General features: G+C 33.5%; 7 protein-coding genes and 2 pseudogenes across 8 annotated transcripts; 3 read left to right on the top strand and 6 right to left on the bottom strand.

Annotated features, from left to right (window-relative positions):
- Positions 1-418: 418 nt before the first annotated feature.
- On the bottom strand, positions 419-5697 carry LOC120280264 (annotated as a pseudogene).
- Positions 5698-6976: 1279 nt separating this feature from the next.
- LOC120280263 (developmentally-regulated G-protein 2) lies at positions 6977-13434 on the top strand. Of its 2 annotated transcripts, XM_039287040.1 has the most exons (12): positions 6977-7082; positions 7364-7458; positions 7632-7699; positions 8082-8158; positions 8698-8878; positions 9443-9499; positions 9924-9998; positions 10837-10956; positions 11770-11940; positions 12248-12361; positions 12472-12642; positions 12897-12992. In XM_039287040.1, exons 2-12 carry the CDS (start codon positions 7389-7391, stop codon positions 12990-12992), a joined length of 1200 nt encoding a protein of 399 aa, XP_039142974.1. In that variant the 5' UTR covers positions 6977-7082; positions 7364-7388. The 2 variants fall into 2 exon arrangements, with proteins under 2 accessions (XP_039142974.1, XP_039142975.1); XM_039287041.1 differs by lacking the exon at positions 6977-7082 and having other exon boundaries at positions 7389-7458; positions 12897-13434.
- Positions 13435-27193: 13759 nt separating this feature from the next.
- Positions 27194-29610, bottom strand: LOC120280758 (protein indeterminate-domain 11). The gene is made up of 3 exons (XM_039287703.1): positions 29023-29610; positions 28512-28908; positions 27194-28398 (listed from the first exon to the last, which is right to left on the bottom strand). Exons 1-3 carry the CDS (start codon positions 29186-29188, stop codon positions 27507-27509), a joined length of 1455 nt encoding a protein of 484 aa, XP_039143637.1. The 5' UTR covers positions 29189-29610; the 3' UTR covers positions 27194-27506.
- Positions 29611-35413: 5803 nt separating this feature from the next.
- LOC120280287 lies at positions 35414-41578 on the bottom strand (annotated as a pseudogene).
- An 8284-nt stretch (positions 41579-49862) lies between these two features.
- Positions 49863-50395, bottom strand: LOC120280643 (glutaredoxin-C7-like). Its single transcript, XM_039287530.1, has one exon. It carries the CDS (start codon positions 50367-50369, stop codon positions 50019-50021), a length of 351 nt encoding a protein of 116 aa, XP_039143464.1. The 5' UTR covers positions 50370-50395; the 3' UTR covers positions 49863-50018.
- A 537-nt stretch (positions 50396-50932) lies between these two features.
- On the top strand, positions 50933-56030 carry LOC120281226 (nucleolin). Its single transcript, XM_039288103.1, has 5 exons — positions 50933-50950; positions 52752-53163; positions 53265-53823; positions 55317-55569; positions 55739-56030. Exons 1-3 carry the CDS (start codon positions 50933-50935, stop codon positions 53762-53764), a joined length of 930 nt encoding a protein of 309 aa, XP_039144037.1. The 3' UTR covers positions 53765-53823; positions 55317-55569; positions 55739-56030.
- A 1766-nt stretch (positions 56031-57796) lies between these two features.
- Positions 57797-61032, top strand: LOC120280797 (BTB/POZ domain and ankyrin repeat-containing protein NPR1). The gene is made up of 4 exons (XM_039287742.1): positions 57797-58374; positions 59323-60070; positions 60277-60477; positions 60561-61032. The coding sequence occupies exons 1-4, from the start codon at positions 57841-57843 to the stop codon at positions 60800-60802; spliced, it is 1725 nt and encodes a 574-aa protein (XP_039143676.1). The 5' UTR covers positions 57797-57840; the 3' UTR covers positions 60803-61032.
- Positions 61033-61275: 243 nt separating this feature from the next.
- Positions 61276-63823, bottom strand: LOC120280620 (heat shock factor protein HSF30-like). Its single transcript, XM_039287497.1, is given in 3 exon segments — positions 61276-62017; positions 62019-62494; positions 63308-63823. Coding segments are annotated over 3 exon segments (1047 nt in total). The 5' UTR covers positions 63608-63823; the 3' UTR covers positions 61276-61746.
- Positions 63824-64342: 519 nt separating this feature from the next.
- On the bottom strand, positions 64343-66977 carry LOC120280621. Its single transcript, XM_039287498.1, has 3 exons — positions 66665-66977; positions 65169-65265; positions 64343-64661 (listed from the first exon to the last, which is right to left on the bottom strand). The coding sequence occupies exons 1-3, from the start codon at positions 66915-66917 to the stop codon at positions 64589-64591; spliced, it is 423 nt and encodes a 140-aa protein (XP_039143432.1). The 5' UTR covers positions 66918-66977; the 3' UTR covers positions 64343-64588.
- Between the last annotated feature and the right edge of the window lie 5112 nt (positions 66978-72089).

Genomic DNA, 72089 nt, shown 5'->3' with positions numbered 1-72089 from the left:
GTGAGAATACTAATATTATTAGCTCCAATAATTGTATTTTACTATTTTTATGTTCAAAATGATGGGAGTGACGATGATCAGGGAGAGAGCGAGGGCAGGTTAGAGACCATGTGATGCATAGTTATGAAGGAAGTGGCAATAATAAATAAATAAATAAATAAAACAAAATAATCAGAAATAATATATTATCTATCTATGTACCACAAACACTTCAATAAAATGAAAGGTTCTACTTTGAGTTAAATAAGACAGTTTCACCACTCACCAGCATATAACAATAGCTTGTTCTTGCCTTTGAAATCGCTGCATATATTAAATAATTAAATAAATAAATAAATAATCCTAGCAGGCAGGATATGGTTTAAACCACACTATTAAAAATAGATACATTGTTTGCTGATATTGAAATGCAAAGAAATGAAAAACACAAGCAAGCATAATATCAATTCATGAAACCCTTAATCACTGTAAGAACTTACAAACACCTGATAAAATATAGATGAAAAAGGCACAAAACTAAAATTGTTAATAATAAATGGAAACAAAAAGGAAGAACAAATGGTTCCATCAAGGACTCTTCTCTAAGAGGGCTGTCTGCAATTCATCAACAAGCTAAACAGTTACATTGACCAATCTTTTCTTTTCCCTGGATGAAAACAATAAGTAATAACATTGGTTTAGTATCCCAGCAATAAATGTCTAAACCTGGTTGAGAGAAAGATGGCTCAAGAACAATGATCATCAGCATGTATGACTCATAGAGGCGAAAGTCTCATCTTACAATGGCAAAATCTGCAGCATGAATGCTTTACTACAGGAAAGGGCTCTGGCAAGATGATTGGCTAACTTCATCGACCATAGGGGTGGTATCGATTCCCATATCCCCGGCCACCACCGTAACCACCACTACCACTACCACCACCACCATAACCACCACTGTACGGTCCACCATATCCGCTCGGTCCGCCATATCCATTCCCGCTGCCATATCCACTGCTGCCATACATTGGCCCACCAAAACCAGGACCGTATCCTGCACCATAACCAGGGCCCCCTCCATAGCCATAGCCTCTACCATAAGCCCCAGCAGCTCTTGAACCACCATAGTAGCTGCCAGCAGACCGATAGCCGCTGCCGCCAGCACCATACCCATATGTGCTGCCACTTCCATAGTAGCCATACATACCACCAGCACCGCACCAGCACCAGCACCAGCACCGGCGCCGGCACCATAGCCACCACCTCTCCCATTGAGACCTGAATCTCCACCAGGCTTTTTTGGCTCAGCCTTCTTGATTTCAACCTGAAAAATGATGAATATTAATATTACCAGCACTAGTTTCATGAAGTTTCTGAAACTTAATTAGAATCTACCACAAGATTTCAAAAAAAGATCTAAAAGAACATGAGACCTTTCGTAGAACTACTAAGCAACCCTAAAGATGCATGTTAAATGCATAACACACTCTGATTTCGCATTCACATCTATTATATAATGTATTCAGATAGGATAAAGCAGCCTAACTTGACTCATCATTAACTCAATGGGAATAAACTTTCAAACAATGTAAAAGAAGAAACTGCATCTGCTTTCCCCTTTGCTTCGCATCCAAAAATACAAATAAGAGATGACGCCATGCTTTACTGATGAAGTAAATCCAAAATAAGTGAAGTGTGCAATTGAAAATGTAAGAAGGCACAAAACCTAAACTGCTGATTGATTTACCTGCTTCCCTCCAAGATCATGCATTTTACCCTCAGATATGATTTTCTCAACAGCCTCCTCATTCTCAAATGTTACAAAACCAAAACCTCGTGAACGACCAGAACTATGGTCAAGCATTATCTGATGTTCAACCACCTCACCATAAGAGGAGAAATGCTCTTTTAACTGATCTGCAAGATTACACCATAAAGTTTAATTAACAAGGTCAAGAAGATACTAAGAACTTTCTTGACAGATTTGCTACCTTCAGTTAAAGATGGGGGTATTCCACCCACAAAAATTTTCTTAGTCTTGGGACCTCCTTTGGATGGCATATCCTCCCTAGGAACTGTTCGCTTTACTTCCACCTGGAACCAAGCAAGGACATTATTATTTATTAGTTGATTATACTTATACATAATGAAATCTGAGGTAAACTTCACGAGGATAAACTCTAATGCAGTAAAGGGAAAAAAAAACAATAAAGCCAGTTATACCGTCCTCCCATCAATGACATGTTCATCCTCCAAAACATTGTCAATGACAGCTGAGTCAGCAAATGTCACAAACCCAAACCCTCGTGGCTTTTTGGTATGTTTGTCCAGCATTATAACAGAATCAGTGATCTCCCCATACTTCTCAAAGTGCTCTCTGAAGCCAGCTGAAAAGAACAGAGAAAAGACTGAGGGCTTGATTTGAGTTTTTAGAGGCGAATGTCAGCAACTCAACAGCATACAGCATCAAAATGAACTAAGTACTAATTAAAGAATATTCTAGAGGAAATCCAGAGGAAACATATGCAAGACTATTCAAGAAAAATACTCAATCAGGTCATACATAGCACATCATTTATAATATATGTTCTTTTTCATCCCTTTTAATAAAAAAATGAGGATATACTTCCCATTAAAAAATGTATTTTCCTCTCTATGCGTTAGACTTTAATGAACTTAGATGCCATTAAAATTTACATATTTCCCGGTAACCCTTGGCAATGAATACTCCCCCTATTCCAGTCGCCAGTCAAAGGAGACACAAAAGAACAAATGGCAACAAATGACAATTTGCCACTATCTAGAAAGGTACCTTTAGGAGGCCATATTACTAAATAAAGCATTTTTCCAAAAATGTCTAAGACTATCTCTTTCAAGCTCCAATACTACCTCATCTCCACCAATAACTGTTGGAGCCAGAAAAATGGGCCAGTTAACCTATGATCACTACCTTGAATAAATAAAACTACAAATATGATCGTAATCCTCATATGGTTAAGCAATCACAGATATGCTCCACTGAAATCACATAAGACTGAACATAACTCAGTTCAAGGCACATAATTGCTGGGGACCAGATAGAAAGCAATATCAAATTTTCACAACCTAGAGAGGCAGTGGTGTTTCAAAAGGGAGTTGTCTCAAGAACAGAATTATTTAGTGACCCACAAGGTTAATAGAATCGATAGAAGGAAAGACTTAGGTATGGAAAGAAAATTGCTAGCAGAAATATTACCAGCCTGTGGCAACTTAGAATTGTCATCAATCCTTTCACATTAATGACTCCAATAATATAATAAATACAGCCAATCCTAATGCTTCAAGCATCCAACTAAACAACTTACAAGCATTGATATCTCTCCATGATAATATTCATTACTTCCTAATAAGCTTTCTCATGAAGATAACTGCACTTAAAGTGCAAAACCTTTGTTCACAGCAGTGATGACCAAATTACCAACAAAGCTTCTGAAGAACTTACTACAAACTGCGACAAAATACTCTTGTTTTGCCATCAATGTGAGTACAAAACTGTAGTCTGAACATACAACATAACCACTGAGACAGAATAAGTGGCTATCAAATTAACTCAAAGAAACAGTAATTTTTCTATGGATTCAAAGGCAAAAACTGTGTAATTTACACCAATATAAACTGGAAAATTTGGAGAAGCATTTCTTTCTAATAAGAAAAAGAGCACGTTTGATTCTTAAATCTTGTAGACTCTCATACTCATTTCTCAAGGAAGATAATGTTAAGTGCAACATCGCCAACACTTATTGAATATGAACTATTTCAGACAAATTTATGAACTTGTCATGCGATATAAACTCATGCCTATGCATGACCTAAATCTAGCTATCAATTGACACCGTACTATTGAACAACCAAATCCTAAGAATATTATTCAGTGACCATTTTCCCAAGACATACAAGGAGACAAATAGATCGAGTGGACATATTGGATCATATTTATAGCAGCAAATACAAACAGTTTAAATACTTACAGTGCTTGAAAAAATAATCTTACTTGCAAACATAAACCCAAAACAAGGATAGCACTACAACACCACTTTTGCATAAACAATTAAAACAACTGTTTATAGAGATGGAAAATTTTAGTACAGCCAGGATGAAATTTCTTATCAAGGGCGGTGAAAAAAATGTAGAAAATCTAGCCAAAGAAGAGTAAACAGTTTATTATAGCATTTAAAAACTATCAAAGCACCAATCAAAAAGAATAAAAACAAGTAGAAACGTAAAAAATGAGCAATCAAGCAAATATAGTCAACTTATCTATGTGAGAGAAGCAGATTGAAAAATTATGTATGACCATGAAACTCTTCATAGAGAGATTTAACTATAGTTTAACATGTTATGTCTGATCATGTAACTTCTTGTATGGTTTGCCAACACGCAGATAGATTCACATGCAATATGGCCAACAGATCCAACATACATGGCACCCAACAGTCAGGGGCTGCAAAGCTTTGGTAAAATAATCTCTTGTCAAATGGCTAATTCTACAAGTGCGAAGCACGCCGGCACACACTCATGAAAACCAAAACTTTCAATTGCCATAATTAAAAAATTGATAAGTCAATTGTAATCTAGGTGACAATAATTTGCTCAGTATCACTTTCATCACCTGCCTTTCTCCCATCAATTTTTTTCATATTTAGTTAATACATCACCGTAGAGTGACCTCCAAACAGAAGATGACTACAACATCATCATGAAGAAGACACTGTTATATAAAAATAAGAAAAGCGTCCATGTGCATGTGAATTGGCTCTTAGAAGATACAAGCCAAATAGAGATTACAACATCTCTTGACCGACATCAGAAGCATATCAAGAGCACTAGCAATAGAATATATAGTACATGGTATATGCAATTCAAGGCTCCAAACTTCACATTAGTTGGTTAAGTCAAAATGATACTGTTGGTCCTTTATTTGTCCTGAAACACTAGATAAATGTCTCCATTTGGTTACAAACTTACAAATACAAACAATAAGCTTCAGCTATATCTCTCAGCTGCTCCTTCTATTAGAACCTTTCAGGCTGACAGTTCTAAAGGATGCATTAAAAAAAGACCATGAATTTTTAAGAAAAAGAAAAGAGAGTTGCAGACAATACCCATCAATAAGCCAATTTGCCATCTTTGCAGTTATTCCATACTTACAACTTACAAGAATAAGAAAATGGTTCACTGACATAAAAGAAATTAAAACACAGACAAAACAATAATTAACAGGACATTAATAGAGAAAAAGGAATTCAAGCATACCTTCGGTTGTCTCCCAAGCAACGCCGCCAACGAAGATTTTTCTATCAAACAAGAAAAGCCAAAGTTTATCATTCCAGTCTGCCACACCCCGACAGCATAAAATAATATCAACATACACCCAACCATCAACCAATTCCCATAATAATGCAAAGAATCAAGTAAACTACATGAAAACCTAAAGAACCCAAAGGATTTCTCAATCTAAAAACGCCCGTCATCCAAAACATGCAAAGAATCCAAGTAAACTACATGAAAACCTAAAGACCACACAACTAACCCTGCAGAAGAAGAACCGCTAACCGAGCCCTTAATCTCCTCGCCAGCACTATCTACGTTCCCTACTCCCTTCTCAAGAGATCCTTCCCCTCCTCCCTCTCCTCCAACTTCTCCTCCTCCTCCTCCTCCTCCCCTCCTCCGTCGCCGCCTCCTTCCTCCTCTTCTACCTCCTCTATCTCCTCCTCTATCTCCTCCTCGACCTCCTCTTCCACTTCCTCCACCTCCTCTACCTCCTCCTCTTCCTCCTCCTCCTCCTCCTCCTCATTAACAACGCTCTGGTTCTTATCCGCCGCGTCCATGGATTTCATTTTTTCTCCGTACCTGCAAGAAATCAACGGTGTTATTGCATCAAAACCCTAGATTTTCACAAAAACAATCGAAGAAGTGAAGCTCGGAGTACCAATCTAGGGTTTTTGAGGCAAATCTCAAAGGGATTAGCGATCCTTGAGAGATGGTGGATAAACCCTAGGGCGAACTCCAGGCGCCGCTGGTCGTGTGCTGGAGAGAAAGAGGGGCGTCAAGTCTGACGACGAGGAAATGAGCACGTGACGATGGCTTCCTTGAATCCTTTATGTGCGTGACATGCACGTGACTCTAGTAAATTGTATATTTTTCTTCTATTTTTATTTATTTATTTATTTTGAAATTTTTGTGTTTGACTTTTAAAAACATAGATATTTTGTACTATATATATACTTTCTGTAAAACAAAATCATATGATAAAATTCCCCTTTTTTTAATTTAATTATAATTTTAAATAATTATTAAATTCTAATAAATAAGAAATTTTAAATAATATTAAATAATTATATTTTATTCGCAGGAAGCTCAAGTTTTTTTTTTATAAATAGCTTGTATACACAGTTGACAGTATACATATATAGATTGAAATTTTATTATCACCATTGTATTCAATGGGTTTCAAATTTAGCCAATATAATTTTTATACCAACATTATTTTATGATTGGATCAATGCCACTCAAAACCAATGAAGTTTTCAAATCTCAATTTTAATCCTATATTAGTCTAGTCTTGCTTGAATTTGTGACATAAAAGATTGTGATGAAAAATTTGTAGATGAACACTACCAAAGAAAAAGATAAAGTTTTATTTAAATATTTCATAAAAATTAAATATGAATTAATCATATTTTAATTGAATAAAAATTCCATGAAAATATTATTAAAATCCTTATTAAATAAATAAAAACTTTTACAGAGGCCTTCCTTAATATAAATTTTATAATTATTTTTTTTTTTAAATATTCCTCCATGTGTGTTTGCGGATGCGGATGCGGATGCGGATTACACCCGTTACGCTACACCCGGGACCTGATTACTGAGATCAATAACCTTAACGGATGCGGGTAATCTCTTAGCGGTAACAAACCCGATTAACCGGATCCGCTTCACAAACCCGTAAACTCGCAGAGCTCGACGAGATTGATAACCCGATTGCCCCAGCGTCCTCAGCTTGCTCTCGCTCCCGCCACCGTCGCCGCCGCCGACACCGCCGCCCTCTGATACCACTGAAGGTATTCATCTTCATATCTCCCCTTGAATTGGGCCATGTTGATGCACTCCATCCGCTAAAAACCCTAGCATAGTGTCCATTCTGCTCTTCCTTTTGATCGTGTTCATGCTTGAGAAGTTACTAGATTGATGGATTTTTGGATAAATTGTTTCAAATCAGTGTTTATATCATCTTCTCAGGAGCTTGTGGCGTGCGATTCTGCAAGCTTGAGAGTGCGATCATAGTGGTGTTGTTGAATTTTTTTGATTTTAGGATTATCGATCTTTTTGTTCTATTTTTCAGGTACGCACATCTGATACTTGTAAAGATGGGTATCATAGAGAAGATCAAGGAGATAGAAGCCGAGATGGCGAGGACTCAAAAGAATAAAGCCACAGGTTCATTCTTTCCCCATTCTTTGGATGGCATTTCCATTCTGAACTTCAAATTTTCATCAATTTTGGCCTTTAGTTGTTTTTAAGAAATTGGTTTGATTTGGATGTGTTTTATGAGTGATGAAAATTTGTAATACTTTGAACACAATCTGAATTTTCTTTTTTATTATCATTAGAATATCATCTTGGGCAGCTCAAGGCTAAGATAGCAAAATTAAGGACACAGTTGTTGGAGCCTCCAAAGGTATGTGCTTGTGCTTGTCTACATTTCCTTTTTTTTTTTTTTCAATAATAAGACAATTAACTGATATTTAGTTTCTCATGACTTGTAGTAGGACTCTTGGACATGTCTTTGATCTCTTTTAGACTTTTGATGCATGTTCATATACAGCTCAAACAATTGTCTATCAAAGATATAAGATGCATAACTTCTAGTTATTCTCAAAGCTATCTTCTATGTAACCAAGATCTAGTATGAGATTCACTTCTATTACCTATTGTATGGGCAATCACTGATTTTTAGAGCTGTTTTACTTCACAACTTTCTTGCACGGTAGTTGTTTTGGTTTTCGCATTGATGGTCGATACTTGTGATCTGAAGTATCTCTTAACTGATTGCCACTCAGGGTTCTAGTGGAGCAGGAGAGGGTTTTGAAGTTACAAAGTTTGGCCATGGACGTGTTGCTCTAATAGGATTTCCAAGGTTTGGGTTCTTTTATTTAACTATTTGCGCAACTTCTGTTGTGCTTTGAGTAAGGAGGAGCCGCTTAATTCTTTGAATTCAATCTAGATTTTTTTTTTTTTCTCTGAGATTCTTGGGTGTTTTTATTAATAAATGCTTACTTATAAAAATATCTTGGAAAATTTTGGCATCTCTTACATACGCCATCAGTTATCACGAAAAGAATTCGTTAACATGACAAATAGTTTTATGATATAGTATTTTGAGTGCTTTCCAAGTAATAGTTTCAGACTATGAATCTGGTGAAGAATTTATTTGAAAAGACGCGTTGTTGCTACTGGCAATGTCATAGCACAGAAGAATATGCTCCTCTGTGTGTACTTTTGTAATTTCGTTTAACTGACAGTGTACATCTTCATGTGCACTGATTATATAACAATGTTATCGCATTTTAAGTCGTATAACTTGTGCGTGTACCCTAATCTTTCTTTGTATGATTTTTTTTTTTCTTTTTGGAAAAATCATGTATGGAACAACCATTTTATTCTTCATGTTTGTAGTGTGGGAAAATCAACTCTTCTAACTCTCCTGACTGGAACACATTCAGAAGCTGCATCATATGAGTTTACAACCCTTACGTGCATTCCTGGGATTATTCACTACAATGATACTAAAATTCAACTTCTTGATCTTCCTGGAATCATTGAAGGTGCTTCAGAAGGCAAAGGACGAGGCAGGCAGGTAAAGCCTCATTTTTTAAAGCTGAAATCATTCTACATCATCTATCCTGTTTGGTGAATTTTCTGGGAGGGTAGTAGAATGTATGAAATTGGATTCTTTAACATATCTGTGCCTTAAAAATATTTGTCATATTGTTATGGTTTGGAGTGGTTTTGTTATTTTATTTATTTATTTATTTTGGTTAGGCATGTGAAAGTAGGTGAACCTTACAATGTATTTATGTTCAATTTCCATTGTATTTGGGCAAGATTTATTGTCATTTTTCTTCATGTCAAGACAATGTCACAAATTGATTGAAACACAAATATCAAATTTGTATGATCTTTGGCTATAGGAAACTCATGTTTTACGGACTATATTTGATATTTGATATTTATAAGCTTACTTAGAATAAAATTTAAATTACTTATTTAATTGCATGTTATGGAACTTGAAATCCATATTATCAATTAATTTTCATTGCACCGTGTGAGATGAGTATCGAGCAAACTCAAATATAAATCATAATCCTGTTGCTGTTTTGAAACTATGCATAATGGAAGTGTATCTATTGCTACTTTTCAGGTCATTGCTGTTTCAAAGTCATCAGACATTGTGTTGATGGTGCTTGATGCCTCAAAAGTGAGTTATTTTGTCAGCTACTGTAAAAGTGCATCATTTATAATTGGCAGTTTTTGTCTCATCTTCCAAAGTTTCCAAAGAAAATAAAAATACTGTGTTATTTTCATTGCTTTCCATTGAATTAGTGTGTGTGTGCGTGCACGCTCATGTGTGACCTCTACAACAATGTCTATTTTCGTAGTTGATAATTTGCAAATCTGTAACCATAATATAAATCATATTATTGACATTTTAGTTGAGAGTATAAATTGAAATTAAAAAGTATTGATCTTGATCTACATTTTACTTAGCCCATGTAAGAACCGTTGTTTATTAATTATATGCCTTTGTCATGTTTTTTGCTATTCCAGTTTCAATACTTAAAAAACAATCCATCTTTGTCCTTGAGAATTTTTATAAAGTGGGTCACTTCTAATATTTTCAGAGTGAGGGGCATCGGCAAATATTGACGAGAGAACTGGAAGCTGTTGGCTTGCGTTTGAACAAGAGGCCACCTCAAGTAGGCTTTTATATGTGGATAAGATACTCTTTGATATTTTTACAAGAAAAGATATTCTTTAATTTCTTGATTAATTCCACTTTATTACTGATATATCTTTACTTCTCGTTAAAGCATTTATGATCACTGAAAGTAATATTAGTGACTAATTTTGTTCAACATTCTTCTTTTTTTTTTTTGGTAGCTTAACATAAATACCTTTTTAATCATTTGAACTTAATTTTACTGCCAATGGAAGTATTTTGTCTCTACGATTGCTGTAGGTCTTGCATTGCAGCTTATGATGATATTTTAAATGCATATAATATAATGGCTCGGTTAGGTACGACTGTTTTGCTCCAGCAACTTTGTTGCGGTGCTCGCTAAAAACCCATAAGAGCTATGACAAAGTATCAAATGTTTTTTTTCCTGCTTGTGCCATTTAGTTGCTCAAAATATAACATTCAGTACACCTTTCCCTGAAGTCTTACTTCTCTAATATCTATTAAAGTTCTCCTACTTGCCTTTTGCAGACTTTATTCTTTAGTAGCAAGATTTCCTTTTAGGTTCTTTCCTTGCTCTAATTTATTGCTTTTTAGTAACTTAAAATTGATAAAAGGGTGCTACAATGATGGTAGACAATTAGGGACAATAATGGATGTTTAATAGAGATGGCAACTTCTTCATAAGGAATAAATATTATCCATTACTTAGGAGTTATATTGGTTTACTGACTGCCCATTTACATTATTCTTTGCATTTTTTGTGGGCATTGTATCTATATTAGCTTACATGTTGGATTGATAAAAACTTACTTTTCTGAAATATTCACTTGTTGAAATTTAATATTTTATTTCAGATTTATTTCAAAAAGAAAAAGACTGGGGGCATTTCTTTCAATAGCACCTGTGCCTTGACTCATGTGGATGAGAAGCTTTGCTACCAGATCCTGCATGAGTACAAAATTCACAATGCAGAGGTACATTTGTGTTTATTTTTATTATTCCTGTGGATAACATCACATATTTCACATTTGTCAAACTAGTATGTGGATGGACTATGAAGTTACTTGAAACTTGAGCTTTTCTCAGCCTTATGGAATTGCTCTTGCTTTTGCGAAGATTTTTTCCTCTGCTCAGCTATACTTTTCAATTTTGAGTGTCTTTTGCGTGCTGCTTCTCATTTCGTGAAATTAGATCATGCCAGTAATAACATAATGTTCCTTTGCCTTATGGCTGAGTTTCTAGTGGTTTGTGAACTCCTTCACTTTGTCACAAGGACATGACCCTTGATTTTGTTCGGCATCATGGTAGCAGATCAGTTCATTATATCACTTTGCTTTAGGGTCGTTTTTATTTAACACTACTTTTATTTCTCAAGATGGGCCAATTCTCTGCATAGCTGACTAACATCCTCGTCTATTCTTACAACTTTTGACTACTGCAATGCTTGGCCTGGAATGGGTTCAGTTAATTATAGCACCAATTTGCTACTCATTAGAAAAGAAGCCTTATATTTCCTAAGGCAGAATGGCTTGCTTTATTGGTAATCAAATGCTGTATAAATATTTTTCTTGAGACTTCAACATTATGCTCAAGAAAAGTAATTGCTCAAACTTCCTCCTCTTTATTATTGTATGGTATTTCATTATTCTCTCATACCATTTGTGATTCTATAAGTACTTATTTCTTTTTTTAAAACTAATCTTCAGTTTGCTCTAGCATCACGCATCTGTTATCTTGTCCCTTAAGCATATTTGCCTGATGCTCAAAATTTTGTTGTTTTTTCATAGGTGTTATTTCGTGAAGATGCAACTGTGGATGATCTTATTGATGTCATTGAGGGAAATCGTAAATACATGAAGTGTATCTATGTTTACAATAAGATTGATGTCATTGGTATTGATGATGTAGACAAACTAGCACGTCAACCAAATTCAGTTGTCATCAGCTGCAATCTGAAGGTTGGTTTTAGCAATTTGCTATAGTTCTTGATTTTTTTTTTTTGCTATAGATTAAATTCTGTACTGCTCATGCTGTTAAACTAAGAGAATGATCATATGCCTGCCATGGGAATCATGTGCAGTTCTTTATGTAGTAAATTGCCTATAAAAACATATGATGGCCTGATTTCCATTGGATTGAACTTAAGTTGTATTCCTCTCTGTTTTCACCTCATATATTAGCCCCTTTTGTCAAATTAGGATTTTATCCAATTGTCAAGAGCAAGAAGAAGCTCAGAAATGCTAAAAGTTCATCCTTCCTCTACAGTTGAATTTAGACAGGTTGCTGGCAAAGATGTGGGAGGCAATGGGGCTTGTGAGAGTGTATACCAAACCACAAGGACAGCAGCCTGATTTTACAGACCCCGTAGTCCTTTCTACTGTGAGTTACATTTCTTCTCTCTAACACATTTAGCAATATGAAGTACAAGTTAATTTGCTTGTCAATCACACTGATGATTTCTATAATATATTGTTTTGGCATTTGAACAGGATAGGGGTGGCTGCTCAGTAGAGGACTTCTGCAATCATATACACAGAAGTTTGATCAAGGATGTGAAGTATGTTCTTGTATGGGGAACTAGTGCAAGGCATTACCCGCAGCACTGCGGGCTTTCCCATGTTCTTCATGATGAAGATGTAGTTCAGATAGTGAAGAAAAAGGTACCTAGTTTTCTTTCTTTTCACCCACCTAAATTCTACAGACAAGATGTCTGTAAAGGATTCTGGGATTGTGCAATTAGAATATATTTTGAAGTCCTTTGATGATTTTGACTGATAACATCCCATAACAGTTATGAGGTTCTCAATGTTATGCCTATAATAAGTTGAATTTATGATCTGCCACCTTTTAAAATCAAGTCCATATAAACCTGGGGGAACTTTATTGATCATGAGTTATATTTTGAAACTTTCAGGAGAAGGAAGATGGTGGAAGAGGTCGATTCAAGTCTCATTCCACGGCTCCTGCACGAATTTCTGACCGAGAAAAGAAGGCTCCTTTGAAAACATAATGTTCAACTAATATGCTCCTCCATCCTCCCATTTCAGAATCAGTGAGTCATTGCCAGCTGCTTGATAGCAGATATGATATAAAGATATTATTTATAGGAAGGAGATTCTTTCTGAGGTCATCAACAAATATGGAGATATTATGTCCTTGACTTTTAAGCCCAGTTTCAAGAAGAAAATACATGTTATGCTTCGGTATGTTGTTGAAGGCGACCTTGTTAGTGCTTGAAAAGTAGTATCCTCATCCTTTCGGTTGTTTTCATTCTCCACCGGACTTGAGTTTGCTTTGTTATTCTATGCTGTTGAACCTACAATTTTATCTTGCATTATCAGGCTGCACTTTTCTGATACTCAGAAAATCAAGATTCTGAACTTTTATCTAATTTGTGACTTATGTCTCGAATTCGTAACATAAATGGTCTGACTGAAGTCGCATTTTTGTTATCTTCATGATTGAATATTACTTCTTGTTATATAAACTTGAAACAATTCAATTGCTGAGAATCATACCCGATTTTATGACCAGGATCTTGAGATAAGGTATTCAATTGGGATGCCAGACCATCATGCATCTTTACTGACAATTTGATCCAGGTATTATCTTAAACTTGTATTTTGGCGATTAGAGTTTTCCATTGACACACTGCAAAACCAATTACTTTTATATAGCGCTTGATTTTCATATAGAGTTTGGTTAGATGTAGTTGTAAATACAGAATGTAAGAATGTAGTTGCAAATTTAAGATTTTGTTTTACGCCGGATTGGACCGGAAATTGAAATACATTAATATATGGGTTTTGGGTAGTTCAAGTTACGTCAGGATTTGCAAATTCTTGTTAAACAAAGGAAGTATTCCTGGAAGGTAACCCTACAATCAAAATTGAACTTAAAAATCAGGATTTGGATATATAGACAGGAATTAAGAATACTCAAAACTAGGTGGACCCAGAGCATCTCTTGACCTAAAAGAGGGAATGAGAATATTTGGCGCATGCATGAACATAGACTACCCTAACTTTTTTTTTTGTTCCATTTTAGGTGACATGAATGTATGGGATGAGAGCATCAAAAGTATTTAAGCGTAACATTTGCACTTAAAATAAATAAATAAATAAATTTATTCACTTTGAATGATATGCCCACTATGGTCTATATCCATTTTGGCAATTATATGAAAAAAAAAAAATAGATAAACTATTATTATATAAGGTCTTACACTCTTACACCATGACTCCTTTGTCACAATGCATTTATACCCAAGATTTTATAGTATTTTTTCCATTCATTTTGGTTGTTCACTTGTTCCCTGTCTTGTGGTTCATTGAATGAACTTATTTCGTGTTTATTTTATTTATCATGTGTTCTAAAACATATTTCTTAATTAATTTTATATGTTTATGTTGAGTGAAAGTAATTATTTTTTTGTATTATTTTTTTTCTATTTTATTTCAGTGTTGTTCAATTCAACCCTTAAATTAGAGAAAGATATATCATTTATGAATAGAGATGGCAATTTGTACCCTACCCGACGGGTATACCCGTACCCGTACCCGGTCAAAGAGGGTAATACCCTCTTTGACCGGGTACGGGTACGGGTAAGGGTATTACCCGTTAGTTTTTGAGCGGGTACGGGTCGGGTAAGGGTATGCCCCTACCCTACCCGTACCCTTACCCTTACCCTTACCCGTTGAAGAGGGTACGGGTAAAACCCGTACCCGTACCATTACCCTTTCATATATATATATATATATATATAATTTTTTATTAAACTAAACATTTACTCAATATCTATTTTCATGGTGATTAATTTGAAAATAATACTTCAAATTTTCTCTTAATATATTATTTTAAATTTTATTTAATTTCTATATTTATATTTGATAATATTATCAAAATTGAATTTTAGATATATATTAAAAATCATAATTAAATTTAAAAATAAACAAATATAAAAAAATAATGTTATAATAATTTATTCTATAAATTATAAAAACATCCTGAAAAATAAGATACTAATAAAAAATCAATTGGATATAACTTATGAGAATTACTTATAATATTTTTTATATTCAAAATCTTACTAGATATTTATAAAATTTGAAGCTATATAAAATATAAATAGTAGACATATGAAAAAATTTAAAACAAAAACCAAGATAGTTAAACATGAACAAAACAAAAGGTAGAGTTACCATTGAGTTCTAAATAAATGTCATTTTTATGTGATTATATAATTTAAGATAAACAAATATATATCAACTTGTAATTTTGAATTTATGGACATGTGTTTAAAGATTGTAATATAATGTATAATTAATTTATTTTTATTATTATTTAAATTTAATTCGATAATTTGAACAATGGGTAACAACGGGTAAGCGGGTACCCTGCGGGTATACCCGTACCCTGCGGGTAAGGGTAAGGGTATGATTTTTTTTACCCTGAAGGGTACGGGTAAGGGTACGGGTATGGGGTAGGGGTTACGGGTACGGGTAAGGGTTTTGGCATACCCTACCCATACCCTACCCGTTGCCATCCCTAATTGCTGAGAATCATGCGTGATTTTATGACCAGGATCTTGAGATAAGGTTTTCAATTGGGATGCCAGACCATCATGCATCTGTACTGACAATTTGATCCAGGTATTATCTTAAACTTGTATTTTGGCGATTAGAGTTTTCCATTGACACTGCAAAACCAATCACTTTCATATAGCGTTTGGTTAGATGTAGTTGTAAATACAGAATGTAAGAATGTAGTTGCAAATTTAAGATTTTGTTTTACGTTGGATTGGACCACCGGAAATTGAAATACATTAATATATGGGTTTTGGGTAGTTCAAGTTACGTCAGGATTTGCAAATTCTTGTTAAACAAAGGAAGTATTCCTGGAAGGTAACCCTACAATCAAAATTGAACTTAAAAATCAGGATTTGGATATATAGACAGGAATTAAGAATACTCAAAACTAGGTGGACCCAGAGCATCTCTTGACCTAAAAGAGGGAATGAGAATATTTGGCGCATGCATGAACATAGACTACCCTAACTTTTTTTTTTGTTCCATTTTAGGTGACATGAATGTATGGGATGAGAGCATCAAAAGTATTTAAGCGTAACATTTGCACTTAAAATAAATAAATAAATAAATTTATTCACTTTGAATGATATGCCCACTATGGTCTATATCCATTTTGGCAATTATATGAAAAAAAAAAAATAGATAAACTATTATTATATAAGGTCTTACACTCTTACACCATGACTCCTTTGTCACAATGCATTTTATACCCAAGATTTTATAGTATTTTTTTCCATTCATTTTGGTTGTTCACTTGTTCCCTGTCTTGTGGTTCATTGAATGAACTTATTTCGTGTTTATTTTATTTATCATGTGTTCTAAAACATATTTCTTAATTAATTTTATATGTTTATGTTGAGTGAAAGTAATTATTTTTTTGTATTATCTATTTTATTTCAGTGTTGTTCAATTCAACCCTTAAATTAGAGAAAGATATATCATTTATGAATAGAGATGGCAATTTGTACTCTACCCTGACGTGAGTATACCCAGTACCGTGCCCGGGTCAAAGAGGGTAATACCCTCTTTGACCGGGTGCACTGGCACTGCAAAGGCAAATACCGTTAGTTTTTTGAGTGCAGATGCGGAGTGAGGTATGCCCTCACCCTACCCGTACCCTGACCACTTACCCTTACCGTTGAAGAGGTGCGGGTGAAAACCCGCACTCCGTACCATTACCCTTTCATATATATATATATATATATATAATTTTTATTAAACTAAACATTTACTCAATATCTATTTTTCATGGTGATTAATTTGAAAAATAATACTTCAAATTTTCTCTTAATATATTATTTTTAAATTTTATTTAATTTCTATATTTATATTTGATAATATTATCAAAAATTGAATTTTAGATATATATTAAAAAAATCATAATTAAATTTAAAAAAATAAACAAATATAAAAAAATAATGTTATAATAATTTATTCTATAAATTATAAAAAACATCCCGAAAAATAAGATACTTAATAAAAAAATCAATTGGATATAACTTATGAGAATTACTTATAATATTTTTTTATATTCAAAAATCTTACTAGATATTTATAAAAATTTGAAGCTTTATATAAAAATATAAATAGTAGACATATGAAAAAATTTAAAACAAAAACCAAGATAGTTAAACATGAACAAAACAAAAGGTAGAGTTACTATTGAGTTCTAAATAAATGTCATTTTTATGTGATTATATAATTTAAGATAAACAAATATATATCAACTTGTAATTTTTGAATTTATGGACATGTGTTTAAAGATTGTAATATAATGTATAATTAATTTATTTTTTTATTATTATTTAAATTTAATTCGATAATTTGAACAATGGGTAACAACGGGTAGCGAGATGCTCTGCGAGTATCACCGTACCTGCGAGTAAGGGAGTAAGGGTATGATTTTTTTACCCTGCAAGGGATGCAGTAAGAGTGCTGGGTATGGGGTAGGGGTTACAGTGCAGGGTGAGGGTTTTTGGCATACCCTACCCATACCCTACCCGTTGCCATCCCTATTTATGAACGAGATTTATTAATGAAAGAAAATGAATAATTTTGATTTATATTAAATATTTTAACAATTTTTATTTTTTAAAAACATTTTTTTTAAACAACTGTACTGTGATTCTGAAGAACTCCACACTAAATTATGTGTGAATTATACATTGTCATTGCATACAATATAAAATTATTTTCACTTTTAATTGTGTCAATCTTTCCCTCAAATCAAAGCTCTTGCTTTACTACTAAGTAAAGTTCACAAAGTTCAAAAAATAAAGGAAAGAAATAAAGAGCAGCCGGACTCCTAAAAGAAACAAAGGTCAACCACTACTTATCTAGGTTGACTATTTTCAACAATGTAAGTAAAACCTAATTAACCTCTTGTACTACCATTATTATTATTATAATTATTATTATATATAGTCTTTATCAATTCTTTTGAGAATTACATAGCCCTTGTTAAAAGTTAAAACCTATTATATGCCTTTTTTCTATAAAAAAAATATTTATTTATTTATATAACCCTTCCTTGTAGCATAACTTTATTTTAAAATTATAAAAGTTTTACAAATTAATTTAAATTGTTTATTTAGTGAAAATTTAAAATTTATGAGGTCATGCATGTGTCCAATTAGTAAAAGAATGCATGCGCTATTAGTTAAAGAATTCATGCACATTGATATTATTTTACATGACACAATTTGCTTGATTTAAAAACAAAATCTTAGATTATATTAAATTGTGCCATTATAGTTAATTTCTTTAGTTTTAAAAATGATTTTTAAGATATTAACAAAGTTTAAGTTGTAAAAGGACAAACATACATTTCCAAAAATTTATTAACTTAATTGAAATTTTTTCTTTAATAATATAAACAAAATACAAATTGAAACTTTATGTGTGATCTTTGATACGCTTGCTTGAAAACTTTGTAGTTGCAACTCGATTCCTACACCTTATATTTACTCTATGTTTATTTTTTATTCTATCTGGTCTCACTTTATGTTTATTTCTTTCTCGTTAATGTATTTTAAATGGTTTATTATTTTAAAAAAAATCTATCTCTCATTAAAAAGTGATAATGGTTTTATATATATATATATATATATATAAATGAGGAAATCTGGTCGGTGTATCCAGAGGGGCCAGTTGTTTAATATGTTTATGGCAGTTAATTAGTTGTATTTTCCACTGCTAGTGTATATTTTTTTCAGTCACAAATCCACTGTTTTTTATCAATGTGATTTATTCATTTTCTAAAAAAAATAAAAAACAAAAAACAAAAACACACAAGATTTTATAACCAATTAATGAGTGGTAGTTTGACATCGTGTCTTTTTATAAAGAGTGTTTATCTCGCTGATAAAGTGAGTTTAAATTTCAGCTTATGTAAATAATAGCATAGATGTTGTAAAATTCAGTTTTTCGTGTGTGATTATCCTTAATAAATAGTTTGTCTAAATTTAAACAATATATATATAAATGAAGAGCACAGGTGTTGTAAAACTCAGTTCCTTGTGTGTGACTATCCTGATGTAACGAATTTTCCTAGAACTTAATCAAGGAAATTCAATAACAGAGAAATCTATCTCAAATTGAATTAGCAATCAACTTCTCAATGAAATTCAAAGAGTTTCTATTCAGGAAAACTCTAATTACCTCAGATAGTTCTCAAATTAGCATCTAATAACATCCATTTACCGGGAAAAGATGCAAACCACGAACATCAAGGGTTTTCAACAAACAAGTAATAATCCTCAAATGGAAAAGAAATGGAAATTCTTGAGCTCACGAGCTATAGATCGGATAAAAAGGCAGGGAAAAAGGAAGATAGCGGGAATCACTTCCCTCCCGATCGGAATCGCCGGGAGAGGACCACGGAGAGACTCCACACCAGGCCTAGAACTTTCTCTCTTCTTTCTTACTTCTTCTCCACTCTTCTTTAGTTTATATAGACCCTGTCCACGTAGGTGTAACCACTTAGTGGTAAGTTGTGCCTCGTCCTTTACTGCCATAGGGACCAGTTTGTCTCATACTGTGAATCCCTTGACCTTTTGATTTTTCCACTTCTCACTCGCCCGCTTAGTCGCCCAACCATCTTCTCTGTTGCCTCAGTCGATTTGCTTTGTCTTTGGAATAAAGTTGCTCAGTCGACTCGACCGGTGACCTCCAGAGCACGTGGCGATCTTTAAAAATTCTTCTCCCGCCTTTTGTCAGCAGTTGGCGCCATTTGCTCAATTGAACCCGTAACAATACCCCCCATTTTCAAAGATCTTGTCCTCGAGATCAAGGTCAGGGTAATTCTTGGCGACATGAGCGGCATCCTCCCATGTATGGTAATCATCCTCCCATTTTACCAAAACCTGGCGAATCACCCGGCCATTGTGCAAGATATCTACGTTACGCAAAAATGGCACGAGGTTCTAGAAGAGGACCATGCTCATCGAGTTAGGAATGACAATGGTATCTTTGGAAGAGACCAAATTATCACTAGTATGGCATTTTTTTAAGTAAAGACACATGGAAAAGCTGGATGTATTTTTGCATTGTCTGGCAATTGGAGTTTGTAAGCCACTGTGCCAATTCTCTGTAGAACCCGAAAAGGTCCAAAGTATCTCATACCTAGTTTCTGGTTTCTCCTCGAGGCCAAGGAATGTTGCTGTATGGGCTGCAATTTAACCAATACAAAATCACCCACCTCAAAGAGATTTCGAGTCCTCTTTTTATGCGCCATTTTTTTCATTCTCACTTGAGCCTTCAATAGATTACTGTTTGAGTTTGTTGTAATACCCGATCTCGATTCTTTGCGATGAAGAGAGCTACCTCGGGAGGGTCTTGATCATTTGAGTAATAGGTAGCGAGTTGAGGAGGATCCCTTCCAAAAAAACAATCTTAAAAGGAGACATTGCTGACCTTTGTAATGGAATGAAGTGTTATACGAGTGGGCCCATGGCGATGGATTAACCCAATTTACAGGGATTTTTTTACGAGACAAAAGCACCCTGAGTACAACTCAAGACATTTGTTAAGGGCTTGATTGGCCATCTGTTTTGCGGGTGGTAAGAAGAAGACATTGATAGAGTAGTTCCCATAGCTTTAAAAAGAGTTTGCCAGAATTTGCTTAGAAACCTTCTATCTCGATCAGTAACAATCGAATTGGGAACTCCATGTAGTTTAACTATATTCTGAATGAAAGCTTGACCACACTAACACTTGTAAAAATCTGATTTCGAGTGGAATAAAATGTCCGAATTTGGACAAAGCGATCAACAATTACCATGATCACGAGAGAAACCTTTGGATCTTTGGTAGCCCCGATATGAAATCCATTGCTATATCCTCCCAAATTTGATGAGGTATAGAGCAGCAGTTGTAACAAGCCTCCCGGATGAGTATGACTCTCCTTTGCCCGTTGACAGACCAGGCAATTTCGAATAAAGTGAAGCACATCCTGTCGCATTCCTTTCCACATATCTTTGGTTAGCAAGTCTTGTAAAAAGTCCGTAAGGACCAGCATGTCCCCCGACTGGAGTAGCATGGAATTCATACAGAAGAAGATTTTTCAGAGAACCATTGTCAGGAATAAAAATTTTATGATCATACCACAGTATGTTGTGCTTCCCACGAATAATGTGAATCCACGGTTTTGTGTTGTTGCGGTGATGAATCATATCGGCCTGAGAAAAGGATCATTCAATTGGCATTGAATAATTTGATTCAAAAATGTCACTCTGAGCAGAAGAAAGCCATAAATTGTCTCGACGATTGCATCAGTGACCAAATTTTTCTTTCCCAGGGTTTTATATTCAATGGAAAAGTTATAACCCAACAATTTAGGTAGCCACCGTTGTTGTTCGGGTGTATCGAATTGTTCTTGGCATAAGTGCTTCAAGGATTCTGATCGGTCAGGATAATAAATCGTTGCCCAATCAAATAATGTCTGAATTTCCCATGACCTCGATGATTTGTAAAGCAGGTTCCACGACATAGGGTGATTGTTTTTGCATGTTTGGTGTCAATTTCACGGAAAAAAATGCTATCGGGTGATTATTACGGTGAGGGACGAGCTCAATTCCGTCCCAGATGCATCTGTTTCTAAAACAAAAGGTAACGAAAAATCTGGTAATTTCAATACCGGTGCTGATGATATAGAAGTTTTCAATTCCAAGAATGCGGTGAAGTGAATCCGACCATTGAAAGTTATCTTTTTTTAGCGGATCTGTAAGAGGTCCCATAATTCTTTGCATATCGTGTATGAACTGCGGTAGTAACGCTGAGTCCCAAAAAAACCCTCGCAATTGTTTGGCTATTGCAGTCTTGTGATTAAGATTGATTCCACTTTTGATGTGTCCATCTTGACTCCCTCAGCAGAGACCAAATGACCCAAATAGTCAATTTGATACATACCAAAACAGCATTTGGAATACTTGGCATAGAGATGATTATCAAGTAAGGCTAGCAGTACAATCTCCAGATGCTTAATGTGGCTTTCCCAATCTACACTATACACCAAAATGTCATCGAAAAAGATCAAGACAAATTTCCTCATGGCAAAACTGAAAATACCATTCATTAATGCTTGAAAAGTGGCAGGCGCATTCGATAAACCAAATGGCATGACAAGCCATTGAAAAATGGCCATGATATGTCCGGAATGCCGTTTTGTATACATCTTGAGTGTAACAACACACTGGTGATAGCGACCTCAAATCTAATTTGGAGAAAATTACGGCCCCATGTAATTCATCAAGCAACTCATCATTCTTTGGTATGGGAAAAAGCATCCTTAATGGTAATTGCATTCAATGCTCTATAGTCAATGCGAAACGCCAAGACCCATCTTTCTTTTTTTAACTAGCAACACTTTGGGGAGGAAAAAAAGGGCTAGTACTCTGTTCAATTATTCCATCCTGCAACATTTGAGATACCATTGATTCAATTTCTGATTTCTGGCTATGTGGGTACCGGTATGGCCTAACCTTGACCGGTTGTGAATACATGCGTAAAGGAATACGATGATTGCGACTACGGAAGGAGGAAGACCACTTGGGACGAGAGAAAAACCCGTCGATACTTTAATAATAATTCTCGTAAAAGTATCGGGCATATCTGCGAAAAAAATCATTTCTGAGTTTCATCGATCATAGTAGACATACACTTTGCATTGACACCAGTTGAATTGTCAGGTTCAGTGGGATAAATCTCATAAGATTCAGCAATCGACTTGGATGAAGATAGTCTGTTCAATTGGTGGAGAGATATCTGCTGTGGAAGAACCCCACATATCACCTTGCAAAGTAATAAATTGTCCCTTGTGAAAAAAATTGAATGGAGAGCTTGCTATAATCCACAACATGGCGCCAAGTGTGGCCAACCAAGCGGCGCCTAGGGATGATTTCCGCTCTCGCTATAGAGCGATAGAAAAAAAGCAGAGGCTGTCAAAGTGTGGCCACATGCACAGATTGGTAGTTGGTGGATACAGCCTGTAACTTCTAATGTCTGACCATTGCCCACTAAGACCTTGAATGCAGATGTCGGTTGCACATCTAAATTCAGAAATCGAGCAAGTCTCGGTTGAATGAAACTATCGTCACTGCCCCCATCGAGGAGAATTTTGACTGAATGTCCATTAATTGTGCCAGAAAATCGTAGAGTACCAGAAACCGTAGTGCTATTCATGGCATTTAATGAATGTTTAAGTGACTGCTCCTCGCCTGTGAAGTAGTATCTAACTCCACAACAAAGTCATTCCCATCATGCTGTGACTCCTCAGTAGAATCTTCATCCCATTGTAATAACAAAAGTCTCCTATTAGCACATCGATGAGAAGGTGTAAACTTCTCATCACAATTGAAACATAAGCCTTTAGCTTTGCGCAGTTGCATTTCATTAAAGCTTATTTTCCTGTATGGAGATTCTTTGCATAGGTCTTTGAGGATCTTTGTCGATGTGGGCCCCGGTGGCTACTATTTGGAAGAACCGGGTGCTCTCGATTGGCGGAGGTGTTCCCTTTGCTTGATGTAGCGAAGGAGTGATATCAGGAGAAAAAGAGTTTTTCCGGGACCAATTCTTGTTAGAAGGGTTATATTTCTCTTCATAAAGCTTTGCCAATGAGACTGCTGCTGGTAAGGAATCCGGTTTCCAAGGAATTACATCCCGTTGAATATCTCGTTTCAACCCACTGATAAATCGAGACAAAAATGCAGAGGGCGACATTCCCTCTACTCTATTAGCCAATTCCATGAATCTAGCATAATAAGTGGCCACAGAATCCTCTTGAAAAAGGTTGAACAATGCATAATCTGGAGATTCATACACAGAGGGTCCATAATCATGAACCAATGCCTTGACCAATGATTGCCACGAAGTTAGCATCCCAGTTTTGTGTAACATCTGGTACCATGGAACTACTTGGCCATCAAAATGAATAATAGCCAATTGTATTTTCTCACCTTCTTCCACACGGTAATAATCAAAGTACTGCTCGGCCTTGAATATCCAATTAAGCACATCAATTCCTTCAAACCGTGGAAAATCAACTTTAACGGATCTGGTATGATAGATCTTGGTACCCTTCTGTTCATTCTCACTGATTAACTCATACTGTAGAGGATGAGGTAAAGAAGAAGTACTAGCAGTACTCTGATTTTGCTGATTTTCAAAATACTTTGTGAAAGTGAGTAAAGCTTGTTCTAACTGCTTAACTTTCTCATCCCGTTGATCCATAGCCATTAACAATCTTTCCTCCCTTTGATCCATAGTAGAGAGTATCAAATCAAGCTTGGCATTGAGATCCTTCTGACGAGTATGGTCAGCCATAATGAAAGCACCAAATATGTAACGAATTTTCCTAGAACTTAATCAAGGAAATTCAATAACAGAGAAATCTATCTCAAATTGAATTAGCAATCAACTTCTCAATGAAATTCAAAGAGTTTCTATTCAGGAAAACTCTAATTACCTCAGATAGTTCTCAAATTAGCATCTAATAACATCCATTTACCAGGAAAAGATGCAAACCACCAGAACATCAAGGGTTTTTCAACAAACAAGTAATAATCCTCAAATGGAAAAGAAATGAAATTCCGAGCTCCGCGAGCTATAGATCGGATAAAAAGGCAGGGAAAAAGGAAGATAGCTGGGAATCACTTCCCTCCCGATCGGAATCATGGGAGAGGACCACGGAGAGACTCCACACGGGCCTAGAACTTTCTCTCTCTTTCTTACTTCTTCTCCACTCTTCTTTAGTTTATATAGACCCTGTCCACGTAGGTGTAACCACTTAGTGGTAAGTTGTGCCTCGTCCTTTCTGCCATAGGACCAGTTTGTCTCCGTGAACTGAATCCCTTGACCTTTGATTTTTCCCTTCTCACTCGCCCGCTTCGTCGCCCAACCATCTTCTCTGTTGCCTCAAAGTCATTTGCTACGTCTCTGGAATAAAGTTGCTCAAGCGACTCAACCAGTGACCTCCAGAGCACGTGGCGATCTTTAAAATTCTTCTCCCCGCCTTTGTCACAGATTGGCGCCATTTGCTCAATTGAACCCGTAACACCTGACATATGGCTTGTCTATATTTAAATTATATATATATATATATATAAAGAGTACATGTGTTGTAAAACTCAGTTCTTCATGTGTGATTATCTTTAACATATAGCTTGTCTATATTTAAACAATATATATATAAATAGCATATGTGTTGTAAAACTCAATTCCTAGTGTGTGACCATCTACACATAGCTTATCTATATTTAATATACATACATATATATATATATATATATACAATTAGCATCTAGCAAGGGGTATGCTCTATGTCAACGGGCAAAGGGAAAAGCACAATATACAAGACACATCACATGCCATTTCACCTTCGCTTTTCCCTCTTTCTCAATGTTTGGATCACGAGATGACCACAATATACAAAAATGAAAAACATCATCACCAAATTTTAAATAGAATGTGAGGGAAAAAGAATGTGGTAGCAATATTGGGAATCATGCATGGTGGTGTGCAAAACTGCCAAAACCCTTCTCATGATATATACCTGCTTCTTAATTTCATACCCTATATACAATTAAGTCATTAACTCACCTTATTACCATTCAGACAAGGAACATATATATATATATATATATATGCTCAAAAGAATAGAAGAAACACACTACTGCAAATCTGCAATGCAACCCTTCTCAGTGTGTCTTTATATATATATTATATGTAACTTTTCTATTTTCAATGCATGTCTTCATGTTTCTCATGTTTTGACTCAGAAAAGCACTTTTGTCATTTATCATGCATACGTTCTCACCACCATCCACTCACTTAGCTTCTTCTTCTTGTTGTTGTTAAATCTTCTTGTTTCCTCTTAAAAAAAGTTCATTTTTGGATAATTCTACACAGCAAGAGTATTATATATATATATATATATGAAATGCTGAATTTATGTTTTTTAATATTCGTTATTTGGAAGTGAAAAAGTAAAATAATAGTTAGATGCATGCTGATTTTGTAGGTTATGCAACGGTTACACAATATGTTATTTATTTATTTTTTATTTATAAAACGTGGATAGGAAGTGTGTTGAGATGTGCACAGTGTGACATTAATATATTAATTAAAATTCGTTTGTGTTTTCATGCTTGCATCCTATATAGACTGAGGTTTGAGCATATTTTGACAATGACACAGAATATTTTACACAGAAAATTCAATATTAATAGATTAAGAGATCATTACCAATGTGTATTTTTTTTCCAAATTTTTTTTTTTTTGCAGTATTAAAGACTAAAAAAACATCTGCCTGAAATCCCATTGTGTGCTGAGTTACATACTACTAAGAATGGGGAAAACATTTACTCCTATAATATATTAAATAGAAAATATGAAATAAGTTAATTATACTAAATATAAGCACATATTGTAATATAAAAAAATTATGCCACTTATATTATATTAAGATTCAAACATATAAAGTAACAGTCTTATATAAAGACTAGCTTGATACAACATAGAAGCATAAGATAAACATCGACATATATAGTTCTTAATGATCTGGTGTAATATCATAAGCAAAAATTCCAAATGAAGGTCCTCAAAATATTTGAAGAAGCACCATCATATATTACCCTTATCTTTCATTTATCTTTAAAAAAAATAATTTAAAAAAAAATTATATATATAAATAGTTGGTTAGGCTTCGTTTTATATTAGTTTCTACATATACAAGTTCACTCATGTATATATTTCCTTAGGTACTAAATGAACACACTAGTTTTATATATATTTAAGTCAAAAAATAAAAAATAAAATCCATTTCATTTGTTGTGCCATTTTTTCAAAATTCTTATCTCTATTGCTTCATCCATTTCTAAAGACTATATATATATATATAAATATAAAGAAAGGGGAACTTTTTCCTTAACAATCTTACCACACTTCTAAATCCCTTGGTTTAAATTTAGAGCTTGTTTCTCTCATGTCTGAATCACTGAAAAGTCTGCAACTCTGTGTCCATATAATTTGGACTATATATATATAAACACACACAAAAACAAAACACCATGATATCACATTGAACTCCAATGATTCTCACAAAAAGAGCAAACAAAAGCTCCTCAAATGATTGATAGCCTTTTTCATTTAGTAGCCAATATATGTGTGATCCTCAAGGTTCAAGTTTGTTTGCACCCATTTTCTTGCATTATTAATTATTAATTTGCATGCTCTTTATTACAAACATAATACACATAAAGAACTTACAACAGTAATTAATTAAACAAGATAGATGAAAATCAACATAGAAGAAAATTAAGGAGGAATACTTTTAAGAGTGCAATAGCAACCTCTTAATTACCACAAAATTAAATAAAGACATCACTAGTGAGTGAGCAAAGTAAATATTTTTCCTTACCTTCTCAAACACTCACTGTCTTTCATGGATGATGAGGATGAGGTTGAGGATGAGGATGATGGTGATGATGTTCATAAGAAGAAGAACTCATGCAAGAGTCCAACCCTGCCATGTTAAGAATGTCCCTTTGTGACAATGCTCTCCCTCTAAGTCCCAAAAAGTCTCTAGTCAACCCTTCATTAGTCCCAACAACACCACCACCTCCTCCTCCTCCTAGTCCTAGTCCTACTACCCCTACAACTTCCTCATTCCTCTTCTTCTCTTCTTTCTTGGTCACAAGAAACCCTCCAAATGCATCCTCAAATGAACCATCAAAACCAGAAGCTTGAGCAATAGGATTCAACATCATCTCTTGAAGTAGTGTAGTTCCCCCACTACTTCCACCATTTCCTTGATTTGAAGATAAACCAAGACCAAATAAAGTTGAAGTAGTAGTTGTACTAGTAGAAGAAGAAGCAGCCATTTGACCATGAATTGAAGGCCTACTCATGGTTGCACCCATTTGAGCTGCTTTTTGGAGCAATGCAGTGGCAGACATGTGTGGAGATGGTACTGAAGTTTGGTAAGAAGTTTGGAGTGACACTTGACCTTGGTTTTGGCTTTGATTCTCATGTGAGTACTCTTGCTGTTGCTGTTGTTGTTGATGTTGTTGTTGTTGATGTTGTCCTCCTAGCCATGGAGTTATGTCTCCTCTCATGTTCATCAAATGCTGTTGCTCTCTTTCTCTTTTCAGTGTCAGCTCTTGTGTTTCATGGCTGCTGATGCTCATCAAGTTGTTGTTAGAGAAGAGAAGTTGATGATGAGGATGATGAGGATGATTGTGATTAATCATAGGATTAACACCAGTGATTGATCTTGCACTCTCTTCAGCCAATGCATCACAAAATGCTCTGTGTGTTATAAAACTATCTCTCCTGCAAATTAACCACAGAAACAACACCTTGAGAAGTTGATGATGCTGATGATATTTATGAACAAAAACATGAAGATATTTATAAAATATATATATATATATATATATATATACCTTGAGAAGAGAGTGCCACAATCACATCTATATTCTCTAGTGCCACAGATTTTAGAATGAGCTTTCCAATCAGATTGAACAGCATACTTCTTAGAGCACTTCTCACACTTCCACTTCTTCTCACCATGTTTTCTACTAAAATGTTTCTTGATACCTGTGAGGTCTCCTAGTGCTCTAGAGGGATCATGGTGCACACATGAGACTTCTGGACATATATACACCTTCTTCCTCACTTCCTTACTTGTTCTTTGCTTAAGTTTCCATGGCAAGTTGTGGCCTCTTCTGTGAAGTTGCAGGTTTTGGTCTCTTTGAAACCCTTTGTTGCAGATCTCACACACAAACCGGTTTGTTGCCATTAGTGTCTTTGGTGACAAAGCTATCACTTCTGCATCTGGGTCTAAGATCCAAAATCCAAAACACAAATAACCATTACCAAACAAAAAAAAAACAAACAAACAAACAAAAATTAAATTGAACATCAAGAACAAAACAAAAAGAAGAAAAACAAAACCTGGGTTTCCTGGAAGACTTCTCTTCTTCTTGGCAGGGTTTGGATTTGGAGAGACAAAAGAAGACTGTTGCTGGTTTGAAGAATTACTAGCTTCACCAGATGCAGAAGTGAGATTAGACATGTTTTCCTCGACTTGGTTTTGCTGAATTATGAACCCTTTCATCATCTTTCTCACCAAAAAAAACTTGAAATATATAACAAAATTTGTCTAGATCTATATAACAACCTCAAATCATCTAAAACAAAATCCTTACATGCATCTTGCCTTAAGCATCCCTCAAATACTCCACAAAGAAAGACATAAAAACAATAACTACAAGAAGAAGAAGAAGAAGAAGAAGAAGAAGAAGAAGAAGAAGAAAGGAAACAAAAACAAAATCTTTCTTTTGCTCATAAGAACAAAAGAATCCAAGCAAGTACTCACAAGAAACTAAGAGTTTTGGTTACTCATAATAATGAACAAATAAAAATCAAAAGTTCTTATAAAGTAATCCTCAAATGAATACCAAAGCTATGGAGAAGATAACAAGAAATGCAATATGAAGAAAGAAAGAGAAAGAGTGAGAGAGAGAGAGGGTCTATGTGGATGAGAAGAAGGGTAAGCCAAGTGTATAACCATCCACCCATTTCACCTTCTCTCTCTCTCATTGCCCACACAGTACAACCCAACACTGACGTTGCACTTTCTGTCTTTTCCTTTGTTCCCTACGCATATCTAGAAATTCCTTTACCTCTTTCTATCTCTCTCTCTCTTTGCAATTTATATATTTATTTACTTAATTATTTTTTAATATTTTTAACTTGTTACCAATGGGACTGTGTTTGCATGGAGTCAACTAACTAGTCAAGACAGCAAAGTATTATAAAAGAAAAGTATTAAATACATGCACTTAAGATGGCTTTTTGAGGGAGGTATTAAATTAGGGTTTTGGTGTTTGCTTTCTTCTTCCACAAAAGTGAGAAAGTGAGGGATTGAAAAGGAGGGTATGATGGGCTCTTGATTTATATTATTCACATTGGGAGGAGGAGGAGGAGGAAATATATATTGTGGTTGTAGTGTTGTGGTGGTGGTGGTAAAAAGGATGTGAATATCTACTACCTTTTCACCATTTACATTATCATGATTGGTCAATTGATTGATTTCTTCTTGCATGCTTTTGTCTTTCCATTTTTTAACTTGATATTTTTTTATTATTATTATTTTTTAATATCTTGGTATCCACTCAAAGTATAATTTAATATGTGTGAGTGCTAATATATTAAATAATTTTTTTAAACTAATACATCTGTTATTAGGAAAATTCTCACTTTAACATTACTTACCTTGGCATCACAGTTTATTTTTTATTTTTTTCTAATAAAGTAGATTTATTAATAAAAAAAATATAATAAAATAACTGAAAAATACAACATGGAGCATATATAAAAAAACAATTGAATGAAGCTGGGATGAACATGTAGATAGATAGAGATTCTAGTAGTGATGATGTACATGATGTTTTTCAAAATAAATTAAAGTATAATTACATATGGAAAAACAGACAAGATATTCTTATATATCAAAGCTAAGATGCTAATTAATACATCAATATATCTAATGATAATAAATTCTGGATGTGACTCAATAATAATATGAGTAGTGTTTTCATCTTACACTAAAGGCCTATTAATACATCCAGAAACTATATAAGATAATACTCTAATATATTTAATTATGAGAACTTCTATGATTCAACACTAACATAAGAATTACCTAAGCAAATGAAATATAATAAAATTGCCACCCGCAACAACAAAGCGATTAAGACATTTACTTCTCTTATGGACTGATGATTCAATTTTTAACAAATTGGTAATAATTATTTAAAATAAATTAGATAAATGTACAATAATAGAGTTAATACATCAACATATTTGTTTTTATTCTCAGGTTCAATTTTTTTTTAATATATGGTTAAAATATAGATAATGTGAGTGTGTTGTTGTTTGTCTACATTATCAATATATATATATATAATAAAATTAGAAAGTACATTAGAAATAAAATGGGGAATTCTTGGATTTGACATTCAATAATGTATGTGCAAGTGTTTTTCTTGTTGATTGATTCCTTTCTCTAGGTAAGATTATATTAGTGAGAAAGAAGACAATGATGGCATATAAAAATTGTAAACCATGCTTTCAAGTTTAGCAAAAATATATTCAAGTCCCGTGAGCTTGCAGCTTTTTAGGGTCTCTTATGGAATCCATGGGGCCCTTTTTCTCACTACTTTTAAGCTCTTCTTTGTCATTATCTTGTTCCTTTCTCTACTTATATTAATACTTAATGCTAATGCTTCATAATTGCTTAATCTTAACATGCTTTCCCAGCTCATCAAATCCTATTTTAAATTAAACTTTTAACTTTAAATTATTGATTAATTAATTAACAAGTTTGCATGGTTTTGGATTTGTTCTAGTGACTTGTTCTCTTGGTCATTGTGAGACATTTCAGTACTTGTTCCCAAGAAATGCTCTAAACTTGAGTGTAAAACCATGTTTTTAAATTAATTATTATTTATTTTTTTTGGTGATGAAAGTGGATGTTTGTTTCATTGTTTGCCTTTGCATTGGATGGAGGAGTTTATTATATATATATATATATATATATATAAAATAACTTATTAGAGCTTGGATGTATCACAGAATCAATCTTTAGAGAACATGAAAGTGAAACCATGACAAACAGAATATGTGTGACCAGCTTTGTCCTTGTTTCAATGTGTAGTCAATTTCTGCAAAATTGAAAACAATGAATTGGCGTTGCAGAAATTCAATTCAAATGATTCTAGTTCTATTAATTCCATGAAAAAAAAAACACTTATTTGAAAATGAACAGAATTAAAAGAAAAGAAAAGGAAAGATGATGACAGAGTTGAACAGCAACAACTGCAGTTTCAGCAGAAAAAAGAAAAAGAAAAAGAAACAGTAATTAATGCATATATTATATGGCCCCATTATGCTTGTGAAATGTGTGTTAACAAAAAAAAAAGAAGAAAGAACAAGAAATGAATCCAAGTCCTTTCAAGTGATTCATTGTTTTAATTGAAGCCATGATTCAATGATTCAAAGTGCAGTACTGAAGGGGGGACAAGGGTCACTGGTGGTTCTGTTTGGTGAGCTCTGGGTTTGCTGGAGATTCCAAACAATGGCCTTCTCTTTATACCTCTCTTTTCCTCTTTCACTCTCTCTCCCTCTCTCTCATTTACTTATTTATTTTTTTTATCTCTTATAAAACATTCTCTTTTGTTTTTCCCATTTAAGGCTCTAACATTCAAGAAATGAATGCTATCATTTCATTCTCTCTTCTGATAAAAGTACTAAAGAGACTTCAATTCAACAAAGCTGCTTCTTATTGTTGCCATCTCTTTGTTGTTGTTGTTGTTGTTGTTGTTGTTGTTTTCAAGTGTGCTTGATTTTGCAAGAATGGGAAAATTCACACAAACAAGATTGCACACTTCTTGTTAATTTATTTATTTACATGTTTTTAATCTCACCTTAAAACTAAAAAGTTTATTTTGTTTTATTAACTTTTTAAATAATGCAGATAAACTACCCCAAATATACATATGATTTATTATACCTCAATCATGCATTGAGAGAGAGTCTAACCCTCGACCTCCGGCATAAAAGTCAGATATTATGTCTTAAACCTGTAGACTATTATAGGTGACTCACCTTCAAAAGTTATTATTTAGTATATGCTTGGCAAATTTATTGTTTAGAATATTAAATTTTTAAAATTACATATGATTCTTGATTTTAAAAGCAAAATTGAAATAATTAACCTATTCTATGAAAATGCATTATATACATATATATAATATTTTTAACTTAAATATATATATATTCTGATCATATTGACATTACATAAATTTACAGTCTACTTTTATATATAGATAATATTTTATAAACTCTAGATATCTAGTTTTTGATCTATCTGTTTTTCAATAACCACGAGCTCCAAACTGGTATGTACAAAATACTAATGCTCTTACAAAAGCGATAGATATCTTCCAACTCGGTTTTAACAATCATTTAAACTCGAAGCCAATTATTATTATTATTATTATTATTATTATTATTATTATTATTAAAAATGTGATAATGATAAGAAAATGGTGTGGAGATGGATTGAGAGGATCTATCAAGTCATGTAACATTGGATTCAGACGAGCACTTGCATGAAAGGGTACCAACAACAAGACATAGAGCTTGTGAGTTTTTGTGACAGAAGTCATCATTTTGTTTTTAGATCATGGACCACCACAATTCCAATGCTTTAATCATGCAACCTCATTTTTCATATATATATATATATATATATGTGTGTGTGTGTGTGTGTGATACCTAATCCCATATTTAGATTTGGATTTTGATGTGATTAGATATGTTTAATCAAAATTAACTAGCATAATTGTACATTTTAATATAAAATATTAAATAATATAAATATATAACATATTAAAAATAAGAAATAAACTCCCCACATAAATACAATATTATATACATTGTTTATGAACAATACTTTTATTATTAAATGTAGATTTTGTAATGTATCAGAAATATCAATTATATGATATTATCATGAGATCCAACATGATATTTGACTATATCAAGCAATTATTCAGCTATGATAAGAGAGAGAAATTATGTTTAAACTTAGTTTAAAAAAAAAAATCGAGGTTTCTCATTCTCAAAATTTTGTGGTAATAAACGGAGATTTGGTCAAATCAGTAGAGGTTTAGGTTGCTTAAGCAAGTGATTTCATATTTGAATTATTTTTTAAATAAAAAAAATCCAGTGGTAGAGGTCTATTATTTAGAGAGTTTTTATACATTATTCTACTCTTTGGATTAATAAAAACAAAATTAAAAATTAAGTTTTCTCATCCTCAAAATTTTAGGGGGAGTAATCATATTGAGCTAAACCAGTAGAAATTTGAATCATTTATAAAGTGATTTTGAATCGAATTCTTTTGTAAGTTATAAAAAAAATAATTTCAGTGATAGAAGTCTGCCTATTAGCTATTATTTTTTATTGCTCGCTATACTCTTTGGATGAAAATATATATAAAAAAAAAAATTAGGGTCTGAAATTAATAAAATAATAAAAATAAATAATTGATTTGGAATTAATTAGATATTTATTTGTAGTTTATTTGAGATGCTACTGGAGCTGTTGGGTGATAGCAGAGGAGAAAGCAACCGGACACTGCCGGTTCTGGGGACGTAAGTACGGTGGCAGTGAGCCCAGATCCGGTACTACGGAAGGGCACCTGTCAGTCTTCTGAGTTTTACAGTACAACCCTCCTTATGACTGTGTCTTCACGGATTGCATAATTCCCAACATGAGTTCCAGATTGGGAAGACCCACATCCAAAAGCTGCTTTTACTTTTTTTCTTGGTCAATTAACGAATTTGTAAATTATTTATGATACTTATTTTTTTTTTAATTTTTTTTTTTCAATATTTACATAACCCGTCCATGTTTTTTATAAAAGCGAGAGTGTCGCCTCATTAAAATATTGTTATTGACTACCTAAAAATTTATTAATTTGATTAAATATCATATGAGGTGATAAAAATCATGTCACGTGCACATCCAGATATTTTCTATAAACTAAATTGAACTAATAAATTCTCCATATAACTCTAAAGGGAAGAGATATAATCTCCCATAGACCACTGAATTTATTTGAAACAGTACTGGAAAAACAGAAATTTTTATTATTGTTTTTTTTTGTTGTAATATTCTTTTATATATATATATATATATAAAGAAGAACTAAATTATAATGGTGAATTTTTTTCTAATAGATTTTTGACAAAAAGATATATTAAAATTACCAATTTTTATATTAGGATGATGCGAGGTTGGTAAAGAAACCCGGAAAACCAAACTAAAAAAATCTGATTAACTTAAACAGTTCGGGTTTAGGTTGAGTATTTTAAAAATCTAAACAAGTTTTTGAGTTTATGTTCAAATCTGATAATAATTTTATGAGAGTACTCAATCAAAATTAATGTGTGTGTGTATATATATATATCAATGAGTTGTGTTTATAAATTCAATTAATTAGAACAAAACACAAGAGTTATTGAATATATCCAAAGCAAATTTAAAATTAAACTTCATAATTAATAAGTAAAAATTAATTTAGAATATATATTTAAAAATAATTAATTTGCAAAAATTTCAGATCAAGTACCAGACTCACAAATATGATTCAAGTCAGTTTTTTTCAAAACCGATAAATTCAGATCGAGTATGATATTAAGTATTCCCGTGGTAATTTATTACATCTTACATATCATATATGACATGCAATAATAATCCTACTCCATTATACTGCATTGAAATTTAGATTATCAATCTCTGAAACTATTTCCATAAACCTTGAAAATCAACAGCAGCAATGAATATACATATACATATATATATAGTACGTTACAAACTTGTTGGCTTTGTATAACTCAGGAGACTTGAGACATATCCCCTGACGATGATCTCTAACAAAATTAACCCGTCGAAGAAGGTAAACGAAAATCTGCACAAGCTACTCAAGTGAAAAAAAATCGAAAAGAAAGAACAAATGTGAAAAAAAAAAAATGTTATGATACAGTGTGCACACTCAATGATGATACTCTCTTCTGTAACTTCCCTTTCAATTGTCGAATATTGGCTTCAACTCTGGCTGTAAAACCGATCTTGGTTTCTTGTCGTGCCCGGGATCGCTCTCGCTTCCACATGTGCTGGTCCTCGACGTCCTTCTTGTAGTATTTTATTTCCTGTATCACATGGTGGTCCATTGGATTAAAAGACCTTTGGAAGGAGATGTGGGCGAAATACGGGAGGTTGCATGTAATGGCAACTAGAAGAGTCGAGGCCCAGTAAATTGGGGCCGGAGCAAGGGCTTCCATTAGTATTTGATATGCATTCCCGGATATTAGAGGCGACGACATGCCATATGCCAGCAAGAACAAGTACCAAGTGGAGACGCTGCCCCACACGAAGAGGTGCTGAATCCATGTGAAGTGACTCATCGTGAGGGCGATTTGCATGTTGACTGCCCAGATGATGCAGGTGAACATTGTGGTCCCAATGGCAGCCATGTCTGCGGTCTGGCCACCAGCACGGAATGCTTGATTATAGATTATGTGGACGGTAAGGAAGAATATGATGACGGATGAGTAGACACCATTGACCATCCATCCGATGATCCTGTACCAGTCGAAGAACAGGTTCCTTGGCCCTTGCTGGTATAATGCTGGGAACTGCCAAAGTAATTGAGGCACATCAAGGTCTACACTAATTTGGCATTTAACAGGTGAAAAGATAATAAATCTCAGCATGTCTATGGATAGGAGGCATGGCATACACCAGACACAGAATAAACAAATTATTTTAAATGGTCAGGTGTGCATGTGATTGAAAAGAAAGACAGCAAACAAATAACACTTTTTCAACAATAATATATGAGTTTAGCTGACAGCTTGTTAGTGTAGTAGCATCCTAACTCATTCAGGACGGCTGGATAAGTTTCTTTTTGCAGCCGAATAAAGAGAAAATTATTGAGACAACATGATTGGATGAAGGAATTATTTAGCATCAAGTGTATGGTGTGGATAAGAGCAGAATTGTGGTTTTGCCTGTTTCCAAATGTAGCAATCATCACTCCTTCTGACAAGTTAACTACATTGGGACACATTGTTGTGATAGTATGCACAAAAGAGGCTAACCTGTAAGCAGATTTCAGAAGAAACATCTTGCTCAAAGACTCCCAGAGAAATAACTGGCAGCGAGGTCAGAATGACATTAAATAGAAGCATATACCAGTCATCATACACAGACTGTCCCCGAGAAGCCAGTGTACGCCTCGAAGTAGAAAAGTGTCAAGCCAAAGGCTATATTTTTGTAGAAGAAATAGCAAATCTGACACCAGTTTGGACAGAGCACAAATAGTAGTTAGCACATGTTCTTCACAAACCTAACCCTGGATAATTAGTTAATTACTCTCTTATGTAAGTTTACAAATTGGCAAAATTCAGTTCTCACCATCTGTGCAATCCTCTTGTAGCACCAGTGTCCATGGACAACAAGAAGCCGCTCCAGGAACCGGAACTGTGCAATGGAGAAATCACTAGCCATCACAGCCTGGGCAAAAAGAAAAATAATGAGTGCATTATAATCTAATAAAGTATTTTAAAAAAATCAACTCAAAGTGCTCCTTAACCAACCTGCATTCCTTCTACTCCACTGATTCCAACACCGATATCAGCTTCTTGAATCATTCCAACATCATTTGCTCCATCGCCTATAGCTAAAGTAGTTTTACCTGTTCCTTCTTTCACTAAACGAGTCACCTAAAGGAAGAGGCACAATGAGGTTGCTGACACTGTAACTCATTTCCCACACCAAAATCATCACAAAACAATGAATGGTACCAGAGCTTTCTGCCTCGGGGATACCCGGCAGCAAATCACAGATGCACAAGCAACCGCCAGATTCAGAAAACTGATGCTTCACATCATCTTCCAATGCGTAAGCTAATGTTTTCCCATCAATGATTAAAGCAAATGCCGCATGGGGGTCTTTCTCAAGCTTGACCATTTGAGTGCCATTAGTGATTTGCATCAAGATGTTCTCCTTTGCAGCCTAATCAATTGCCAGAGACAGCATAGCGTGAAAAATGGTGAAAGATATACCAGCATCTACTGCACATTACCATGCTACTATGAAATTTTTAGCAGAGAATAAGGGTATGAATAGTGGTGAAAGATATTACACCACTATAGCGCACATTATCATGATACTATGGAAACTTCTCAAGTTGAGGAGTATGAATAGCAGTGAAAGCTATATCAAAAGTGAATATACCCTTTTCGCATCTTGCGCCAATAAGTCGGTGTTTGTCACTGTTATACAAATCTGTCTCATGCCTTGCCTGAGTAAGCTACAAGCAAACCTGCAAAAGCAAAAATCTTCATCCTATAATGAGCACAACCCAAATTCATGTGATGCCAAAGTAGCATTAAAGCATCAGCCACATACCCTATATTGATTGCAGTTTCCATCTTATCGCCGGTAAGAACCCAGATTTTGAGACCAGCTAGCGCAAGTTTATCTATGCAGTTAGGAACCTGTGAGAGGAGAAACAGATAAAATGAGAAAGGGCAACCATTTAGGTTTACAAACCATTAAGACACACTTACGCCTTTCTGCAATTTGTCTTCCACAGCTGTTGCACCCACAAGAATTAAATCTCTTTCAATCATATCAGAAACCCGCTCAAGTTGGGATTCTCTGTCTGGCCCTATAGTGGTTTTTGCCTTGAGAAATTCAGCATTCCAAGCAGAATATTCAGATTCGTCAAGCTTCCTGTAAGCCAGCGCCAAAGTCCGCAAGCCTGCTTCCCCGTATTCAGTCAAATGCTTACTTGTCTCTTCTTCATACGTTCTCCCATTTTTAGACAGACGATCAAAAATTATACTGCAAGTTTTAATAAGGAAAGAAAATTATTTACCAATGCATAATTATTTTACCACTGAGACATTTTTGCACACAGAATGGTTTATGCACAAACAACAGACTTGTAAAGCCGTGCATGATGAGATGATTCGCTAACATTATTCAAAGGGGGAAAAAATAAGGTTGAACTCAATAATGACTTTCATCGACAATATAGACAAGACATTATCAGACCTGTCGGCACCTTTGCATAGAAGAAGAATTTGCCCAGTCTCATCCCGCACAATCACTGACATTCTCTTCCTTTTGCTGCTGAACTCCAAAAGATTGAGAATCTTGAACTCCCTGCAGAATAGGTTAATTGGAAAGTTAAACACAAACAGCTTACATGAATGCTGAAGAAGTGCCTAAACAAAACAGGGAGGTACACGGCCTGACCTCTCTACCAGGGGTTTCAGAAGAAGGATATCTTTCTCGGATAAATACACTAGACTGAGTTCTTCTACAGAACTCAAATCCAAATTCTCTAGCTGCAACAAGGAAAGCCCCCTCATCTGGTGACTCTGCTTCATAGGTAAAACCACCAGTTTCTTCATTTGGTTCAGGAATGGCAGTGTGACATAATGCAAGTATCCTAAAAAACAAAAGAATGGTGGCTGCATTGGGCTCTCTTGTCCAATTTCCATGCATAAGGTGGTCATCTTCAAAGCTGAAACCCTTTGATCACAGGCTTTCGGGGCTTTTCAATTTTATTCGAAGCCCCGTTTCTATTTCGATTTCTGTTATTTCAAAATCACCTCCATGGGCAGTGGGAATTTTCTGATGCAATCTGCTTAGCTGCAGCAATTTCCACTTCACTCGAACGCACACCATAAGAAACTCCAGCAATTGAACATTTTAGGAAATCCATCTGATTGCAGGTCAAAGTGCCTGTTTTGTCTGATAGAATAGTATCCACCTGCCCGAGCTCCTCATTTAAATTTGAGGTACGTGCTTGAGCAGGATTACCAGATTCATCATCATACATCTGTATATCTTGGTTGATGAACATGGCCTGCAAGACTTTAACAACTTCAATTGAAACGTAAAGTGAAATTGGTATCAGATATCCATACAGTATAAGAGCTGTGACAAGATGGAAGATGCCAGATAATGCAGGTTTTGTTGGGTCATACAAACTCGTGGTGTTCTTTGGCTGTAAAAACCACCATTTTGGCATCTTATACTTCGTCTCCACCGCAAAACCAATTGAGCTGATCAATGATATCAACACAAGAAAGGTGAAGAGTATGTAGATTATGTAGTCCATCTTCCTCTCAATTCCACTTCTTTTGGATGGAGATTGGGTTGCATTTTGCATAACTTTGCTATCATGGCCAGTGAAAATGACTACTCCATAGACAAAAGTAGTGTTCCTAAGCTTCGAGTCCCTAAGCAAAATCTGACTGGGATCAAGGGCATACACCTGTCTCTCATATTCAAAATTACCCACAAAAGCATAAAGGCTAGGATTAGGGTCTTCGCAACGAATGGTGGCAGTGAAGTCCTTGAATGCCATATCATCATCCAAAGGCAGGGTAACCTCCAAAGATCTTTTAACCTTGAGGTTTCGTCTCTCCATCCAAATTCATTGTCTCCACATAGCAGATTCCATCCTCATAGCTAGAGGATAACAAGAGCAAGTCTGCAGGAAAGAACTGGTCCTTCTCCACCTTCACAATATCCCCAGACTCGAAGCTTCTGCCAATGCTTATAACCAAACATGCCCTCCCCTTTATGAATATATACCTTCCGGCTATTAACCTTCATATCCTGAATAAACCTCCGCCAATCCTCCAACGCTTCCTTCGCCATACTAAGTCCAACAACAAATGCAAGTGGGGCAATCATACTAACAGCGGAGAATGGGGTTACAGGGGTAAGCGAGAGGATTGCAGCAAGTAGAAAGTAGACATTGGCCACTCGGCGAAACTGCTCAAAGATGGCTTTGGGGAGGAATGTGATGATGTTGTACTTGGTAGTAGAAATGTAGTTAGTGGGGTATTTCAATGGCTTCTTCCTGTGAAGTCTAGGCTGGTTGCAGTGCACAATGCGGGAGTACCCAGGTCCCTGCAGTGAATGTGGGGCCTCAGGGTCTAATAGCACGGTAGGACGAACACAAGAGAAAGAATAGAGCTTGCTCCACCGGAGCCTCTCCCTCAACCTCCCTCCCGTCCTCACCATTGGTTCTGAGCTTGTTCTTGAGCTAACTTTCAGGCAGTATTAGAAACTAAATTCTCACGATCATCTTTCAAACAACGAATCCAATGCATTAGGTTTGCTCACCATCAAGAATCAGATTCTCAGAGCAGGATTCTACAAGAGAAAATTCCCCCAACAAATCTTTAGAAAAGAAAAAAAAAAATCAATTCTTTCAATCAATCATCCACTAAACCACAATGAAATCTCACAAATGAGCACAAAACCTCAACATTTAATCTCTTAACCTGCGTTTCAGCAAGAACAAAATGGGGGAAAATCATAATAAGTTCATGAAAACAAATTAGTTGCATTACATGTGGATCTACCTATCACTTCAAAACATAAAGAAAAAGATTCAAAAATAAACACAATTTCAAAAATAAATACCATAAACTCCCCCGGATCACATCACCACGACATCCGACAACCAAACCCGCAATAAATACCTCAAAAAAATCCAAAAACCCACTGAGAAGTCACAAACCCGAATCTAAATCACCAACAAAAACCCAAAAGCTCCAAGAAAACAAACAAAAACACCCCAAAAGCGACCAAGATCCAGCAAGCAATAGATACAGAGAAAAAGAGATTGCAAGAGAGATACAGAGATCGAGAGAGAGAGAGAGAGAGGCCGGCAAAAGCTCACCAGCGACAACAAGGACACCGGGTGAGGATCTCGTCAGCGCTCAGTCGTCGGAGCGCTCTCCGCCGTTGGATCCGCCCCGGAAACAGTGCACGGCGGCGAGCTTCGCCGGGATCTATATGCAAAACAAGAGCGCCGAGGCCAACGATTCGGAGCTTCTCTTCCGTTAAAATGAAAATGATTTTTTTGCATTTACAACCCTATAAAAACTCATAATTTTAAATAATTACCTAAAAATTATAAATAAAAATGCTTTTGGACCCTTGTAAAATTTTCTTATTATTAACTATTTTTGCATATAGATCCCTGATTGTTTTTAGTATTAGAAAATTTAAGTCTCCGCGCTTTGGTACAAAGATAGTATAATAAAACTCTGTCGAACCAAGGACCGCAACGAAATTAAAAAGAAATTTAAAAGAAGGTCGAGGTGGACCGCAAAGCGCACCTTTTTTTCAAACCCTGTGGGCCCTCGTTGTCGGATTTTGAAACGGATCCGATAGCGCCTTTGGTTCGGATCCTATGTCCAAACTCCGGTAACCTTCAAGAATAAAATTAAATATAAAAAGGAAAAAATATATGTAAAAATACCTTCTTGACTTCACCTCTAATATAATTTGCTCTATATTAATTTTTTAAAATTTAAAATTTGTTCAATATTTTTTTATTTATTTAAAATTTTACATAAATATAATTTTAAAAAATTATTAGTCTACATATCATTTTTATTTACTAATATTTAATCTCATATAAATTATTAAACAACCATTATTTAGTGCAGTGGATTGTTATACATAGGGGTGGAGATAGAGGGGAGTAGTTGCCCCCAATCCTATAATACGGTAATAATTATTTGAAAGAAAAATTATATATGTGTGTGCACACCCGTATGATAATAAATGCAGAATTATATAGCTCCATTAACTGAATTAATATTTCAAAAATAACTATTAATGATAAATTCAAAGCAAACAATATCACTCAAAAAAACAATTTTAGAAAAAAATATAGAATTTGAATGTGATGTACTATTGCTAATTTTCACCGAAAATATTTTGTTAACTATCTACCCCCAAAACTATCTTGTTTGAATGTTATATATAAATATATATATATATAATATAATTTGTTTAATTTAGAAAATTAGACAAATAAGTGAAATAACAATTGAAAGGAAAATGTAAATATCTGGCTATTGGATCTTTTAAAACGGGTATACAAAGATCCGAATCCGACCCGATAACAGTAACGGACACGTCCGTGAAGAGTGGGGTAGGATTTGGTGGGCCCATGAAGATATCACCACACGGGAAACGCATGGCCGCGAATACACGGTAAAAGAAAGGGGTACGTGTCAAAAAACCAATGGGTGTCCAAGTACTTTTTTTAATGTTAAGAGCTTCACAGCTGATCCCACGAGTGAGATTATGTAAACCCGATGTGAATTCCTATGTGCTCTTACGAGGCGCCAGCTAAACATTGTCAAAACAAGACGAGGACTTGTAGATAATTTTAAGTCAACCAGGGGGTTTTCTGAATAATATATTTTAAAAAAATAAATAAAATAAAATTAAATTGGCAGATAATTAATATTATGTTTAAGTGATGTCCTTTAAAAAAAATTAATTATTATGAAGATGATGAAAAATTAGGAGCAATCAATAGAATTAGGTAGCATTTTGATTGTTTTTTTAATAATGTACTTGCTCTATTTTATTGTGCATTGAATTTGTGAAAGTGACAGAATGAAGAATTAATTAAGTTATAAAGAATAATTAATTATATTAATTATTTTGGTTAAATAAGGCAGGCACTTCTTGCAACATGCCAATATATAAATCCAAAATATTACACAAAGAATGTATAGTTGCATTGTTCTAGAGATAAATTAAATTAAAGTCCACTTGTCTTTTTGTAATTAGGCAGGCACTTATCTTAATATATTCGCGTAGTATATGAATATATTTATATAATTAAATTAATTATTTTATTAATTTTTTAATAAAAATATGGACAAACCACATAATCAAAAGCAAACATATATATATATATATATGTAATTGATCCTTTAATACACTTATGCTCTTACTCTGTTTGTTTTTTCAACTGAACACATGACATCCTACGCTGGAAATCCGATGTAAATAGACCAAGAAATTGTTAAATGTTCAATTACATCTTATCATTATATTTTTTTATTAAAAATATTTCAAAAACAAATGAGATAAAGCAATATATAGAGAAGAAGAGTTCAAATTAAGTGTTTCATTTCATCTTGTCATTATCATCCAACTTTGGCACAATATGTGCACATTATTATTCAACTTCAAGTTGTTTTTTCGGTGCTAATTTTTTGAGCTTTTTTGGATGCTTTCTTTTAAGTAAAGCACCAATACTTTGAATTATTTACTTGAGGGTTTTTTTTTAATCTTTTAATCCATCATCTTTAACCATGCTTGTCTATTTACTTTTATAAAAAAGTATCGTAAATAAAAAAATATCTCACTATATGTTAGATATTAATGAGTTGATATGAAATGATATTGTTTAATAAGGTGTTGTGTTCAAATCTCTATTTAATTTGTATATATACTAAAGAGAGTTTCAACGAATAATTAGCAATGATTTTGTATTAAAACTTTATATTTTATTTGAATCTTATTAATTATCATACTCATCGTATATTACTAATAAGTGATAACTAACAGTTAGAGATAATCTAAATATCTTAAAATTATTTTTAAGTTAAAGCATAATATGATTTAAGTATGTTAACCTAGTTAGTTTGAGATTGATGTGTTTGTTAGTTTGAGTTACAATAATATGTGATTTATATACTCTTTGTAAGAAAATTTAATATAGTGAATTCGACAAAGACAAAATTTATTGCATTGATAATATGCATCAATATACATAAATGCATACTTTTAATCATAATTATTCAAGTAAGTAGAACAATATTAGGTATCTAATCTCACTTTTAAAAATCATGATAAATTAATTTTTACTGAGAGTTTTTATTTTATCATTTATGTTATATCTCTCTTACACTAAACTTTTCCATCAATATACATACATATATATACACACATATATATACTCTATAATTATGCTTTTTTTTTATTGTAAAGAAAAATAAAAATATATCACTATTATAATATCTTAGCGGTAAAAGTATTTGACTCCTATATGAAAAGTTAAAAGTTCGGCTTCTTTTTAATGCATGGTTGAGACATAAAATAAATTGTGTGTGATCATTTGTTCACATTGTAACAAACTAATAATAATAAATAAAAAAAAAACAAGGATGAAATCAATTTGGCTATGCAGGAAGAAGATGAGGAAAATGATAACTAGGTTTGTGGAGACAACTAACACACTATTTAGATGACATGCCAAGTTGGCTTCATTATTGAATCATGCAATCTTATCTTCTCAGTATTCCCTGAAAATGAGACATACAATTGATGTGGAGTATTCAAGGCTTGTGCTCAAGCTCCTCAAACTTTTTTTTGTTTTTTTGGAATATTGTCCTTATTTAATGAAAGTAACATCTTTGTGTGGACAAATTTAGAGTTAGGCCCTTTGCATGTCAATAATGTCCTAATCTTCATCTCTATCATGCATTCATGTTTTGTTGTGTTTTGGTGAGTTCCCATCTTCCTTTTGGCTTTTTTATTTTAGCAAATATTTATTATATGAGAAAAAGAAATTATTGTGTAATTTATGAATATTTTAATCCCATTTTATTGTTAGCTAAAGTTTTGATTTCATCGATGAATTATAGTTTTTTTATTTTGTGGATTTTTTACTGTATTAGAATTTGTAAAATAACTTTTGATTATTTTTTATGATTTATTTTGATTTATCATAACTTGGAATGAATTGGAAAATCCAATGTTTAGTTTAAATATATGGAATAGTGATGTACTAAACTAAATCTAAGAATTCATCATAAAATAATTACTCAAAAAATTTATATAAATTTTTAGTATACAAGAACTTAATATTGGTGTATTGTTTAGTACTGTTGTGATTATCTATGAAGAATATTTAACAATTCTAATAAAAAAAATATTTGAAGACAAAACTTTAAAAAAATAACTATAAATGAGTTTTACATTAAAAATTTTCAAATTATATTTTTTATAAAAAATAATTTCAAAACTTGAATGTTTAACCAGCTATCTATAGGTTTAGTATTGCATAAATTATTCATGCTATGCCAAAAAAATAGATTCGAATCTCAACTCAATAGCACATATGCATTAAAGATTAAATTTACCTTCGTGACACACTGACACGTGGCTTATAAAAAAAAACTTAATGTTTTAAAATTATTTTTCTCAATGCAACACTAAACATTGAATAAACATATTGAGAATATAAAATTATTTTGGTTGTGACATAAAAACAGTGAGAATATACTTTTTTTCTTAAAATGCCCAAAGAATATGTCATTTATGGTACAGGTGCAAACAAATCAATCAGAAGTTGCCCTCCATTACAGGGAACAAAAGGGATTTCTAAATTTCCACAATATATATATATATATATATTTATATATTAAAATGGAGGGTGGAAACAAGGTTAGACAGTATCAATATCTATATTCAAAGTCAAGTCCTTGTTAAGGCAACCTTTTTAATTTAATTTAATTTAATTCATTAATTAATTAGTCACTTAGTTGGATATTGGCTTATTCTAATGTTGCATGAACATAGGAAAGATCATGGCTTTTGTATGTCCTACTTGACTTAGAAAATGCCATCACATTGATTTGGTATTAGTCCTTTCCATGTCTCATGAACTTCATATTCTTTTGTATTGAGAGAGAAACTCCTTCACGTGAAGAGGGGAATTATAAGGACACTTGGAGGGTTTAGGGTTTAGCTTTTAGGGTTTTTTTTCCCTTTAATGTGGGGTTGTTTAAAGCCAACAACAATAAGAGTAGGGTCTTTCACTTTTGGACATACATGCCATTTATTTTACTTACTTATTTCTATTATATATTTTAATTTAAAAAAATTAAAATTAAAAATAGTTTTTTTTTTTTTTATCTTTTACATATCAGTCTCTTATCAGTGAGATACTCTAAATTAGTTCGATATTAGGTACTGAGAGCCTTGTGATCTTGTATCCACTTGCGGTTCGAGCTTTTTTTAATTAGATCAAATATATTTTTAGTACTCTATTAAAATATATTTAGTTAAATTAATATTTTAAATAATTTATTAAATAATTGACAGTATGAAATGAAAAAACAAGTGAATATTTACTAGTAATTTAATAACCAAAGTCATACTTTAAGTCTTTAATTTGTAAAAATTAAAATGAATATTATATAAAATGATATTATAACTACTATAAACAAATATTTATGATTTATACAAGAATATATAAATAAATATCACTAATATGACATGAGTGAGCAATCTTACTTTATTTTTATTGGGTAATATTTACAGTAATTATCATATTGTGTGAATTAATATGAAACAAATATAGTTTGATTTTTTTTTAATGAAATGTGTGCAAGCCATATTGGAGGTGTGCATAGGTATGGCTCTCACATTGCGTAAATTGAATTTCAAATCCACTTTCTTTGTAAGAATATGAATACCCTACACAAAAAATCCAGTATCAATAGACAAAAATACCGTTGATATGCTTGTTATTTTTATTTTTAAATCTTATTTTAAAAAGTAAAATATATTTTTAAAAACTAAGAACTTTTTGATTGTTTAGGTTTTTAAATATAATTTTTATTTTATTTTTATTTATTTATTAAAAATTTCTTTTAAATGTACACACTTTTTTTATATATAAAAGTGGCTAAGCTGATGTATGGATTAAGTTATTAACTAACAAAATGTGCATAAATTATGGGCAAAAAAGAGATAATTTTTACTTTTAAATGAGAAAATCATATTTACTTAAATATCTTTTTATAGGTAAAAATCAACTTATAAATTATATATATATATAATGAATAAACAGAAAAGGGTAGAGAATGGATATATTTTTTATAAAATTTTTTAGCTAGTTTTTAGCTAGAAGAATGTATAAACAAAGATCATTTTCACATGAGTATATAAATAAATTATCATTTATAGAAGAAGATGCGAGTAAAACTCCATTTTAAATTAACTATAATTTTCCAAATATGCAAAACTTATAATAAATAAACTCAAGATTTAAGTCACAACACATTTATAAGCCAATATTATAGAGAAGCGAAATTATAAATCCTTTTTCCCAATTTTATAATCTTACAAGCCCCTGGAAAAAGAGTTTGCTTTAAAATGCAAGTCTTCAAGATAGGATTTATATGGACAATAGAAAACCATCAAATTTTTATATTTATTTATAATAAATAAAGTAATAAATTGGGTCACAACTAACACGTCTCAAATTATTAAGAGCTTCATTATGGTGTTACATTCATTTAAGTTTCACTCAAAGAATATGCCTATTTGACTTTAATAGTCCTTTGCATGATTGGGATGGGCCAACTTCAATGTATTTGAAATATTTATTATTTTTTAAATTAACATTTGTTAATAGTTTTAATTTCTTTTTATAATCCAAAAATTAGGGAGAAAAATTTTAAATAAAAATGTGGTAATTTGTGTAAAGCCATTATGAGTAGTAACACTAGCTTCACTTAATTAACTATTATTAGCACATTGGAAAAGCAAATTAATAGCAAATGAATTTTTAAATCAATGCATTTTTAAAAAAATTTTTGAATCATTGATTCATCATAGTCTTTGAATATAAAAAAATGCTAATTTAAATCCTCAAATTACATATATATATATATATAACTTTCAAAGTTAATATTAATTCTATTATTTAATATAGAAAAAATTATCAAGAATATAATGTGTCATGCATACATTACTTGAGATACATTATTCACCTACTTAAGTGACCTAAATTGTCAAATTTTAGGTTTATTAAAAATAAAATGTAATATCACAGATTAAAAATCAATTTAATAATATTAATTTCATAAAACTGAATCTAAATTTAATCAATAAACAAACTTGATTGGTTGGGAAAAAAAATAATAAATGAGTTATTTTGTGTCATGCCATGATGAACAACTTGAATTAGAGTCAATTATTTTCTTGTCCAATAATACTTTCAAATTCAACTATTAAATACAATAAACTTAAATAAATAAATAAAATGGAAATTGGCAGTAGATTATGTGAATCTGTAAGCCCAAACATGGGTGGACCGTCGGCCAAGAGGTCCAAGTGTGTCCATTATTGGCTTGTAACAAGTTTGGGCTGGGCTTTGTAACAGGGAGGAATAATCTTTCCATGGCGGTTCTCGCATGGTAACACATTCATAATTTTTTTTTTTGAAAATATATTTATAAATTAGTATTCATAAAATTGACCACAAACTATTATATAAAAACTTACCACCAACGGCCTCAATTGGTATTGGATCCCTTGCGTAGGACCTTTCCGGGATCGAACGGTGAGGGCACTTGGGGTCGACGATTGAGCCTTGCCTCCCACACGCGTCGCCACGGCTCCCGTGTTTGTCGCTTTCTCAAAGACTTACCAAAAATATTCCATCATATGCTTATCAATATAAATTAAAATAGAAAACTTCGAATGTATACAAGTAGGACAAAATACCTACTTATAAAAAATTTAAATAGTTAATATGTAATTTTATAAGGTTAATATCCTCTTGGGAGGGAACGCTCTCTCCATCTCTGGCCTGTTGGGGGGCATTTATTTCACTGTAAGTGAGGGGAAGTCAGAAAGTGAGGGAAGTAGTACTTCTCTGAAGTGGGGGGAAATGATATCACTTTTCAGGACTTCTGTGTTTATTTGTCAGAAAGCGATAATAGAACCGAAAGATTTAGGTGTTGGGTGAAGTTTTATGAGTTCAAAAAAGACTTTAGAAGTGAAAAGATGTTAGTTTTTATAGATTGGCTCACTTCCCCCACTTCAGTAAAAAAAATACTAAAGTAGGTTTAGTTCAAAATATACAAAAATAGGGGAAGTGCCACTTCCCCCACCAATGTTTAGTCAGTTCTCATGAGAATCGGAGCTTCCAAGCTTGGTTACCACCTCTATTTCCTAACCATTCAATCAACTCCAACTAATATTTTCTTAAAAATAATCAACACATTTTTCCTGAAATTTTTCGACTTTCTATTAATATACTCAATTATTTATTTAGCCATTAAATTATTTCAATTATCCATATACCTTCAAAACTCACTTAATATAAATTACTATAAATATTAATATTATAAAAAAAATAAATGGAATCAGTATTGTATAAAAGCTTCAAAAAATAGTTTAGAAATTCAAAATTTTAATTTAATCATTTATTTATTTTTATTTCATAATAAGTTCGTCAAGAAATACAAACATTACAACATTTAGAATAACTTATTAATAAAAATTACGAGTAATAATAACTTCACATTTTTCGTTCGTAAATAAAAAGTCTTTCCCTCTTCTTCATTTCCCTCAAGTACCCCTAATCTACGTTTCTATTTACAAAGGTTGCCACCAGCCAACCAAATTCCCGAAAACACCCCTAAAACTCTTCCAAATTACAAACCCTACCCCGAAAGAGCTCCGACTTCTCGAAGCCGGGGAACGAGACGGCCACCGAGATGGAGTGCGACGAGGCCCTCTAGCCCGCCGACGAGGACTCCTCCGATGAAAACCGCCGGAGATCCAGTAGTGGCAGACGGCACGACGGCGACGGCCTCGGAGTCATCAAGCTCGATCACCGTCGGATGAACGCCGACGTTTGTCAGCAACCGCTTCGCCACGTGGCACATGCAGCAAGCTCGTCTACTGAAGATGACCACCGGGTTCTCTCGGATCTGCCGTTCGATCCTCTTCTCCGGCGATTCTCCGCCGTCGATCGTCAACGGCCTCACTCTCAAACCCTGCATCGCTCGCATCGAAGAAGACGATGAGAAGGGTTTTATTTATAAATCCGGTGTTTTTTCAATTAAGTCCTGCTATAATTTATTTTTGTTTGTATTTGCGAATAAGTCCATAGGGTTTTTGTATTTATTTTGGACCTCTTTGCATAGCCTTTGTTTTTGTCTTTTTCTTTAATGCTAAATCAGATATTTTCTATTTTTTTTTAATAAAAAATCAGATATAAATAAGTATGCATATGTCAGTTGGTAGACAGCAAATAAATAATTAACATTCCAATATAAAAGATAAAAGATTGCATGTGTAAAAGTAGAAAAAGTAGTTTGGAACTTTCCGTGTGAAAAGATAAAATTGCTATTATATATTATTCTTCTTCACTATAGGATAATATTATTTTAAAAAATATTAATTTATTTTCTTTAAAATGTTTTTATGATTTACTCCATATAACAATATAATAGAAATTACTAGTATTTACGAGGGTATGAAAGCAAAACCAACGTTTTTAATTATTTATTTTATATATTTTTCACGTGGATATGACGCACCGTGAAGGCGACGTGAAGAGTGGGGCCCAGTGATGACGTCACGGGACCAGGTGAAACAGGAGAAGCGTTGATGACGTGGTTAGGATGACACGTGGATAAATCTCAGACGCTGAAATCGACATCATCGATCGTCATACGTGGGCCGTTGATGAAACGGTGGGACCATGGAATCAACGGTGTGGGTAGTTGGAGGGAAATGGGCAATGACGTCAGCAGGCGGTATGATGAATTCCCGAGACTTTCGGTGCAAACAAGAGGAATCAATGGTTGCATGCCACGTGTGCTCATTGACGTGGCGTGCCATGGTGGCAATCCCAATAACTATTTTGTTAATCAAAATTAATTTATTAATCAATTTTTTAAAATCATAAAATATAACTTAATTTTTTTTTTTACTACTAGACGAATAAAAGATTGACAAAGGGACAGACATATGACCTGTAAACAGTATAACAACCTAAATATACAATAAATGAACAATACAAAATATTACTGCCGGGAAAAAGATTTTTAAACCTTAGCACTGTTTGTGTCATACTATTAGGCTATTTAATGATTGACTACTTAAATCATGGTTACTCATTAAATATGTAAAATAAGTTATGATAAAAAATAAATATTAAATAATAATAATAATAATAATAATAATAGTAATAATAATGAAGATAAATGAAAGCCACGCTTTGCTTTGAGTGTGGGCTACATGATGAAGTTAAGAATGAAATTGAATTGACAACCATTACTTGGTTTTACTGGTCATGCCTACTCATTTCATGCTGGTAGGTTTAAATCACGTACACATTATCTTTTAATTTACAAATTATAAATATTATATATATATATATATAATGATGTGATTAGAAAGTCTGTTTCTTCAATCTTATCTGATGATATTTTTTTAGTGGTTATGCTCCACCATTATCATTACTCTAATGAAAATTTTTAATTAGCGTTGGACTTAGTTTCAGACTTTCAGTTTCTTTCTTATCTGGAGAAAACCTATCAAAAGCTATATAAATGATCATTATTTAGAGTTGAATTACTGTTTTTTTAAAAAATAAAAATAGATAAATCAAATGCTAATGAAGACTTTTAAGATTTTAATGAAAAATAAAGAGAAAAATATACCATAGCAATATGCATCTGCAACTATTGTAAAGTCCAAGCTTATAATAAAATATATATTTTTTTATAAATTTGTTTTATTTTATTTTTAGTTTTTTTATTTGTACTGTATCCCTTATGTACTTGTGTTATTATGTCCACATTTTATAAAAAAAGAAAAAAAAAATTAATGTTGCTTCAAATTTGATTTGAAACTTTATTATTATTTTTTTAAAAAATCAACACAAGACATGGATAATTAGTACAGTTTTATTGATATATTCTTTAAAACTAAGTATATGATGTTTCATTGTTATCAAGAACCACTCAAGCCTTTAATTAAATAATAAAAAAATTACTTTTTTAATTTATAGAGTAAAAATTAAATTTTTAAAATTTTTTTTTCCTACAAATTCGATAGTTACAGATAGTCGAGAATAATTCCCATCACTGAAGGGAGAACAAGAAGTAATTCTCATACAAAATTTTTCTATAAGGGATCATAAATATATAGTTACTGTTAAACTAACTCACGGTCCGAGTAAAAATTAATTAATATTATATATATATTTGGAAAATTTCCTTTTTTAATTATATAATTTTTTTTTGCAGAATAAAAAAAATAAAAAGGAAATGATGTGTTTTTCCCGCTGGTGTTGATGGAGCTCGAATTCGCGGGCGGTGGGAGAATCTCCATTGGAAGGGATTTCACTAGCGAGATCGGGAGGAATTTAGGGTTAGGGTTAGGGTTTGGGGTTGTATGCCTCCGATCGCACAGTCTCCCGCTGTCACCTCTCCCTCCGAAACCTCGGTGATGACGGATCTAGGGTTTCATTCCGTGTAATTGGTAGGAACCCTGTCTGGGTTTGTGCCAGAGATGATGGGGATAAAGCCCTATTTCGAAATTCGGAGACGGGGGAGCTGAGAGCCGGGGATTGCTTCTCTTTATCTCTCAAAAATCCGAAGTTTATCTTTGTTAGGACGAGGGAAGGAGGGGAGGAGGTAGAGGAACGGAAGAGGGTTTTGGATGCGGTGAAGAGGAGGGAGAGGAGGACGAGAGAGAGGAAGGAGAGGGGGAGGGTTGAAGTCTCTGCAGTCATTGATGAGTTAGAATCGGAGCTTGGGTTGTTGGATGTCTCGCTCATCGATGCTGTCAAAGGTTTGATCTTTTTCCTTATTCGCGTTGGATTTTGGTGAACAATTTAGTGAATCTGGTCGTCTTATTCGTGAAATCTGATGAATTTTATCGTGTAAATGTAGAGTTCGGGTTCTTGGTGAAGGGGCGTGAATTTGATGGTTATCCGAGACAAAAGATTCGACCTTTCAAAGATTGGAACTTTTTTCTCGAGGAAAAAAGGGTTGGTAGTGACGATGATGATGATGAGGCGGAGGAGGAGGGAGAGGGAGCAGTTGGTGAAGGAGTTTCGAAAGGGGAGAAGGATGGGAGGACAAAGAAGAGGAAAGGCAAGAAGAAAGAAAATGAAGATGATAATTGGACTGGGGAGAGTGAGGATGAGAAGGAAACGGTGGCCAAATTGAGGAGTGGAAAGCGACAGAGGTATTCTACTAGGTCGAAAGACCGAAAGATATCACAAGGAAATGAGTTAGATACTAGGCCAAAGTCTAATAAAGTTCATATAGCTGAGAAGGATGATGATGAAGATGAGACTTTGGGAGGTTTCATTGCAGATGATGAAGAAGAAGTAGTTGTCACAGAGGATGAGGAGGAAGAAGAGTTTGATGACAATGAAGATGATTGACAAAGTTGGAAATTCATCACTCTATCTAAAATTTGAAGTTTGCTTCAAGATTATCTCGAGTAAGTTTCTCTTTTTGTTGTGTTTAATATGCAACTTTACATCAGATGTTCTGTTAACATGCGGAGTTTCTTTGTCCTTGTCTTTGATAGTAGGTGCGGTATATGTGCTGTTGTATGTTTTTAAGTGAGTTATTGGACTTCTTGCTTTGTTTTATGGATTCCAAGTGTTGTAGGCATGATTCACATGAATCTTTTGTCACTGCTTGAGCATATTGCTTGTGAGGTAATTGTTGATGCTGGCATCTTGTAGGTCCTATTGTTTGGTGATATAGAACTTTGATGTGATGACCACAAATATCTCTAAGAAATGTATAAGGTCCACTTGATGTGGAGTATGTAGCTCCTGCAAGGCTTACATTTGGACACCACTAAATCCCAATTTATTAGAAGGTCGGCTCATCTTATCCATTTGACTTATTTGCACAGACTCATGGATCAGACTTAGGAATCTCACCGTGGTATAATTGAATATAGAAATAGTTTGTTGGCAAGGCCTATGTTGTTGTGGTGTATGTTGGTGCATAGAAAAGAAGCTTGTAACATTGATAAAAAAATTTATTGCCCTATCTGTTGTGACTATGACAAACATTAGCCTTAACTCTGAACCATTAGAAGGATATTTACAATTAGAACCACGTTAGGTAAATACAACGGAATGAGTGTATTTAACATGGGATGTTTGAAAAGACCTTGTTCATTGAAATAAAGTTATATTGGTTTCTTTGTGATCAGAAGATCCTAAGTTCCAGAGTTCCAGAGTTCCAGGTAGTGCACGAATAACAAAAAGAACTGTTGCAGCCTGAGCTCATCAGGTTAATATGCTACTTCAATATGGCGTGGGTTGTTTTATAGTAGATAAAAAGGAAGTCTTTCGTGACTGTTTTTTGTGCAAAGTAAATCTTTTGTGACTTATCAAAGAACAGCTGCACCTTCATTCTGTTGCCAAGCAACGCATTAGATATTAAGCAACACTTGGCATGGGATATAGTTAAAGGAATCTATCCCAGGCAAATCGTTGTCTTTTTGTCAATTTCTGATGAAGTATTAAAGAGAAAGAAGTGACAATGGGACCACAAAGAGCAAGTGGAATTTTCTTACATTATAAAGAACCAGTATTTCACACAAACTTATGTTTAATGGTGAAGTGTCTGGAAAGAAAGGTGATACAATCATCCCACTATAAAACTGTGGAGCATAAATAATAGTTTATCTAAGATCAGTATTGATCTTTCGCTGTCCTGGTTTAATAACTATGGGGATGAACAGGAAAAGCCTAATCCTGTTATGTTTATCTTGTATCTGCAGACAGCTTTACGTGTTACTTATTTTGGGTTCAATGATATCAATATATGGTAGTTTGTATCAGAAGCATGTCTTAATAGTTTATTGAAAGGTCTATATCTGCTTTTACTTTTATCTTGAAAACTATGGACATTTCATTAGTTTTTAGATTGGAAACAGTCACATCATTCTTTATCATTCCCTTCAAACAGATATCCCATCTTTTCACAAATGGCAAGCGTTCAATTATCTGAGAAGGCTGAATAGTTATTTGCTGTTCAATCAACGCATTTATCTGGATGTAAACACAAGGCAATGTAATTTGGATATCTTGGTTGGCAATCCTTTTCTGACAACCAACAAAGATGGAATTTGAGACAAGCATTCAACTTTATCACTCTTTTCTGAAATAGGCAAGATGAGGTAAAAGCAGTCTTGGTGATTTTGTATGCAGCACTACACCAGGTAGCGTTTGCCATTTGGATGAATTTGCTTGTGAATAGTTGGAGATTAGTCCCTTGTTGAGGAAAAAAACCCATGACATAACTGGCTGAACATTAGACATCACCTTACTCATTCAAAGGTTTGAAAATTAAGATATCTAACAAGTCTATGATTTCTAAATCTTATGCAGAAATTTTAAGGAAGCTGTTGCTGCTGCAGAAGACACCTTACTAGTGTGTGTGTGGTCAACCAGACAATACAAGCTCAGAGAAACAAATCTAGGTACCTTAATTATTCTTCTCAAGAAAACTTTCTTAAATTGATTGTCTATGTTGTTGCCAATCCAATGACCTTCTTTGACCACTGTTGTCCTTAAAGAAATAAGGTGTGGCCACTGGGTGTGAGAATGGGCAGTGAATGAGACAACTTCATGAAAACATTAATTGAGCCATGATATCTACTTTGGATTGTTATTTGTCACACTCAATTGGAGTCATTTTGTATACACTTGTTATCATGAAAGACTTTTCTAGAGTATCATTTAAAATTTCAAACCTCTAGTAGTATATAAACATAGTTACTTATATGGATAATTGATTTCTCTATCATGCACACATAAGGGATGACGTTATAAGAGCTGTAAATGTTTGTATGAAATCACATAGCATGACACCTTGTAAGCACTAGCTAATGGCTTATATTATGTATTTTGATATTCAGAGTGTCACATTATGGATTGTTAGTTCTCATATTCCTTTTTTTTTTCCATTAATGGTTGGGACCCCTGATGACATGGCACACTAATTAAGTATATTCACTTGAAGAAATGTGGAAGGTTCACTCTTAGAAAGAAGCATCTGAGAGCCCTTTTATTTAGAAAAGCTTGAGGTTGTGTCTTTTATATAATAATAATAATATAATAATATAGTTTTATTCTGATTAAATAAATACTTATTCGGAACAAGGATTATATTATATTATATTAAATTGTATAGTTTGAATACTGTTGATGAATGGGATGAACTTAGAACAGAACAAAATATGTTTCTTGTTTTATATTCAGTGAATTTGAGACGAAAGTCTCATTATATCACAGTGAGACAATCAAATCAATTTTCTCTCTATTTTTTTTAGTGAAAAGGATATAAACGTTTTTTTTTTTTAGTAAATTTTAAAAAGACCTCAAAGTCCCTACAAAGTTTCTCATACCCAATAAGTCCCAAACCAAATGAAGTATGGTGGTGATAATGGATGATGGGTGGAATTGTAATTTTACAAATAATTATTAAATTTGACTTTTCAAAGGCATGCAAACCTTGAGGTGTTTCTTTATGGGTCCTATGTTTTTTAAGAGCCCTTTCTCTATCTCTCTGAATGCACATAACTCCAAAATTTTAATCATATGTATACCACTCATCAAACCACGTTCTTTACATGCATGTCATTGTCAAGCCGAAGGTAAATTAATTTTTTTTCCATGAAAAAAAGGAAAAATATTTTTCTCTCCAAGGGAAAAATTGAGAATTTTTAAATTATCCATAACATTATTAAGATTCAGTAATGTACTCCTTATTAAAAAAAATACATAAAGAATTAAATATTGATTTTTTAAATTTAATATATTTTTATATTATATATTTTATTAAATTATATTTTAAATAAAAATGATTTTAAGAATATCACATCACAACAAAAGAAGAGTAAAAATTTTAGAAGGTCAAAGAAAAATATTTTATCAGGGGAATAGATTGCTCCAAGCAATCAAATTTACAGGACTTGAGATTGTAAAAAATTAATTAAAAAAAAAAAAAAATCAGACGGTCGATTTTATTATTGCATATGATCGCAGGGAACTCAAAGGGAGTAAGAAAAAAAAAAATGGGAGTAAAAAATATTAATTTAGCAGCGTGTGAAAGTGTGGGGACCACACGTGTGAAAAATTCCAAGAAGTCTCGTCATTGGTCGGAAGCTTTGACTTTGAAACTCCCCAACCTTCTTCTCATCATGCACACCTTTTTCCCATCTTACCCCTCTTCTTCTCCTCCTCTTATCCTGTTCCATCACTGCACCCTTGGCGGCCACCGGCCATTTACCTTATTTATTTATTCCTTTTTTTATTTATCTATAAATAATTACATATATGAAATGACTATCTTGACCTTGGGTTTTGATACCCCCAAACGTGATCCGCAGGAACACCTTCAATTCAAAGGATGGTGGTAAATATAAATATATATAAATATTTGGGTTTTTTAGTATATTGCTCGTTTTCATCACCTCCTCGCGCGTTGGATGGAGTCACCGCCCGGTAATCTCACCGCCCTCTCCGACTCCGATAACGGCAGCAGCGTCTGCTACCCCGTCGGAGACCTCTCCACCGGCGCCGACGCTGAAGCGGAGGCTCTTCGGCGTCTGTCCAATAACCTCGCTTCCCTCTTTGACTCCGCTGACCTTGCTCCCTTCGCGGACGCCTTCCTCGTCGTTGAGAACGACGCCGATGATCCCCCGAAAGAGTTCGGCGTGCATCGTTGTCTTCTCTCCGCTCGTAGCCCCTTCTTCCGTGATGTTTTTTCGAAGAAAGATGAGAGCTTGGTGAGGATCGAGGTGCGCGAGCTTGTTCCAGGGTTTCGGATTGGGTATGAGTCTTTGGGGGCTGTTCTAGTGTATTTGTACAGTGGGAAGGTGGGGGTGTTGCCCAAAGGGGTTTGTGTTTGTGTGGATCCTGAGTGCTCTCATGTTGGTTGCCGTCCGGTGGTGGATTTCATGGTGGAAGCTCTCTTTGCTTCCTTTGTCTTCCAAGTCTCAGAGCTTGTTAATCTCTTTCAGGTCAGTGCTTTTGAGGTTTTTCTTTGTGGTTTTGGGTGCCTAAATTTGGTAATTGGATTGTGCTTTTCTAATATGGAAACTTCTCAGTTGCCTTCTTTTTTTGGGGTTTTGATTTGATTAGTGATGTCTTATAGCTCTTGCCTTTTCAGGATGTTCTTAATTGTACTTTATGAACTTATTAATCATGAATTTGCTTCCTATGTTTTGTTCTTTGGCTTTGGTTTCTAATTTTGGATTAATGAAATACTTGTTTCTTGCTTGGTTTGAACTTAAGTAGTTTGTTTTTGTGATTCTAATTTTTGCAAAACTTGTGCATGCCTTTGTGAGATGTATTTTAGATTACTTCTTTCATTGTTGATGAGAAAAGCAGAGCAAGTTTTCTCTGGGAAGAGTGGTTTTTTTTTTTTTTTAAGTGTTTCAGATATTGTTCTCCTTTTTAGGGAGTATATTGTCTTAGCACTGGCTTTTGATTCATGTATGTAGCATTCCATTGACTTTTGTTGAGTTTTCCTCTGTTATTATTTACTATGCTGGAGTACAAAAGTAAGCAACTTTCACAAACTTTATGTTGGGACCTGAAGCTCTGAGCTAATATTTCAGTTCTTAGCTTTGCTGGTTGGCTTAAGTGAGTGTAATTTTTTCTCCTTAATTGTAACTGTATTAGACCATTTATAAGTCAAAATGAACTGTTTCATCTTAGGATTTGTTTTTATATAATTGCATGTCAAGTAGTTTAGTAATGATATTTAAGTGTAACCTCCTTCTTTTGATTAGCCTTTTGTTTTTGAGTAAAAGGATTGATAGGGTTATTTAGCATTATCTGTCTTTTGAATCTTCATGATAAGATAGTTGTCCTTTATATAGTATCACAAAACTATTGTTTTCTCCTTCTCTTTTTGTAAGCACATCCAATCTTATGGTAAATTTCTGTATTCATTTTTGCTGTAGAGGCATCTATTTGATGTTCTTGACAAGGTTGCGGCCGATGACATGCTTGTGGTTCTTTCGGCTGTGAATTCGTGTGATAAGCTTTGCGACAAATTGCTGGCCAAGTGCATTGAGATCATAGTCAAGTCAGATCTCGATGTTGTAACCCTGGAGAAGGCATTGCCTGCAGAGCTTGTCAAGCAAATTACGGATTCACGGATTAGTCTTGGGCTGTTTAAACCTGAAAGCTTGGATTATCCCAATAAGCATGTCAAGAGAATACATAGAGCTCTTGATTCTGACGATATAGAGTTAGTACAAATGCTTTTGAAGGAGGGTCACGCTACGCTAGATGATGCTTATGCGCTACATTATGCTGTTGCACATTGTGATTTCAAGATAACAAAAGAACTCCTGGAAATCGGGCTGGCTAATATTAACCACAAGGATATTAGGGGTTACACCGTGCTTCACATCGCAGCAATGCGGAAAGAACCTCAGATCCTTGTTTCTCTTTTAACGAAAGGAGCTCAACCGTCTGATCTTACATCAGATGGAAGGACAGCACTTCAAATCTCCCAAAGACTCACAAGGTTTATGGATTATACGAGGGTGACCGAAAAAGGAAAGGCTTCTCACAAAGGCCGGTTATGTGTTGAGATTTTAGAGCTAGCAGAAAGAAGAGAGCCACTATTAGGAGAAGCTTCAGTTTCTCTTGCAATGGCCAGTGACGATCTGCGAATAAAATTATTATACCTTGAAAACCGGGGTGATTTACCAAACTACCTTTGCAATCTTAAATTTTTATTCAGCATTGTTCCATTTTTACTAGCTCAAATATCCATGCATTATGATCCTTACAATCTTTCAAATCAATTCCATGCAAATTAGCAACCCATTTTTACATGTTTGTTTGTTGATGTTGAGGAATGCTTTTCAGTCAAAGATATCTAACTTGGTTGCTTTGTAACACAGTGGCTTTAGCGAGGATGTTGTTCCCCAGGGAAGCGAAGGTCGCCATGGAAATTGCTCAAGTAGATGGCACCTTGGAGTTCACCTTAGGTTCCTCTGCAGACTTTCGTGTCGGAAACCAGAGGACTGCAGTGGACTTAAATGATACACCTTTTGAGATAAAGGAAGAACATCTTGCTCGGATGCAAGCGCTCACCAAAACAGGTACTCATCCTTGTCCTGTTTTATTGTCTATTGATCCTCTTCTCCGTCCAAAGTTTCAAACTTGAATTAATGTTTGTTTACAGTGGCGCTTGGCAAGCGGTTTTTCCCACGATGCTCGGAGGTTCTCAACAAAATCATGGATGATGAAGTCTCCGAATTGTACATTAGCCATGACACGACCGAAGAGAGGAAGAGAAGGTATGTTGAGCTGCAAGACATACTTAAAAAGGCATTCTCTGAAGACAAAGAGGAGTTTGATAAGTCTGGGATGTCTTCCTCATCATCCTCATCAATGGGGATCAGGACCAAGATTGCCAGGAGATGATCCTTTTGAAATTTTTTTTGTATGTTGTAACATCATCATCTTTTTTTTTGCTTGAATTTCTGTAGGCGCTCACCAGCATAGGCACTTTTGAAGAATGCTTTTCTTTGTTGAAGGTTGTATATAGAAAGAAGGTATGTTGCTTGCATGGATGTATAACACCTGTGTTTTTTTCATAGGGTTTTTGACTTGCCGCCCATTTAGAAATAAGAAATTTCTTGGCATTCTCTCAATATTCAGGGGTTTTTTTTTTTCTATGTTTCAATTTAAATAATAATAATATATGCAGGTATTTTCAAGTTTTTTATGTGTTTTAGATTACATATGGTTAAGTATTAGTTGATTTTAAGATAGAGATCATGATTCTTTTAATTTATAAAAACTTTCAAAAACCATGGATAAAGTGCTTTTTTTTTTAAATAATAATAAAAAAAACTTTAGAGGTATTTCTGCAAAATAAAGAGCACCAAACAAGGTGGCAAGCAAAACAACCTTTTCATAACTAATCACTGTTGCTTTTGATTCAAAACATTAAAAAAAGAACAAAATGCAAATCAACTGAAAGACGCATCCAGCGTAGCCGGTTGCATATCACATATTGTAAGTGTGCTAAACCCTGGCCTAAAAGAGAGTTATATATATATATATATATCTGAACCAGAGGTTCAGAACCTATACTCTCAACATATATATATATATATATATATATCTGCAAATAGATTGAAGATGTCTGCATCTATTTGCTATGTCTTCACGCGCTCATACTGCTGCTGCTTTCTTATCCTCATCACCCTACAAAATCAACAACACCCAAATGATCACAAAGATGTCATCTAGATTCAAAAGCATGTATGTAAAACGTCAAGCTCCTTCCAATCTGAAACACAAACAGTGCAATTAGTCAATAGCAGCAGCAGCAGTGACTGTAGTTTGTAATAACCATGCACCTAAGGTTTTGCAACCAGATATTCCATTTGTTCAACCAAGTCCTGCACATCCTCACCCCAGTCTGAGGGTTTCGATGCCAGCTCGTCCACTTCAACTTCGATCTCTGAATGATCTCCTTGTCCTTCTTCATCCCACATTAACATCCGGTCATTCAGTAACTCCTCCCATATTGCATCACTCACTGAACTGAGGTTCTGATTGCCGTATTCCATTCCAATGTTATTCTTCTGATCACTACTTTGAGCTGCTACTCACTCGATGATGATCCATAGTCGAAAGCAATGTCTCAATCTCTGTCTCTGTCTCTGCCACCATTTCTCCTGCAGGCAGTCGCCGTTTCTTCCCCGGACTTGCTAATTGCCTACTCTGCTCACTACGGATTACTAATTGTTGAATGAACCTTGGGTTGTTGAGCGATCTTGCTAAGAATGTCATTGTTTGCTGTTGCTTCCTTTCTGTGCCTTGTAGTCGCTCTTCCATTGCCATGAGTTGTGTTCTTGAATTGTTTTGCTGTTGTCTGAGCTTCAAGACTTCAAGCATCAGCACATTTCGGTCTCTTCGCAGTCTATCCACCTCTGTCTCAAGCCCAAACTGGCCTAGTTCAACACAAGGACCTGACCCCTGCTGCTGCTGTGAGTTCTGACTGGCATTGCGTCGTCGCTTTATGTTCTTCAGTAGATGCTTCTGTCCACCCAAGAATTCCTCATTCGCAAACTCCCATCGGTCAGGATCAACCTTTCGGAATCCCTGTAATACCATTTGTACCATATGTTTTAGTAGATTAGAGCAAGTCTTGGCATATAAACTAATCACCATGAGCAGGTGGAACAGACTGTATATAATAATAAAGACAATATCTTATTATATAATCCATGTTTGAAGACATGGGGCAACAGAAAAAAAACAAAGCAAAAAATCAACCTTGAACGCTAATCATAAAAAAAAAACCATCCAATGACTGATTCTAGAAAGATTGTTTGGCTGAAATCAAACATCAAATGAAGCCAGGACAACATAGAAGAAGAATCAGAAGGAGAAAATACAGAATCTCTAGTTCATCCATACAAAAGAAGCAAATATTGAATCACAAAAGCAAAGCATATCAATAAGCACTTCATATACTTCAAACAATGCAAACTAGAATTACTCAATCCAAAAGAAACACAAATTGGATCACAGAAGCAGAGTATATCAATAAACCTAATTCTCAAGCAATGCAAGTAAAACAGCACCAATTTCTCGATTCAAAAGAAACACTTATTCGATAAAAGAAAAAAAGCAAAGTATTTAACCAAGCATTTCATATCCACAAAGCAAGCTTCAAACAATGCATCTAGAACCACACACGCCTAATTCTCAATTCAAACAAAACACACATCGAAAATATATCAATAATCACCTCGCAAGCATATAATCCAAGCCATGCATCTACAAAACCACACCTAATTTCCAATTCCAAACAACAATATTAGATAAAAAATCCAAGCAGAACCCTAGTTTCAAATCAAACAACAAAGGAAAAAAAAAAATCAAAGCAGAGAAATTGTAAGGAACGCTTACATAAGTATTGAGCTGGCGAATGAAGCTGGAGAAGTTGTTATGCTTGAAGTACCTCGGAAGCAACGTAGTGGCGAACATGTGCGAATCCCAGACGATGAAGCTATTCCTCGCTCGGCTCCACGACACCACAGCATCCGTCTCCGGATCCTCCACCATCTCAAAAGTTTTCGTCAAGAACGGTGGCGGGCTGGCATCATGCAAGCCATACATCGGCCGAGGCACACCTACGACCACCACCTCCTCCTCCTCCTCCTCCTCCTCCTCGTCCTCGTCCTTCACCATCACCGGCACATTCTCCATCTCCAAAAACCAAGAATTCAGCTGGAATTCACACTAGGGTTGGAGATCTCAATCGATTTCTCCGAAAACCAATTGCATCGAGATCGAGGATTTAGGGTTTAGGGATCACTGGGATAGTGAGAGAGTTGAGAGAGGGTTTGGCGATGTCTGAAAAGAGAAGAAGAAGAAGAAGAAGAAGAAAGAGGGGCATTTATGGAAGAAAAAAAAAAGGAACATTCTGGAAAGTTTTGGAGCGGTGCGGTGGCACCTCTGTGGATATTTTGGGATTTCTTGGAATGTTCTATAGTGAGAGCGTTTGTCGTTTCTAGAAACTTCTTTTCTCAGTCAGTGGGATATTTGGGAGATTAGATACACTGCTTTACTTGATTTACTTGATTTAAGGGAAAAATTGTATATATTAATTAATTAATTGAGACTATTACGTGTTTGATGCTTCCAGGTTCTTCTATTAGATTTATTTATTAATATTTTTATAATAAGAAGATCTTAATCATGGAAATGGAATGGATTGCATGAGTATGGCCCACGAAATCACTTATTTTTTCTTCATGCTAGTGAGTGACCACTGTGTGTAAAAACTAGATAGACAATGAAATATAGATTTGAAGGACCTCATTGACTCGGTCCCACAAACACTGACATGTGACAATAACAAGTGAACCTTGAATCCTTTTATCATTCAGAATAAATAAATAAAATAAATAAACTTTTGACTTTAGAGTCTATGAGGAATAATTAGCATGAACTACCCTGAAGTATTTATTATATTATTCCATTGAAGGAAACTTGATTTGAATATCTCATAATTTGAAAAACACAAAATGATGATCACCAAAGACGGCAAAGAAACATTGAGCTGATTTATAAGTTCAAAACACAAAAACATCAAGACGGTAAGATTTTAGGGTGTCCGAATGAATGCTTCGATTTTATGTGTTTAAATCGTCTAATGTTGCAGAGCTGGAGGAATTCGAAATGGTGTTATACGGCAATTCTTGCTCTGCCTTTGGCGATTCTCCTAGCGATCACCTTCCGGCCTCCCTTTGTGGCCTTGCTGTGAAACACAAAGCAGAATTTCAGGAACATGGATTGTGGAATTCGGAAAAGTACACGAGTTTGAAAAACGAAAAATGTATCTATAAACAACGTGGCATGCAAAGTTTGAGACTATCATGGACGGGTACTTTGGAAAATGACATTCACTAGGATGGACTATGATACTTACTAATATGGAGAGGATATTTTGGAAAATGACATTCACTAGGATAGTAGGGATGAACTATGATACTTACTAATTCATGAGTCATGCCAAAGATTATCAATGTAACAATTTAACTAAAGTTATCTGCTAAACAAGAAGGAATCAGATATGTGACACCTATTTCAAAGCATGCGCCTTTCTGTACCTCAAACAACAAAATATCATAAAGGACATCAAGACAAACAGTATGAAACAGTGAAACTAAATAAATTGATCATATTGCAACTTGAAATAGGCAAAATAAATGATATGACAAGAGAATGATGATGAGTTTGAAAATTTTCTCAGTAAGAAAGAGACCGTGCTAGATAACCATGAGTCCTCTTCCGCCTGATGTGGCTAGGCTGGTATGTTCTTTTAGGAAGTAGGCAAATTGGCTCATTTGTAAAGCTATCTCCTGTAAATAGATAAAAAAAAAGTGATCTAAATTATAATAAATAGAGAAGAACTAAGACTATTCATCAGACTTAAATGAAATAAGACTATTCATCAGAGAAAAATGATCTACATCAGGCTGTCCATCAGACTATTCATAAAATGAAAAATTAACACCTTCGTGGACCATTGATAATTTGATGAAGACAATCACAATGAGAACTTGTATAACAAGATAAAGTTTTGTTCATAATTATACCAAAATAAGGAAAATTGTACAACAGAATAAACACATTTGAGTTACTCTCTACACATTAGCCTAAAATTTACTTCTTTCACTTATCATCCAAAATTTCATTTTATCCCTTGAACTTCATAATTAGCCACCGACATTTATATCCACCGTTCTGACATTTTCCGATCCAGGCTTAAGGGGACACACTTAAGTGAAAGAGCAACACAAATGAGCCAGTGGTATTTTATCCACTCAAGTGAAATTAAAACAAGACCACTGGATGATAAGAAAAAAGAACAAGACATAAAGGAAATTGTCATAAAGATAAAGGGAATTTTCCTAAAGACCATGAATGATGTAACTGAAGCCAAACGGGATTACAAATATCCATAACCTGCCATCAAACCGCTTAACAGCATCACATAACTTCCACATGTGGCATACAAGATTGAAAAGGCTTGACAAGGTCTCAATTTTCATAATAAAAGACCTATACCAATTCCAGAATCAACTACCTTCACTTCACCAATAGACAACATATGACAGAGATTTATGCATTCCATCCTCTGAACTGCAAAACTCATATAACTGAACATACCGGCAGATTATCATTCACAATATAGCCCAAGGATGAAAAGTTTGTCATCAATATTGTTTAATATAGGAAACAAAATCATAATATATATTATCAAGTAATAGATCATAAGGGTTAACATCCGCACTTCAAATACTACAGCCATATGGTGAGAATAGAGGCTTAAAAATCTGAACATCTGACCATGAAACTATCAAGGTAAAAATTCAAAGATATTTCCGAATCAAAGCAAAGAGTAAGTCTAATTCAATGAAGCACAAGTCGAGACTTAGCACACACACTGCCTTTGGATAGGTAAAAATTCAAAGGTGTTTCTAAATCAAGGCAAAGAGTGTACTTCTAACTAGATTAATCACACTAGTGTGGCTTAGCATACCACCTTTTCATTGCATTATGCGTTCTCTTTGTAATGTGATGAGCAAAACAGCTCAACATCAATGGTTAAAAGCAATAACAACACCAAATCCAGAAGAATTAATTTAAGGATGGAAATCAGAGAACAAGTAGCTCACATTCCCATTAAAACAGGATAGAAAAAAAAGGAAACTTGATAGACTAATTAACAACAATAAGAGAGAGTTCATCTCTTACCATCTTCGATAAAGAAGCGAAGAGAAGGAAGGCCACAAGGGAAGGAAAGCCCCTCAGGTGAAGCCACTCTCTTTATGCTCTCGAGATCTCCAACTCCGCCACCGAGCGAAGGGGACTGAACTAGAGATTTCAAAAGAGCCGATCGAACAGAAGAATCGCATGGGATTCTAGGGTTCAAGCCTTGAAGAGGATTGGTTTGGAGGAGACGCGAGAACAAAGAAGCTCCAGCCCGAACTAGGGTTTTGCTCGACATCTCACCAAATGCTCAAAACCCTCGCGTTCGATCCGTTTTCATCAAACGATGTTTCCGTTTTAGGGTTTCATTCATGAGTGATGAAGCCTCGGGATATGCTCTCGCTAGCGGATGCTTAATCGCATGCGGATAGAGTTGATACCCGAATCCGAATCAAAGATCCAATCAAACAAACACTATATATATTTTTATTTATTTTTAAATAAACTATTAACATATGGTTTGATATCTTCAATTCTAACATTTTATTGTCATTTTTATTTTTTTACAAATTTTATTTATGTTTCACATCCATTTTCTTACCATAATAAATGCACACATGTATGTCAATAAATATAATCAATATTTTGGGCCCAATTTGACTTACTTGGGTCCACAATTCACTACTTAGCAAGGTTTGAATTTCATATGGTTTGAAATTCATATTGGGTACGAGTCAATCAAGCCCACTTCCTAGACTTATATATATATATATATATATATATAAAAAAATTAATGATTATATGACCATGAGTACATATACAAAAATTGACGGTTTTTTAGGTATATTTTATAAAAGTATGTATACAATTATACACTATTGTTATAATATATTTATATATAAAGCTTCAGTCTTCTGGGATATTAGATCAAACATCTAACACTCCCTAGCTCTCTCGGACGCTTCGACTCCCTCTTGACCGATTCCTTTTTTGATTTAAGATTAAAATTTTTATTAAAATGTTTTACGAAAATTAGTTTAGTTTTGTTTGTTTTGTTTTGTTTTGTTTTTGTTCAAAAGTGGATAGCCCGCAATTTCATTAGAAAATTAGCCCACAATCACAATATATATATGGTGGGTTATCATTAAAAAAATATTGAATAACCATTATTTAGTGTAGTGAATTGTTGTTAAAATAGTGAATAGATAAATCTAGGGTTAAATCCTTGACCAGTATTGTGCAAATACTGTAGAACATTGTAACACTATTGTTCATTTACTGTTTAGTAGGTTTTCTATTGGAGGATATCGTTTCTCTCTCCTCCAGGATTGCATGGCACAAGAATTTATTAGTTCAGTTTGGTTTTTGAAAAACTCATCTAAACGTGTATGGTGGTAAGATTCTAATCACCGTATGTAATACCTAGACAAGCTAATAAATTCATAGATGATCGTTAAGCCATCGTAACTAATACACTATCACACCTGTCTATTCTTTAATAATTTTTTATGAAGCGGTACTTATCATATTTGTAATATATATATATATATATATATATATATATATATATGGTTTTTCTCTTCAATTGGACCTACGAATTAAATGGACTTTGAATTGGACCAGATAAAAACAAGAACATGTGTTGTAATGGACTTTGGACATTAACATTAATTTGCTCATCCATGACAAGAGTGAAGCATGTCCAATGTAGATTATGTTCATGCGTGTGATGTCTATTATTTTTCAAACTTTATATATATATATATATATATATATATATATATATATATATATAAATATATATAATAAGTCATAGTAATGTCCCTGATATGAAAAAAGAAGAAAATTGAGATAGACAAAGAGAAATTAACAAAAAAAGAAAAAAATAATAATTTGAACAGTTACTAAGCAGATTGATAAGTTATTCTATTTAATTTTATTATTTATTAAACAATGGATAACTATTGGATTGAAATTCAGCTGTTATTACATATTACAAACGTTTGTATATAACGGGTGCTCTCTATATATACCACATAGAGTGATATTAATTATGATTTATTACATCAAAATCATTTAACTAGGATATTAATTGTTTATTTTTAATGTAGAAATACTTCATAAATTCGGAAGGTTTTAGAAGAGTACTATATAATTAAAAGGTCCATTTATATTACAAGTGTTAAGGAAAATATATTATATTTAAAAATGTGTTCAATAAATGTATGTTTTTTATATTTCTTAATTGAGATTGGCCATAATTTATCAAAAAAAAAAATTTTGGCCATTAATATTAAGAGAGGATGGCTTTTTCAGTGTCGGTGAGATGATGGATATAGATAATATAAAAATGAATAATTTTTGGGTGGCATTGAATATTTATAGAGTCCCGTACGGCTCATAACCACGGTTTGTACAATTGGACATGACATGATTGATGCTAATTTTTCTCTTTTTTTTCAATAAATATATATATATATATATATATATATATATATATATATATATATATTTACTTAATAGGATAATATTACTTGAAATAAATGTGTAATTATTGGGGAAAAATGATCATGTTATTACAACTTTTGAAATATCCTATTTTTCTTAAATACTTTATAAAATTATTTTTTTTTATCAAATTACAGTATATTTTTCTCCTTCCATCTCCATCTCGCTTCCGCAATGAATTCGTCCGAGTCAATTAAGAGTCTAAGACAAGGCCGAGCTTACGTGCATGACTTGATTTTGTGATTTTGTCCAACCACATATGAGATCACACTGACCTTAATATGTTTTGGGGACCAAACAATCTAGCGATCAAATGAACTTACATTAATAATACCCAAACTCATGAGCACTTTGTGGGGCTAAATCAACTTTGAGCCCACGCTAATGTGAAAAGGGAAAGATAGTGATAGAAAAAGTAGTGTTTTTTAAATTTTAATTAAATTAAAATATAATTGATGAAAAGCTAAGTTTATAAAACATGGGAATTGTTATGAGAAAAGCTTTACATATATCAACATGATGAGCTATATATAAAAATAATTAGCTATAAAAATATTAGATATCAAATTCTATTTGTGAAAGAATTTGTACTTAATGAGTGTTCTTTAGTTTATATCAATCCTTGTAATCTTGATGTATATTAGAAGTGGGGTTTGCGGTGTTCATTTATATTAATTATATATACACAATTTGTTATTGTCTAGATTTGAAAAACAATAAAGAAATGCTAACCACATCTCAGCACATTCGTACTTAAAATCAAGTATAACAAATAAATGGTACATATAATATGACTTTATATTGAAATAGAAAGACTTCACCGAAACAAAAAGATGTTTGTTTGCACTCTTTTTGTTTTCTTAAAAAGGAAAATAATCAAATTCAACATAAATCAGCTGAAATAAACTTTTATGAAAATATTTCTAAAAATAATAAAAAAAAGACTTTTCAAGTGAGAAAAAGTAAGAAATGGATGATATGAAACACATAAGAAATCCTTTAAAACACAGAACACAAAGCAAGAGATTTCTTATGAAAATTTGTTTGGCCAAAACTATATCTTTTCAATTTTAATATCCTAGAGCTTCTTCCAAGCCATGCGTTTAGTTCATGAATGACAAACCAGCTAATTAAATAATATTGATTATATATATATACTAGGCATTCTCTCTATCTTCGCATCGGAATTTTTAAAATTGTGAGAGTTTTGAAGTAATATCATGTATAAAAAATAATATAATTAAACAACTTCTATAATAGATTTCAAATGTCTTATGATATTTATTGCACAAATAAATGAGTGTAATTAAAGTTTTTAATTATTAATATTATAAATAATATAAATAAAAACTTAAATATTTAAAATAAAAACTATTATATATCGGATTTCAAAGGTTTTATAGATAGTTATTACACAAATAAATAAGTGTAATAATTTTTTTTAAATTATTAATATCATAAGTAACATAAATAAAAACTTAAAAGTAATAAAAAAATAAAAATTATTCCTTAAATCATTTTAGAAGAAAAATTATACATCCACTTTAACAATATTTGTATATATATACATACATATGATATGATGTCATCTTTATTGTATGATTAGGCTTGATCCATCTCTAATGGATTTGTAATCATTTTAATTATATTTTTAAAAATTTAACAGATAATAATTATTGTAACTTTCCAAATGTCTAACTTTTTAATAAAGTAAAAAGAAAAAAAAAAAAAAAGTGGCGCATTTCTTTGGTGCGCATTTTGGAAAAACATGAAAGTGAAAATTTCTATAAAGTTTTAATAGATTTCTTTGAGAATCATATGTCTTGAAATAAATAAATATTTTTTTTATATCTTATATATTTATTTTTAAAAAATGGAGGTAATTTATAATTTTCCTCAAATTATATTATCTAAAGAAGTGTCAACTTAATAAGTATTTTCTCTTAAAAAAAAAAACTCCCCGAAAATTCTTCTATTTGCTCAAATTATAACATAATGTTTTTTTATAATAAAAACCACTTTAATAGTTGAAAATTAATTATGATTTAACTCTTGATTTTGAAGGAAGACATAATTATAAGTATTAAGAAATCAAAGACCAAATAGAATCTTTATTTGAAGGATAAAAATCAAAAACAAACTTAAAAAAAAAAAGAAAGAAAAAGAATACAAATGAGTGAATTACATGATTTGATATGAAAGTGGGAATATGTTCAAATGTATATGAAAATTAATTATGATCTAACTTTTGATTTTGAAGGAAGACATAATAAGCATAAAAATTAAGAAATCAAAGACCAAATAGAATCTTTATTTGAAGGATAAAAAATCAAAAACAAACTTTAGAAAGAAAAAAAGAATACAAAATAGTGAACAACATGATTTGATATGATAATGGGAATATGTTAAAATGGATAGAGACATGAGAAGAAAAAAGATGGAAAGTTTGGTGCTCCACATGGTGTATCTTTTGGCATCTTCTCATGGTCCAGCTGTGTTCTTTGACTAATAGCTCTATTTTGTTTTTATTTTAATTATCTTTTTATATATATATATATATATTTAAAATTATATATTTAAAATTATATATATTATAAATAAACTAATTTTTGTATTGGTAGTCAAACCAAGTGTTTATTGAAGTATGAGCTAGTAAATTCATAGACACTGGCTTGATCATTAGAGCACATTGGAGCCATGTGGAAAAGGGGAATTTAATTCAATGTTTAGATGATGGTATGGTATATTATATTTTTTTTTTAAAATTATATAATTGAATGTTGAAATTTTAATTTAAGTTTAAATTTGATATAAGTGATAGCTTATATTTATGATATATATTAGTTACAAGATTCATCATATGTGGAGTTTTAAATGTGACTTTCTTTGATCTTTTGATATTTAATTTTTTTACTTTATGCTTTACTATCAAATATATACTCATCTCAATATCTTTTAATGG

Source organism: Dioscorea cayenensis, chromosome 17 (assembly GCF_009730915.1).
Source record: "Dioscorea cayenensis subsp. rotundata cultivar TDr96_F1 chromosome 17, TDr96_F1_v2_PseudoChromosome.rev07_lg8_w22 25.fasta, whole genome shotgun sequence".
Taxonomy (NCBI): domain Eukaryota; kingdom Viridiplantae; phylum Streptophyta; class Magnoliopsida; order Dioscoreales; family Dioscoreaceae; genus Dioscorea; species Dioscorea cayenensis.
Note: the sequence above shows the minus strand (reverse complement) of the source record. Positions and strands in the feature narration are given on the sequence as shown.

Excerpts from the sequence above, each read along its gene's own strand:
- LOC120280797 (XM_039287742.1), top strand. The coding sequence starts at position 57,841 with ATGGAGTCACCGCCCGGTAATCTCACCGCCCTCTCCGACTCCGATAAC. Across the intron at positions 58,375-59,322 it reads AGCTTGTTAATCTCTTTCAG|AGGCATCTATTTGATGTTCT; the intron begins GTCAGTGCTTTT and ends TTTTTGCTGTAG. Across the intron at positions 60,478-60,560 it reads GCAAGCGCTCACCAAAACAG|TGGCGCTTGGCAAGCGGTTT; the intron begins GTACTCATCCTT and ends GTTTGTTTACAG.
- LOC120280263 (XM_039287041.1), top strand. The coding sequence starts at position 7,389 with ATGGGTATCATAGAGAAGATCAAGGAGATAGAAGCCGAGATGGCGAGG. Across the intron at positions 9,500-9,923 it reads TGGTGCTTGATGCCTCAAAA|AGTGAGGGGCATCGGCAAAT; the intron begins GTGAGTTATTTT and ends TAATATTTTCAG. Across the intron at positions 12,362-12,471 it reads ACCCCGTAGTCCTTTCTACT|GATAGGGGTGGCTGCTCAGT; the intron begins GTGAGTTACATT and ends GCATTTGAACAG.
- LOC120280758 (XM_039287703.1), bottom strand. The coding sequence starts at position 29,188 with ATGATGAAAGGGTTCATAATTCAGCAAAACCAAGTCGAGGAAAACATG. Across the intron at positions 28,909-29,022 it reads AAGTCTTCCAGGAAACCCAG|ACCCAGATGCAGAAGTGATA; the intron begins GTTTTGTTTTTC and ends TTTGGATCTTAG. Across the intron at positions 28,399-28,511 it reads TGTGGCACTCTCTTCTCAAG|GAGAGATAGTTTTATAACAC; the intron begins GTATATATATAT and ends GTTAATTTGCAG.
- LOC120280643 (XM_039287530.1), bottom strand. The coding sequence starts at position 50,369 with ATGCGAGCGATGCAGGGTTTGAGAGTGAGGCCGTTGACGATCGACGGC.
- LOC120281226 (XM_039288103.1), top strand. Across the intron at positions 53,164-53,264 it reads GCTCATCGATGCTGTCAAAG|AGTTCGGGTTCTTGGTGAAG; the intron begins GTTTGATCTTTT and ends GTGTAAATGTAG.
- LOC120280621 (XM_039287498.1), bottom strand. The coding sequence starts at position 66,917 with ATGTCGAGCAAAACCCTAGTTCGGGCTGGAGCTTCTTTGTTCTCGCGT. Across the intron at positions 65,266-66,664 it reads TCGCTTCTTTATCGAAGATG|GAGATAGCTTTACAAATGAG; the intron begins GTAAGAGATGAA and ends ATCTATTTACAG. Across the intron at positions 64,662-65,168 it reads ACTCATGGTTATCTAGCACG|CAAGGCCACAAAGGGAGGCC; the intron begins GTCTCTTTCTTA and ends TGTGTTTCACAG.